Source organism: Phyllostomus discolor, chromosome 3 (genome assembly GCF_004126475.2).
Source record: "Phyllostomus discolor isolate MPI-MPIP mPhyDis1 chromosome 3, mPhyDis1.pri.v3, whole genome shotgun sequence".
Lineage (NCBI taxonomy): Eukaryota > Metazoa > Chordata > Mammalia > Chiroptera > Phyllostomidae > Phyllostomus > Phyllostomus discolor.
This window is the reverse complement of record NC_040905.2, coordinates 27812219-27884307: the sequence shown is the minus strand read 5'-3', so window position 1 is coordinate 27884307 and position 72089 is coordinate 27812219. Positions and strand designations below refer to the sequence as shown.

The 72089-nt window shown below is 41.5% G+C and overlaps 2 protein-coding genes and 1 long non-coding RNA gene across 4 annotated transcripts; 2 read left to right on the top strand and 1 right to left on the bottom strand.

Annotated features, from left to right (window-relative positions):
- The first annotated feature begins 29187 nt into the window (after positions 1 to 29187).
- LOC118499430 lies at positions 29188 to 42814 on the top strand. Its single transcript, XR_004901908.1, has 3 exons — positions 29188 to 29526; positions 33323 to 33330; positions 42804 to 42814. It is a non-coding gene; the product is annotated as an uncharacterized LOC118499430 (long non-coding RNA).
- On the bottom strand, positions 34134 to 54511 carry ATPSCKMT (ATP synthase c subunit lysine N-methyltransferase). Of its 2 annotated transcripts, none has more exons than XM_028532577.2 (5): positions 54459 to 54501; positions 47042 to 47331; positions 45332 to 45469; positions 44076 to 44126; positions 34134 to 37596 (listed from the first exon to the last, which is right to left on the bottom strand). In XM_028532577.2, the coding sequence occupies exons 1-5, from the start codon at positions 54472 to 54474 to the stop codon at positions 37426 to 37428; spliced, it is 666 nt and encodes a 221-aa protein (XP_028388378.1). In that variant the 5' UTR covers positions 54475 to 54501; the 3' UTR covers positions 34134 to 37425. The 2 variants fall into 2 exon arrangements, with proteins under 2 accessions (XP_028388378.1, XP_028388396.1); XM_028532595.2 differs by having other exon boundaries at positions 37571 to 37596; positions 44076 to 44128; positions 45378 to 45469; positions 54459 to 54511.
- Positions 54512 to 54748: 237 nt separating this feature from the next.
- On the top strand, positions 54749 to 69533 carry CCT5 (chaperonin containing TCP1 subunit 5). The gene is made up of 11 exons (XM_028514602.2): positions 54749 to 55017; positions 56955 to 57015; positions 60466 to 60630; positions 61663 to 61861; positions 62999 to 63191; positions 63272 to 63421; positions 65601 to 65720; positions 66361 to 66546; positions 67089 to 67226; positions 67764 to 67944; positions 69170 to 69533. Exons 1-11 carry the CDS (start codon positions 54913 to 54915, stop codon positions 69295 to 69297), a joined length of 1626 nt encoding a protein of 541 aa, XP_028370403.1. The 5' UTR covers positions 54749 to 54912; the 3' UTR covers positions 69298 to 69533.
- Positions 69534 to 72089: the final 2556 nt, after the last annotated feature.

Here is a 72089-nt window from a genome sequence, read left to right as displayed (position 1 = left end):
TGCTTCTCTTCCCCAGCTTGTGCTTCTACTCCTGCTTGTAAAACATAGCTTCTGACCCCTCCAGGTCCAGCAGAAAGGAAGCAGAGGCAAGGAGAGCAGGAAAGCTCTTACTGAGTAGTATGGGAGGTGAATTACCATCTGTGCTCTTGGGGTTCAAAAGTGTTTATATCTCATGGTGTGTTATGAACTGAATGTTCCCCCCCAAAATCATATGTTGACATAACCCCCAATGTGATGGAAGTAGAAAGTGAGGCCTTGGGGAAGGGATTTGGTCATGAAGGATTGGTGCCATGGGAGAACACAGCAAGAAGATGTGCAGATTGCTGAAAGCAAAGTTCATAAACTGCAGTAAAAAGACAGGGACATCCCAGGAAAAGTGCCAGCACAATAGCAGTATCTGCCAACACCGACATGTGAAGGCTCCCAGCGACATGGCCACATTCCTTCACACTCACTAGTCAACAGACAAGCCCCTGGATGCAGGGTCCTGATCAGTTTTTTAGTGCTCCGCCCTTGACAATGAACCACCAGTCAAGGATCTCTAGACATATAAGGAAAGCCTCTCATATGTATATGACCAATAACCACAAAATCTGAAGAGTGAAAATTAGGCAAGAAAAAGAAATAAAAAGCATCCGCCCTGGCTGGCGTGGCTCAGTGGATTGAGTATGGGCTGGGAACCAAAGTGTCCCAGGTTCGATTCCCAGCCAGGGTACATTCCTGGGTTGCAGGCCATAACTCCTAGCAACCGCACATTGATGTTTCTCTCTTTCTCTCCCTCCCTTCCCTCTCTAAAACATAAATAAATAAAATATTTAAAAAAAAAGAAATAAAAAGCATCCAAATAAGAAAGGAAGAAGTAAATTGTCTCTGTTTGCAGATGATATGATCTTACATATAGATAATCTAAAAACACCAGAAAATATTTAGTATTAATGAAAAAATTAGGTAAAGTTGCAAGACACAACATCAACTTACAGAAATCAGTTATATTTCTATACATTAACAACAAAATATCTGAAAAGGGATAAACAAAACAATCTCACAAGAGCATCAAAAGCAATAGCACACTTAGGAGTAAACTTAATTAAGGAAGTGAAGACTATATGCTGAAAACTGTAAAAATTTGATGAAACTGAAGACATAAACTGGAAAATATCCCATGTTAATGGATTGAAAGTTAAAATGTTAAAATACCCACAGTACCCAAAGTGATCTACAAATTTAATACAAATCCTGTCAAAATTCCAATGGCATCTTTTACAGAAATGTAAGAAAAACAATCCTAAAATTTGTCTGGAACCACAAAAGACCCAAAATAGAAAAGCATTCTTGAGAAAGAAGAACAAAGTCAGAGATATCACACCTCCTAATTTCAGACTTTATTACAAAGCCACAGCACAAAGCCACAATCAAAGTTGTATTGTACTGGCAAAAAATATACACACATAGATCACTGGAACAGAATCAGCAGCCCAGAAATAAACCTACACATTCACAGTGAACTCATATGTGACAAGGAAGCCAATAATACTCAATAAAGAAAGAATAGTCTCTTCATAAATAATGTTGAGAAAACAGCATAATCCCATGCAGAAGAATAAAATTGGGCACTTACATTACTCACAAAAATTAACTCAAAATAGACTGAAAATTTAAACCTAAGAACTGAAACTGTAAAACTCCTAGAAGAAAACATAGGGAGGAAAAAACTCTGTGATATTGGTCTTGGCAACAGTTTTTTCATATGGCAGGAAAAGCACAAGCAACAAAAGCAAAAATAAACAAGTGGGATTACATCAAACTAAAAAACTTCTGAACAATAAAAGAAACAATTACCATAATGCAAAGCCAACCTATGGAGTGGGAGAAAATATTTGCAAACCATCTATCTGATAAGAGGTTAACATCCAAGATATATAAGGAACTCATACAATTCCATAGCAAAAAAAAAAACATACAAATAATTCAATTTAAAAATGAGCTGAGGACTTGAATAGATATATTTCCAAAGAAGGCATAAAAATGGCCAACAGATACATGAAAAGATGCTCAACATCACTAATCATCAGGGAAATGAAAATCAAAACCACAATAATATCACCTCACACCCATTAGGAATGGCTATTATCAAAAAGACAAGAGATAAGTGTTGGTGAGGCTGTGGAGAAAAGGGGAAGCCTTGAGCACTGCTGGTCAGAATATAAACTGGTACAGCCATTATGTGAAACAGTATGAATGTTCCTCAAAAAATTAAAAATAGAACTGCTGTATGATTCAACAATCCCACTTCGGGGTATACACCCGAAGGAAATGAAACTAGCGTCTTGGAGAGACATCTGCACTCCCATCTTTACAGCAGCACTGTTCACCATAGCCAAAGTATGGACACAATCTACACAAACACACATTTTTAGGGTTAGTGGAAGTTTGAAAGTGTTTTTTTTTTTTGCATTGGTTAATATAAAATATACACATTGTATATAATGGAATGTTATTCATCCATAAAAAAAGGAAATCCTGCCATTTCCAGCCACGTAGTAGATGGAAGGACAGATGGACCCCGAAGGCATTATGCTAAGGGAAGTAAGTCAGACAGAGAAGGACAAAAGCCACATGATCTCTTACATGTGGAATGTAAAGAAGCCAAAGTCACAGAAACAGAGAACACAATGGCGGCTGCCATCTGGGGGCAGAGGAAATGGGGAGATGTTGATTGAAGGACCCAAATTTCCAGCTATAAGATGAGTGAGTTCTGGGGATCTAATACACAGCACGGTGACTATAATCCACTGTGGTTGATAATATATAATCCAAAGTTGGTAAAAGAATAAATCTTAAATATCCTCACCCCAAAAAAGGTAATTATGTGAGGAGATGGGGGTGCTAATTAACCCTGTGCTGGTAATCATTTTCCAACATGTGAGACACTGTACACCTTAAACTTATGCAACGTTTCATGTCAATCATATCTCAGTAAAGCTTGGAAAAAACCTGCAAAATTTCTGTTGTTTACCGAAACAAACATCTGAGAGGTTGGACCTTGTGGAAAGTTTAAATAAAAGTTGGGAAAAGAAATAACTGGTTGAGAGTTTGGAAAGGTAACGTCAGAGAAGTAAAGAAAGACACAAGGGGGAGAAGAAAAAATAATTTCTGATAGAAGGAACAAAAAATGCACTGAGCAGTGCCTCTGAACTACACGATATTCTGCAGTACCTTTGTTCATAGAGAATCTTTCACACACTTGTGACTTTTGCAACTGCTCTGAGATGAAATGCTTCAGATTTAGTAAGCTTTGATTTTGACGAACACCAGGAGGGCCACACATGGATCTCAGCTAGTTCTTAAACTTTGCTCTGTGGAACCCTGGGGGAAGGAAGGAGGATGGGTCGAAGAAAAGGCAGTATAGCAGTTGAGGCATCTCTGCTTCCACAGGTGTGAGTTTATCTTATGTTTTATCTCCTGGACTTCTGCAAATGATTTAATATGAACCAATTTCAAAACCCACATGCCCAAGTGCTATGTCAGTGCCAGGCTGGAGGGAAAAACAGGATCCACTTGAGGACACCGCCAATGTTCATGAGCAGGTGTGATACATTACAAGATACCAAGACCTCAAGGAGACAGGCTCACAGATTCTCAGAGGAAAAGCAAATGCACATTCAGAGCAAAGGTCCCAGTTGCAAGCTTGGCTCTCTCATTTCTCTCAATAACAGCTCTGCCACTTTAATTGCAGGTTGTGGATGGTTATAGCAAGGAAGAGCACAAAGGTTAGAGAGCTGCCTGTAGAGAGATGGAGGGTGGCAACCTATACAAAACCTTATCCAAATTTGCTCCCCACACCTGGGCTTCCGATACTGCATCACTGACCCTTCAGATGCAAGCACAGAACTGGAAGACAATGAAGTATCCTATCCTAAGTCTCTACAAGTGTATCCCTTGCCACACTATTTTGGGCAAAAACTACTTAATTTGGGGGACCCACTGCAAAATGAAAATGCAAGTTTCCTTGTTCAAAAACTATGAAGAATTTTAAGACAGTGAGAGCAGAGCATTATTCAGGCACAGCGCCCTTTGAATCATAGGACCCTGTACCATGGCCCAGGTGGCGTGGCCCTGTAACCAGCTTTCACTCCAGACCACAGAAGACCGCTGCTAGTGAAGGAGAGAGTGCTAGTCTGCTAGGAAAGTGCCTAGAGACTGAGGTCCCTCCCTTTTATGATAAATATGGTCAATTCTAGAACTTTGGTCTTCTTATCAAATAATTGTACAGAAATAGCAATTAATATGAAGGATAAACATTACTAAAAGTAGCCACTTTTTCTCCTCCCACATTCCAGAAAAATAATCAAATCTCTGCTTCATGTGCCCTGCAGAGAATGTGCAAGGCAAAAAGCGACAAACCATAGCTCCAGCTTTAAACCTTCTCTCTCATGAAAGCCATTGTCTCCCTTTAAAGGAATACGGGCACCATGTAAGCAGTTACCTACTTAGACTAGAATGAAGGTCAGTAACCCAATTACTTCTTTGTACATCCCAATGACTAGGTACATTTTCAACTTAAAATGGCACAATGTATATATGAACATAAATATTTGCCCTGTGGTTGTAACCAGTAGCAGAGAAAACCTCTTGATGATGCTGAGTCAGAGATATAACTTGGAAGTGGCTAAGAGATCCAGTTCTGGAGTCAGAAAGACTTCTTCAGCCCAGTTCTGCCATTTTCAATACCTGTGACCTGAGTGAGTTGGTGGATCCCATTGAGCCTCAGTTTCCCAGTCTATGAAATGGGAATGATAGCAGGTGAGGATAAAATGAGGTAGAACATTTAAAACTCACTCACAGACTGGCACATTGTAAACAACCCATAAGGCAACACTTTCTGATGTCCAGTTCTCAAGGGTCGACTCAGAAGCAGAAGCAAAACACCATGTTTCCAGGTACCCAGGGATGCTCCATTCTAGCTCCAGGGATATTACTGAGAGTCCTGCCCTGAAACTTGCCCCTGGTCCTCAGCCTCCCGCTCAGCCCTAAAATATGTCCAACAGGTGCTGGGCTCAGCCTGTGGCTATGACAGCCACCTCCACTCAGGCTCCCCTGCTCTGTCATCTGTCCTCTCCGACTCTCTACCAGGCCAAACTTCCCGAAACACGAAGGCCACAGATCTCTAGTCACAGGCCCGTTCCTGATTGCCTTGGCCTGGTGTTGAGGGGCTTCCGCAGCATGACTACCCCCGATGGGCCAACCTTATTTCTTCTCCCACTCTACCCCCTGCTGTGAACACACCAAGCTCGCTCTTGCCTCCAGCATGGCCCCTCCCAGGAAAGTCTTTCCCAGTCCTCTGCCTGTCCATCTGGACAAGGGACTGCTAGAATCTATGGGTGAGACGTGAGACATTTGGAAATTGTAACTTCTAGAAATCATTGGAAGGAACGTAATTTCACCTAGAGCCCTCTGTGTTCCTTTAATTCATATGGAAAATATTAAGTTGGATAGCTAACACACTCATCACATGAAATAAATTACAAATAGGTTGAAGATTTCAATGTTTAAAAATCTAAAAATATTGTAGATGAAAACATGCGTAAATTCCTTATTTTCTCAAAGTAAGGAAGGCCTTATTATGCATGACACAAAATTCAAAAGCTATAAATAAAAAGATTTTTTTCCATCTGAGTAAAGAGTATTAAAATGTTCTGCATGGCAAAAAAAAAAAGCAGTACTGGTGATATATGCTTGTAGCACTATGACAAAGGGCTCCTATAAATCAGTTGGAAAAGTATAGCCACATAATATAAAATGGGCAAAGGACATAAACAGACAGGTCATGGGAGGAAAATGGCTTTTAAAATTATAAAAAATACCCAATCTTATCACATAAAAATATAAATTACAAACTATAATTGAAATTATTTTCCATTATTAATTTAGCAAAGACAAAATTTGTATGTAATCCATTGTGTGGGCAAGAGTGGAAGGAAAGAGGCATTCTCACCCTTTATCCTCTTGGCTGGGGGATGTAAACTGGTACAGCCTCTCTGAGCAGTGACTGGCCAGCAGTCAGTTAAAATTTAAAGTGCACATACCCACAGACCCAGCACTTCTCTGAATGTTGTTTGCACTGAATTGTCTGTTGTCAACTCTTCATCACCACCACCAACTTCTAAAGTCTCTGCATCACAGAAGAAAAGCAAGGACCCCCATTCCCCAGAAGCCGCATCCCGACTGACTTGACTTACTTCTCCAAAGAGGTGTCCTTGCAGGCAAGGTGCAGAGAGAAGCCTCCATTATTTTCCAGACACAGGTGGAGCCAGACACGCTGGAAGATGAGAGACAGGTTGATGCCCCTGGCAAGCTCTGGAGAGCCACCCACAATGCCCTACACGTCAAGCCTTGGTGAGAGCTTTCAGAGTCCTGGAAACTACAGCAGTTTCCTAGTGGGCTTGTAAGAATCACTCACTCGGGTGCTTCTGGCTGAGACTCCTTTTACTTCTTCCTTGATCTTTGCTGCCCAGATCTGCCAAGGACGGCTAAGCCCTCACTCCCTTTATTAAACCTTTAACACCAGAACTACATAGACTGCCTTTGGTTTTCCTACCAACCTGTCTCACATATATATCCTTGAGGAATTTATCCTATGGATACTCTTACACATGTATGAAATCATATATATATACCATCCCCCAGAAAGCTCATTGTTTCTAATAGCAAAAATTGAAAACAATCTAAAAATAAATCAATGGTGGGCGATTAAAACCGTCATGATACATTTATATGGTAGAGGTCCACTTCCCATTAAAAAAGCACAGTTCTTCATGGATTCATATGGACCGATTTTCAAGGTCAGAAAATTCAAATTAGTTTATATTGTATGCTACCATTTGAATAATAAAGAAATGCACAGAATATCATCAGGCCTACATATAAAAAACCAGTGATCATGGGTACTCCTGAGGAAAACTTAGCAAATCCAGAAAGGGAGATAGAGTTACATTACCCCAAGTACCCTTTTTATTCTTAAATATTCTATCATGTACATATATTTTTTAAAACTATTAATTAGTTAATAAAATACCATAATCAGTATGAAATGCCAGACAGGTGTCAACAAACAAGACACTGTGCTTTCTTTCCTTCTTTCTTTCTGTTTTTATTTCTTCTGAAATTTAAAATGAATTAGAAATAAGGAATTGTAATATAGAATTGCACACCTGAAAGCTATATAGTTGTATTAACAAATGTCATCCCAAAAAATTTAACTTAAAAAAAGAGGGGGGAACCACTACCCTCATTCCAAGGGTGGGAACCAACAGCAACAACCAAAGATTATTATTTGGTACTGTTTATCAATTATTTAGTACTGGTTATCAATTATTTTATCTTTCTGCCTTTATTTTGTCTTTTTATTATTGAAATCATCCATGTTACTTATAAAAATGTTGTAAAGTATGAAAAATACAAAGAAATAGGAAAATTATTTATGTTTTAAAAAATAAATAAAAAGAAATAGGGAACTTGACTTTTCTGTTAGCACACTTTGGAATAACGTCTATCTCGCCTTTTTGGGATTTAATTTCCTACATCCACCTACACCCATTTAGATTCTAAAGCTCTCTCCTTATACCCCAAAATATGAGGTAGAAATGTATTGAGATTCAAAAGTTTCTCTGTGTTATTCTAAACACGGAGAATAAATTACTTAGTCCATTACTTCTGGATTACTTAAATTTCAAAACCATGTGCTTTATAGATTGAGCTGAAGTGGCTACTGTCTTTTGGTTGATAAATTCTAGAGATTGATTTGACTGTCCTCTGAACTTTGCTCTAGTTAAAAAGGAATAAACAAAAGGGGGTACCTTGACTACTTGAGAATAAAATCTACATTCTTGATGTTTGCCACCATTCTCGCCCTTGTCTAGAAATTAGAAGTGTGAGAGAGGGATGCCCTCTGTTGAATGGTGACTCCTTGAATTCCAGTAACACCACTGAAACTGGGTTCAATATAATTAGCCCCCAAAATTCCAGCTTCAAGTCACAATTCACCAAATACAGTTGCTACTTTAACTCCTCCATGAAACCTTTTCTAACTATTCCAGCAAAAAATTCCTTCTTCTTTCATTAGACCCCTGCAGAACAGGGTGGGGTAGCTTTACTGTTGCTTTACTGTTGTGAGTGCATAAACAGTTTATTCTTGTATTACTATTTATTAACTATTGGTTTATTTTCCATATGAACAACTGTACACCTACTTTTGCCCCACCCTGTATTATGTATAATTTCAGTGTCATATCAGTATGAAAATTGGCTATTCACCAATATGTTCAAATACATTTGGGTGCCCCTTTTTAAAATATGATTACTGCTATCATTAATTTCTACACAATGATAAAGAGAAATTTCCTGCTACTTCCTGATATGTCCACGTAAAGACCAATGGTTGTGTTTTATTCTGCTTTATATATAATGTGTCTGACCTTCCCAGTCAGATGTCAGCAACTCCATCTCTCTTTTTTGACTTAAGCCATTTTGTGTTGGATTTCTGTGCCTTCCAAAGATTTGCAAGAGTCCCAACAGTGCTAATCGCATCTTACTGTGGAGTGAACAGTATAAGGAGCTGCACTTACCTCTCCCTTGAACCATTCTGGTAACTCAGATCCTAGTCAAGTATTTCCTCTGACACTGATTAATCCTTCTATAATTCACTTCAGTGCCCCTTCCCTCATCCTCACTCTGCCTTCAGACCCTGAAGTTCTGCCTTAGGAATCTTCCCTGATTATCCAAGTGAAATTGCAAGAGAAAGAAATTACTTCCCAGAAGCTTAAGAAGAAAAAATATAACACAAAGTATTATAGGTTGAATTCTGTCCCCAGCACCTGTGAATGTGACCTTATTTGGAAACATGGTCTTTGCAGATGTGATCAAGTTAAGATGATGTCATAAGGGGGATCCCTAACCCAATATGGCTGGTGTCATGACAAAAGAACAGACAGAGAAGAGACCCACAGCAACACAACAATGTGAAGAAGCAGGGGAGAATGCCATGTGATCCCAGAGACAGAAATTGGGAGTTATGTATCTCCAAGTCAAGGAATTGCCACCGTCCCCAGAAGCAAGAAGAGGAGCATGAGAGAGATTCCCTCACTCAGAGCCCACAAAAGAACTCAGTCCTGACAACACTTTGATCTTGAACTTCTGGCCTCCAGAACTTTGAGGGAATAAATTTCTGTTCTTCTAGGCCATGCAGACTGTGGTTCTTTGCTATGGCATCCACAGGACACTAATACACAAAGATACTAGGTTGTCTTGGGATCCCTAAGGACAGGACCATGTGAAGCTAGGTCATTGAACACTACCAAGCCTCTTTGTTTGTGTCCATCTTTTCACCTCTACACACCAGCTTTATTCTTCCTTCTCTCACACAGACGTTCCAGAAGGGCAAGACAACTCTGTCAGCAACTCCAAGCCTTGTCTCTTACAACTTCTGCCACCTGAGACTGGCTCAATTTCCTAGGCCCTCGGTCAAAAATCCTGGGGAAGGGCCCAGTTTGGGTCAAGAGCCCCCTTGTGTCAATCAGTTGTGGGCAGAGGTGTAAGGGTCACACTGCAGAAAATGACTGATTAAGAAAATGTGGCAGAAGACAGCTTCCAGAAGAAAGGGACAATGCAATTCCTTCCAAGAGTTCAAGATCTCTCTCTCTCCCCCGTTCTCTCTCCTTCTCTCTCTGACACGCACACACATACTCGAGAATATGCTGTCTGAAGTATTGTTAGAGAACAGACACCCAACCATACAACAATCAGACAGCAATTCATTCTATTTTATAGGACATTTTAAGCTAGTGTGAAGTCCCTTTTATAACAATGCACCAGACAACATTCTTAGAGTTTATCAATGAGTTATTGGAATTGCATGTGTTAACAGTTCCTTGGAAATCTCATTATACACAAAGGCATATGACAGGAATTCCTCAGGCCACTATACAGCTGGCCCTTGAATAACATTGTTTTATTCAACACCATTTTTATGTAACATTGATAAGATGCCATGGGAACTTAACTCTTGTTTATAGCAGTTAGCCTATGGTAAAACTGATTTAATACACGTTATTTCACTGCAGTTCCAACAGCCCATTGATGATATTAAGTGAGAACTTACTGTATCTTGTTTATAATCTGCAGGTCACCTGTCCCTGGTTTGTGGTGCATTTTTAAGCTAAACATGATCTGAAGATTCATTGATGATTCTGCCTTCTTGCTGTCAACTGTTCAGGCCCACTTGCTGCACCAAGTGAACAGAACTGATGTGGGTTTGAGGCCCAGGCTTGTTCTAATCGATGAGTACATGTGACCCTTGCCTTCCTAGAGACAGCTGAGTGGAGAAGCGTGCACGGTTTTAAGAGAATCCATTACCACTACTGACAAATTTACTTAAAACGTATTCTTGCAACAGTGATTCAGTAGCATCACCTTTGAATACAAAGGACAGCTCAGTGATTAATGGGCATCTTCTGATGTTGGCCCTACTTCCTCATCTAATAAAGGACAAACTGCAATATATTTAATTGATTGATCATATTACACAATCAAATTCTATGAGACTTTTGGAAATTTCGTCTACTTTTATCACTGATTAGATCAATCAATCTAAACTAGATTATGCCACAATAATAAATAGTCCTGAAAATCTCAATGGCTAAAAACATTATGTCTCACCCATGCTCATAACTACTATTGATTGGCCGGGGCCCTGCTCCAAGTCATTTGCATTCAGGGACACCATTTGACAGACACTCATACCATCTGAAACATCACAGATGCTCTGGCAGAAGGAAGGGGAGATGGCCAATTGCGCATTAGCTCTAAGGGATTCTGCCTAAAATACCTGTCACTTACACACACACACATTTCATTGGTCAAGTGAGTCACATGGCCAAGCCTATCTTCAAGGGTCATAGATGTACAATCCTACCATGCTAGGGTGTTGGTGAACAGCTAAAGAGTCCTAATAATAACTGGAATCCAACTCTCCCTAGTTGCCAACTACTCAGTTTAGTCCTCTTCCCTTAAAATTCCCACAAAATTCACTTACTTGAGTGAACATTTAAATAAGAGAGACCCAAAAGAGACAAAAGTTCCACCCAGTCATAAGTCAAGTACCTCTGGGTGTGGCACAGTCATCTCTTCATCAGAAGCTGCATTAATCTGCTTGGGCTGGCACAAAAACAATTGTACAGACTGAGTGGCTTAAATAACAGAAATTTATTTCACACAGCTCTGGATGCTGGGCATCCAAGATCAAGGTGTTGGCAAGACTGGTGTCTCCTGAGGCCTCTCTGCTTGGCTTACAGATGCCACCTTCTCGTGGTAGTCTCACAGGGACTTTTCTTTGTGTGCATTCCTGGTGTCTCTTCCTCTCCCTGTAAGACCAGTCCTGTTGGATCAGGGCCCCACTGTTTTGAACTCATATAGCCTTAATCACCTTTTTAAAGGCCCTATCTCCAAATATAGCCTCATTGGAAGTTAAGGCTTCAACATTTGAATTTGGGGGAACACAATTTGTCCATAACAGTAGGTGACACATAGTGACTAAATGGGGGTTGGATATGGCTACTCTTACTTTTGAAATTTATACACTAATAAGAAAAGTTATCTACCTCACAAATACCCAATTTACAAGGATGAAGGAAAATGGGAAATATACAGTGGACAATGGTCTTTGCAATTCTGAAATCCCCTAGGCAAGAACCACGAGGTCTATCCTGGGTGTGGGGGACATTATTTCCTAAATATGCTCCATAGTGCTCCAAGGCCCTTGGCTTCTTTCTACATTATGCTCTTTGACATTCTGAAGCAGGCATTCTGATGTAAGGAATATGCTTTGCTTGAAGGCTACATAGCTTCCTGCCCTAAATCTTTGGGGACCAAGGGTCATTTTATGTCTTTAATAGTTACAGTCTCTTTTAGTTCATCCTAGTGATTTCTTTTGGATGTGCATCTTTTCCAACAGCTTAAGCTCTTATCTATTTGAGTATATCTGCCACAGCCACACACACAGCTACCTTCAAGACATCTTATTTGGATCTTTACTCTGATGCACCTTAGTCCTTGTAGAGGGTAGTAAGGGTGTGATAGCCAAGGAAATATAATCAGTTGCATGGTTTTTAACAGTAGGCACAGAGGTCGTGTCCTTTGCTGCAAGACTCAGATTTAACATTTTTTATTACCAGAAGGCTCTCTCTAATTTATTTTCTGTTGTTTGAAACCTAAAATCAGTCAGCCTTTCCAAAATTTCAAAGCCTCAAATTTCCCATCAGCTCCTACTTGGAGTCCAACTAATTCTCTTCTGATTTTGTCTCTTATAAACCTTGTCAAATGCAGCCAACAGAAACCAACATACATTACTAAGATTTTATTCTCCTGTCTCTTTCACTAGAGCTACAAATTCATTAGGCCTTCTAAGTTACTGTGGGCAACAGTTAAACCAAATCTGTTGCCACTGCCTAACGTGAGTTGTCATCTTTCCAGACTTTATATCAATTTTTTCACTGCCTACAACTTGTTCATCATGCCAATGACAAATTATAATTGTCTTGCTATGTTAGTACCCTGCCCCGGGTAGCAAACTCTCTATCAGGCCGAATAAGCTCAATTACGCCACAGTAAGAAACAATCCCACAATTTCATGATTAGAAAAAATAAATAATTGTTTCTCTCTTCTGTGCATGTCCATTATGCCTCACCTGGTGAGGAGACAAAGGCAGGCTCTGCTCCACGTCACCTTCACTACAGAATAGTCTGACAAAGACTCTACCATCTGGAACTGTTAAGGCAGGAAGAAGTGAATGGAGGAATTGATGCACTAGATCTCAGGGACCTCTGCCCACATTTTATTGACGAAATCAAGTCACGTGGCCAACCTAACTTCAAGGGCTTAGGAAAGTCCAATCCTACCATGTGCCTGGAGAGAAGAACACAAATAATAGTAAACAGTCCTTACGATTATCACACTCACTCATTTTCTTTTTAGATCAGGATACCTAAGAATAAGCTCCAGTAAACTTTCCAAAATACCACACCCTAAAAGAAGACACCAATTTTTGTTTGTGTTTCTACATATGAGGGAACACCTTAGGAACTGTCCCAGATGATCTTCTAACTGCAAGTTCCACTGGATTGTTTTCTTTTATCCTTACCCAAGAACATTTTTTCTCATTGCTTTAAAAGAAAGAGGAAAGGAGAGAAAGAAAAACATCCAGTGGGGGAGAGGCATCAACTGATTGCCTCTCACACATAACTGGACAGGGGATCGGCACCTGGACTGGAGATCATATGTGTCCCAACCCCGGGTCTCAAAGGCTCGTACCCAGACAGAGGATCAAACCTGCAACCCAGGTATGTGCACTGACTGGAGACTGAACCTGCAAACTCCCAGTTACAGGATGATCCCCAACCAACTGAGCCACACCAGCCAGGGCTCCACTGGATCTTAAAAGAGATTATATGAGAAAAAAAACAACGTGTGTGTTCCAATAAAATTGAAAAAAGATGGATAAAAAGGTTAACAGGTTTCTTCGCTGAAGAACTTCTCAGGAGTATCTCATGGAACTCGTGTAGCTTGATAGACACTTTAAGGGTAAATAGCTTTTATTTCTAAAAATATATTGGGTTGGTCAAAAAGTTCACTTAGCTTTTTTCCATACAATATGTCTAGCAGTGCTTAGTTGTCAACTTCATTCAAAACAGTTATGTTAGATTGCATTGTGATAGCTGTCATATCAGCATGTATTTTTAAGAAACTTATCAAAATTAGTGAATTTTTGTGCATTTTATTATTGAAGATAGAAGAAAATATGCAACATTTCCTGTGTATTAAGCTTTATTTCAAGAAAAGTAAAAATGCAACTGAAATGCAAAAAAAAAAAGATGTGTGCAGTGTACGGAGAAGGTGCTAATGACAGATTGAACATGTCAAAGTGGTTTGAGAAGTTTCTTGGTACTATTGACACTCTGGCCAAATAATTCTTTGCTGCGGGGCTGTCTTATGCACTGGAAGATGTTTGCAGCATCCCTGGCCTCTGCCCGCTAGAGGCCAACAGAGGGAGATAGCCGACGTACTCAAAATATCCAAATCGATAAAGTTACTGGTGAAAATGAAAATTGTGTCTTTTATTTTATGGAAAAAACTAAACAGACTTTTTGGCCAACCCACTAATTCAGTAAGTGGATTTATTCTGGGTTATGTCTAAGTTTGTGTTGGTAGGTGAATTAACTCCAGGCTTGGTTATTTTACAAAATATGAGCCATGGAGTCCAAAGAATTACCTCTAATTAGAGAAGATACCTAACATATCTCTATGTTAGGTACCCAGCTCTAGCACTCCAGAGTTCATATTCTGCACTTCCACGGCTTAGGAAGATATCTCACAGCTCATTTTGGAAAGACTTGATATTTCATATAGATAATTCTCCTATCACTGATTCCCTCTGCTCTCAACTTCTGACCATTGATCAGGCAAAGCTATGGAGTTGTTCCTCTTCTCTTCTACACAACACGCAGGTTTCCCTTTTAGGAGTTCCTTTCCTATAAACACGATCTTGTTATTCATATTAATTCAACTTGACTCATTTAACAACAGAAGAAAGCTACATCTAGATTCCATAACCTCCATGGGCCTGACTCAAACTTACCTGTGCATCCTCATTGATTCTGACTGATTCCACTATCTCACCCAACTACTACTGGAGATTTCTTTACTTTTGGCCACAGTATGACCCATGGCCTGGTTTTCTCTATCGAGTACAAGGAGGCCCCATACCCACTTATATCTAGTTCCCATTACTTTTATAACTTTATAAATGCAAGATTGTTTTATCTCCTGATACTAAACTGCATTATGAACAATTTAATCTTTGATACATTCTCAAGAATTGAGTGTCCTCTCTTCCCGCTCTCTCGCCTTATTTACTGCACGAAAACTGGGAGTCTACCCAAGGAAGACAATGCTCCATGGTTATGTCTTCTCTGGGAGTTGCAAACAAGACTTCCTCAGCTTGCCAAGCATATGCACAAGTATTCCAATGTGAAACAGAACCTTCACTGATCAGTGAACAGAACAAACCACAGCTGCTAGTTTAGTTCTGGCTCAGATCAGAAGCTGTGACTTATGCCATCTCCAAGGGCTGGTTAAAGCTCTGATTCATGCATGAGCTACCCAGTCCATATGGGGTAGGCAGCTCAGCCTGAGCTGAAACTTTCTATTAGAGTTTTATAAAGCTCAGGAAAACTGTGCTTCTGAAACCAATCCATTGCCATTTTCTGATCATTGCTTGAATAGCATCATTTAAACCCATACACTTTTAATTTCTGAAGACACAATATGACTTGCTGTTAAGTAAAATTTGTGGAGAATTACTAAAAGTTATCCTCCCCACCAAGCTGCCATCTCGATCTGTTTTTTAAAAAGATTTTATTTATTAGTTCCCACAAGGAAAGGGAAGGAGAAAGAGAGGGAGAGAAACATCAATGTGTGGTTACCTCTCAAGTGCCCCCAACTGTGGACCTGGCCCACAACCCAGGCATGTGCCCTAACTGGGAGTCAAACTGGTGACCCCTTGGTTCACAGGCCAGCACTCAGTCTACTGAGCTACACCAGCAAGGTCTCCATCTCTTTACATGAAGGCATTAGTTGCTGGAAGTCCCCCATCCCAGCATTAAATCTATGCTTCTCAAACTTCCTCACTAACAAGACAATAAAGATGTCCAGAAGGGAATACACAAGGAATTTCTGAAGAGACGTGAAATTCCTTTGAAAAAGTCCCTGCTTCATCTTTTAAATGTCAATAAATTTTGTGTTCCACTCCAGAGATTTTTATAATTATTTTAAAAGAACAGTAAATACTGATTGAAGTACTTGTATTAGTCAGTGCCTGGAAAATCAGGCCAATTATTTAAACAGAAAATTTAACATAAAAAGTTGATAACCATGCATTGGTGGCCTAAAAAATGCAAATCAGGGACACTGAGGTTCACAGAGATCATAATGGAGAAAACAATTAACATGCCACAAATGGGGAACAAAGGGAAGAGGTTGGGACTGTTAAACCCTAAAAGTAGAGGGAAGAGCTGCATAGAGGACCGAGGTCCCTGAGGCGGGGTCATGAACCACCAGTGTGGCCACTACTGAGACCAGTGAGACTGGTTCTGGGCATGTGGAAGAAACTACAACCGAAAGCAATCATCACTATGGAGAAGTCTGATGGCTCCAAGATAAGAACCCGTCACAGGTAGTCAGTGATAGGAAACAAGTGGAAGAAGTAGGGCCCTCCTCCCTCCCCCAGGCTCACAGCTACCCTCTAGCACTACCTCTTGGCAGAGCCTACAAGGGAGCAACTGACAAAGCAGCCCCGACACCACCACACTGAACATGGAAGGGTCAGGGGAGCTGAGAGACAATGGCTTAATCAGCACAGTACTTATTTTCCAATAACAATTGTAGTTGAATTAATGCTCTAAGAAGATATGCTGTATTAATTCATCCAATGGTTTTATATACTTCTGCAAAACATTTTAGAGACTTGACACATGCCAGCACTGGCTTTCAGCAGCCTGGTGTGAATTAACTCACCAGGGAATTTGCAAGGTCCAAGACACCGGCATTCCCACTCCGTTCCAGACACTTTTTGTATGGCCTGGGGCATGTCACTTCTCAGTTACCTCTCGTCTAACATGAAGGAGTTGGATTAAATTTCCTTAAAGCCCATTCCAATTTTATAATTACTGGAGATCGGTATGAGAAAGCTCATCTTTCATAAGCATGGTTTTGGTGGAGACAGGAATCCAAACCAGTGAGATTTCTAAGATGTTGGTGGGCATCCAGAAGTCACTGGAGGGTGCTGGGAGGAAAGGAGCCTTGGAGAAAGGAGATGAGGGAGGAGGAAACAAACCAGGACTGGAAGAGTGCTGAGGAGGTATCTGTAAGAGATGATAAGTAAGAACAGACATGCCAAGGAAGAGAGCACCTGGCACTTCTGTGGCTCTCATTATTTGAATTTTTCTCAATAGTTCATCTTATGCTTTCTGGTGGTTGTGATAGGTAAGCTTTGTGTGTTCTACAATCCTGTGCAGAAACAAGATAAAATGGACACAAGCCCACTCAGGGGAATTAGAGTCCAAGGTTGAACACTTAATCTTTTCCCTTCAGGACTGTAAAAGTGGAGGGTAGGAGATCTGTACATATTGCCACCTGGCACAAAACATTTCTTGACATCAAACTGCCTTCATATAGATGAAATACTCTGTGCTGCTTGGCAGAATGTTGGTGCTATTTCAATGCAATGTACATGTAACTCACTTCCTTACAGAGAAAAGAATTGCTTGTAACTGAATCACAGAAAAGCCAGGTGAGTACCAAAGGATAGACAATGTTGGTGGCTAGACTTTGTGTATGTAGTGTTGAAGTCTCATGCTTACAATTCCTCTACAACTCTCCCACAAATCTGGTTACAAATCACCCAGTAATTAAATATACTCTTTCAGATATCACGGCTAATTTAATGAGGGCCAAACCCATCACAACATATTTTTACACCACCCTGACTGGTGTGGCTCAGTGGGTTGGATGTCATCCCACAAATCAAAAGGCTGCTGGTTCAATTCCTGGTGAGGGCACACGCCAGGGTTGCAGGCCCAGTCCCTGGTTGGGGACATGCAAGAGGCAACCTACTGATGCTTCTCTCTCTCTCTGTCTCCCTCCCTTCCCCTTGATTTTTATTACAGCAAGATATTTGGTAATATTCTTTATTAGGCTGATGAGTTTTGAATTGCTTTCCACTTTATTATCACATTAGTTCCTTCTTAATGGTTCTACTAGAACTCCAATGTCTCCCGAGTTTTAATAACCTCTCTTTTTTCAGTGCTCATAGTCATGAAATTAATTGTATAAAATCATGATCCTTCACTGAATGTGTCACCAGGCCAAATCGTGATTCTTCACTGAATGTGTCACCAGGCCAAATTTAGTAGAAAGAATTAGACCTTGAAAAGTGATTGAAAATTCATCTTGCTACAGATTTTTCACTCTAAGACTTTCATTTGCTTCTCAGTAGCACAATTTCCTTTCTTTCCACCTCTAAGAATATCCTTCAGATTAAGGAATGCTTTGTAATTCTCAGAACCTGGATTGTTAAAATTAAACTTTTTAGACATCAGTTGACTTTTTAAAGTCTATGAAAGACATGATTTTATTCACTTAGGAATACTCTCTCTATAGTTTGTTTTGTTTAAAGGAGAGACAATGATAAAGTGAACTATAAGAAATTATCAAATTAGCAATTAGAAAGTTTTCTTAATCTTATTTTCATACTTATCTTCCTTGATCCATGGTGGTAGCAATTAAATGTCTTAAAAATAAATGTCTCCTAATTAAAGTTCTGAGGCCAACTCACCTTTGTTAAATCATAATTAATTACCTAAAGAACAAAATGTCAGATATAACAGGCTCATAAAGAACAGAAATTCTAAATAATCTTTTATCATATATTTTGCTAAACAATGAGACTATCAAGTAGAAATCAGTGGCCAGGTTTTCAAAAAAGAAAAAAATAATCAAATACCCAATAATGAAATAAAGAGTAGAGCAAATTAAGTCATAATTTAAAAAAATTCATTATCAAATCAACAATTATTTGGCATGATCAAAAACTTCCACTTTTACCAGTGTACAATTAATTAGATCTAATGTCTCTCCAGCAGCAGCAAATTAGAACATTATCCTCATGTCAAAAGTCCTCTTCTAAATCTAACACATAATAGATGTGCAATAAATGTCTACTGAATGAATGGGTTTGTTCAATTAATGGTTTTAATCAGTTGAAAGAGAACCAAGTCTATCAAACATAACTCCTTGGTCTGACTAAATTTTGTACCTAGTGAATTACTGATGGATCTGATGTTTTAGCAATTCATTTGGGAGATGAGTTATTTCTCAAGATATTTAAATAAGCAAACTATTAAGGTGATAATCAAACTATTCCACAAACTATTAATACATTGAACCTCAATGTATGTAACAGTAAATGCAAACTTTTTTCAAAAGCACTGGGTGACCAAATGGCTTCACTGGTGAAGTCCACCAAGTGTTTAAAGAAAAATTAACATCAATCCTTCACAAACTCTACCAAAAATTAGAAGAGGAAATATTTTCCAAACTCAGTCTATAAATACAGTTTTACTCTGATAACAAAACCATACAAAGCCATTATAAGATTAAAAACACTGCAGGCAAATATTCCTTAGGACTGTAAGCACAAAAATCCTCAACAAAATGCTAGCAAACTGAATACTGTAACATAAAAAAATCATCCAGGAAGGCAAGGTTGATTCAATGTATGAAAATCAATGATTGTAAAACAACATAATAATAGAATGAAAAACAAAGACAGTATGATCATCTCAATAGATATTCAGAAAGCTGACAAAATCTAATACTCTTTCATCATAACAATGCAATAAACCCAGAATAGAAGGAAGCTTTCTCATTCTGACAAAAGTTATCTATAAGAACCCATAGAAAGCATTATACTAAATGCTAAAAGACTGAAAGTTTTCTCCCTAAACCAGGAATAAGACAAGGATGGTCAATCCCACCATTTCTATTCAAAGTTGTACTAGAGGTTCTAGCTAAGGCAATTAGACAAGAAAAAGAAATAAGCGTATCCAGGTTAGATGATAGGATCTTGTGCATAGAAAATCCTAAGGGATCTATTAATACACTATTAGAGCTAATAGACAAGTTCAGAAAGGTTTCAGGGTACAAAGTCAATAGACAAGAATCAATTGCTTTTCTGTACACTAGCAATGGACAATCTGAAAAGAAAATTAAGAAAGTGATTCTATTTATAATAGCATAGAAAAAAATATTTTCCAGTCAGAATGATGGCATAGGTAAACAAGCCTTGTTTCCTTGCACAACCATGTCAAAATTACAACTAAATGATAGGACAACCATCACTCAGAAACCATCAGAAATTGAGCTGAATGGAAGTCTGACAACTATGGAATTAAAGAAATCACATCCATCCAGACTGATAGGAGGGGTGGAGACACAGAACGGGCTTGTCCCACAACCACATGTGGTGGATAAAAATTCAGGAAGGATATCCTGGGAGCAAGGAGTCCGAGCCCCATACCAGGGCCCTACCCCAGAGTTCCAGTGCCAGGAAGATAAGTCCCCATAACTTGTGGCTGCAAAAACCAACAGGGATTAAGTCAGTAGAAGAAACTTCTGGAGTCTGAAGAAGTTCCTCTTAAAGAACCCACACATGAACTTACTCGGACTCATTCCCTCTCAGCTCCAGCACTGGGGTAGCAGCTTGATGGGCACCAGTGGCATACAGGGAGGAACTTAGGTGTCTGGCATCAAGGAATGAGCTGGAGGACAACTTTCTCTCAGACACAGAGGCAGGCCGAGGCCGCTGTCCCTTTTCTGAACCCTCCTCCCACAGACCACAGAACCAGCATGTGGGTACCATATCAGAGAATCAAATCAATGATTTGGAACACAAGAAAAAAAACAACCAGTCAGAACAACAAGGAGAAAAAAGAATCCAAAAAAATGAGAATAGTGTAAGGAGCCTCTGGGATAACTTTAAACATACCAACATTCACATTATAGGGGTGCCAGAAGGAGAAGAGAAAGAACGAGAAACTTGAAATCTATTTGAAAAAATAATGAAAGAAAGCTTCCCTAATTTGGTGAAGAAAATTGACATGCAAGTCCAGGAAGCACAGAGAGTCCCAAACAAGATGGACGCAAAGAGGCCCACTCCAAGACACATCATAATTAATATACCAAGGGTTAAAGATAGAGAGAGAATCTTAAATGCAGCAAGAGAAAAGAAGTTGGTTACCTACAGGTGAGATCCCATAAGACTGTCAACTGATTTCTCAAGAGGAACTTTGCAGGCTACAAGGGATTGGCAATACTCAAGTCATGAAAAGCAGGGACCTATACCAAGACTGCAAGGGCAGATAAAGAACTTCCCAGACAAGAAAAAACTAAAGGGTTCATCATCACTAAACCATTACCATGAAGTGTTAAAGGAACTTATTTAAGAAAAAGAAGATCAGAACTATGATCAATAAAGTGTCAAAAAATACAAATCAGCAATTGAATAGATTTGAATAAAACTAAGAAAACAGGAACAGAGGCAGAATCATGGATACAGAGAGCATTTTGATGGTTTCCAGATGAGAGGGAATATAGGGAAATCAGTGAAGAGGTGAGGGGATTAATGCAAAGAGGTAGTTACAGAATAGCCATGGGGATGTCAAGTACAGTACAGGAAATGGAGTAGCCAAAGAAAGTATCTGCATGACCTATCAGTATGAACAATGGTGTGGGGATTGCCTGAGGGAGTGGGAGGTACTGGGTGGAGGTGGACAAAGAGGGGAAAGTTAGGACAACTGTATTAGCACAATTAATAATATATAATTTTTTAAAAATTTTAGAAATAAAATACTTAAGAATACACTTAACAAAAAAAGTACAAGATTTTAATGTAGAAAACTAAAAACACTATTGAAAGAAATTAAAGATCTAGACAAATGGAACAAGATCCCATTTTCAGAGAGCAAAAGGCTAAGATGGCAATATTACACAAACCAGTCTTCAGATTCAATACAGTATCTCCTTTTTTGACACTTAACATTTTACAATCTTGGTCTTCAGTTTTAAATGGTATCCTTTGACTCTCTCCTATTACCTACACAGCAATCAATTATCTGATACCATTTTCCCTCTTTCTCTCCTTTCTTTCCTATGTGTTAGTAACATTTTACTACAACTTTGTCAGGAGATAAGACTTTTACATATTTTTCTGCACATATTTCCGCTCTTGATTTTCTCTAGATCTACAATGAAATTTATCAAATTGCTTTCATCAGTCCTTTTGCCAAACGTTCCCAGTTTCTTGTCAGTTTGATGAAGCTCCTCCTCCAGTAGCAGCTCAGGAAAGGCTCCTGAGCAGAATCCATCCCATGTCCTTGCACTTTCACAGCAGTTGTTATACACCCTTGATTCTTAAAGAGCAGCTCGACTGGGCGGCGTAAAATGCTTGGCTTGCACTTTCTTTCTTTGAGTTTCTTAAAAACAACACTTCCCTGTTAACTCTGTTTTGTATGTTGCTCTTGAGAAGTCTAACACCAGCCTAATTTTGTTACCCTTATTTATTTTCTTTAGATTTTGTTCTTTTTGTTTGTTTGTTTAAGATATTTTGTTGATTATGCTATTACAGTTGTCCCATTTTCCCCCTTCATTCCCCTCCACCCTGCACACCCTCTCCCACCCACATTCCCCCCTTTAGTTCAGGTCCATGTGTCATAAGTTCTTTAGCTTCTACATTTCCCATGCTATTCTTGCCCTCCCCCTGTCTATTTTCTACCTGCCATCTATGCTACTTATTCTCCATACCTTTTCCGCCCTCTCCTCCTCCCACTCCCCTGTTGCTAACCCTTTGTGTGATCTCCATTTCTGTGGTTCTGTTCCTGTTCTAGTTGTTTGCTTACTTTGTTTTTGTTTTTGTTTTAGGTGTGGTTGTTAATAATTGTGAGTTTGCTGTCATTTTACTATACATGTTTTTTTATCTTCTTTTTCTTAGATAAGTTCCTTTAACATTTCATATAATAAGGGCTTGGTGATGAATAACTCCTTTAACTTCACCTTATCTGAGAAACACTTTATCTGCCCTTCCATTCTAAATGAAAGTTTTGCTGGATAGAGCAATCTGGGATGTAGGTCCTTGCCTTTCATGATTTGGAATACTTCTTTCCAGACTTTTCTTGCCTGTAAAATCTCTTTTGAAAAATCAGCTGACAGTCTGATAGGAACTCCTTCGTAGGTTACTGTCTCCTTATCTCTTGCTGCTTCTAGGATTCTCTCCTTTAATTTTACCTTGGCTAATGTAATTATGATGTGCCTTGGTGTGTTCCTCCTTGGGTCCAACTTCTTTGGGACTCTCTGAGCTTCCTGGACTTCCTGGAAGTCTATTTCCTTTGCCAGTATGGGGAAGTTCTCCTTTATTATTTGTTCAAATAAGTTTTCCAATTGTTGCTCTTCCTCTTCTCCTTCTGGTACCCCTATAATTCGGATGTTGGCATGTTTAAAGATATCCTGGAGGTTCCTAAGCCTCTCCTCATTTTTTTTTTAATTATTTGTTCATTCTTTTCTGGTTGTATATTTTTTTCTTCCTTCTGGTCCACTCCATTGATGTGAGACCCAGCTTTCATTCCATCACTATTAGATCCTTGTGCATGTTCCTCATTTCGCTTAGTGTAGCCTTCATTTTTTCATCTAATTTGTGACCAAAATCAACCAATTCTGTGAGCATCCTGATCACCAGTGCTTTGAACTGTGCATCTGATAGGTTGGCTATCTCTTAGTCACTTAAAAAGAACTGATTGCGGAGCTTTCAATTCTGTTTGAGCCATCTTTTTTTTTATTCCTTTGGTATGGTCACACCTGTTATGTATGGGGGCGGAGCCTTAGGTGTTCACCAGGGCGCAGCACCCCAGTTGCTGAGTTGTGATGTGTATGGGGGGGTGGGGTTCGGGAGGGAACAATGGTGCTTGCTCAGCTCTCCCAAAGACCTCAGTCCCTACCGCTGCTTCCCCCTGAGCAAACTGGGCCCCTTTGGTGCCAATTCCCATGTGGTGGGCTTGTGCATGCTGTGGGGCTTTCCAAGGACCTCTCCTTTGAAGCTGGGAGTCTCTCCCTGTGCCTCAACTCCCACAGATGTTTTCAATCAGTGCCCCAAGGCTCTATTTCCCAGCGCTGTGATCCTGGGTTGTGCACAGTGCTTTGTTTCACAATCGCCACCTCACTGGGTCTGCCAGTTGCCACCCCTCGGCCAGCTGCCACTTGCACGCTCATTCTGTTACCCTTATTAGTCAAAGCAATATTGTCTTTTTTGTATGGAGACCCTGAGGAATATTTTTTGTCTTTAAAACCCATTAGTTTTACTAGCATATTACAACCCAGATTTGATTGTTACAGTTTATTGTCCCAAACATACTATGGACCATTTCAGTGTTTAGATTTAAATTTACCCTTATTTCCAGAAAGTTGATATTCACCAGCTTTAACAAAAATTTATAGTCACAAAAGAAAGCCTGTATACAAATGTTTGTAGTGACTTTATTCATAATCATCAGAAACTTGGAAAATCCAAATGGTTTTCTACTAATGATAAAGGCAGGTACATCCATACAACCTTATTCAGCAATGAACAGTAACAAACATGCAACAAGTAGGATGAATCTCAAATGACAGGAAGTGAGAGATGCCAACTCAAAGGGTTACACTCTGTATGATTCCATCTCTGTAACACTCTTGAAAAGGGAAAACTATAGGAAAAATGAACAGAGCAGTGGTTGCCAGGGAGTAGGGTGGGAAGAGGGGCTGACCAAGAGGGAATTTTGTGGATAATGGGATTATTCTATATATTGATTATGTGGTTGTTATGGGACTGAATGCATTGTCCAAACAGTATTATAAACTAAAAAGGTGAATTTTTATGTATGTAAATTATACCTCAAATTTTTCAAAGGATATAGCTTTCATACTCTACCATTAATACCTTAAAATATTATAATAAAATATTTCTGCACAGTACTTCCATATGTTATCATTATCAGCCTACACTTGAAAGATATTTCTTTCCTTAGGCAAGAATATTGGTTTTTCTGAACAGAGGAAAGAAAACCGAAAGGAAAATGTATCAAGCCCACTTTGAAACTTTCTGCTAGTATGGGGGGGAAATGTAAATAGTAAATCACTGTCCTTCATCATTTTCCTCCACATACAAACTGAACTGTAAAATTCTCTTTCTCATTTTAATTCCAGCAATAATTCATTTGCTTCTGGGAAAAAAAAATCATCATGATTGTCTGAATTATTTTCATGTTTGCTAGCAGTTTGCAGGACTGGACCAAGTCATATGGATAATTTGAAATATTTATTTGTTCATATCAGTCTAAACATAAGCCATTGTGTTCTGTGCATATATGATTCCTTATGCCTGAAAAAAATCAGAACCTTGTTTTAATGGAAATTCTCCTTATACAGGATCAAAATTCATATCCTAAAAAACATTCAGTAAAATCCTGAACAAATAATCACCAAACAACTGAAGATACAAAATGCCGACATGTGAACCAAACCATGAAGCAGAGTGAAATGTAAATCCATCACATACTTATCTCAGAGAACTGCTGAGCACTCAAGCTTCTTTCCTTTCCTCTGCCTAACTGCTAAGTGGGTGGAAATGTTTTCCTTTCATTTACTGGAAACAAAAGTGATGCTGCATCAGCAGATGGGTTACAAAATAAAACATTAAAAAAAAAAGATGACGCCTACTTAAATGTGAACAAAACAAAATGACAAGAGGCTTTATTAGGGCATGAATTTTGCAACTGGAAATTATATTTTAAAAAATTAAATTGTGGAAGGAAAGGGCCGAAGACCCCATCAAAGGCAGAAAGAGCACATGGTATGAGCCAGAACCACAGGGCCTATGGCTCAAGAGAGTCAGGAGGGCAAACACGTGAAGGTGCGTGTCGGGGGGGGGCAGGAGAGAGGTGAGCCCCGTTGATCTGATGGATGGGGGAAAAAACTATTTAAATGGAGTCATTTAGTAGTGATAAATGTGTAATTCATTGTTCCATATTTGAAATTCACCATTCCCAAAAAAACTTACTCTTTAATTGACATATTATAAATGTGAAATTATTAGTAGGGAGAAATGTTCTCTCAATGAGTGATTATGCTAAGAGAAAACTTTTTCATTAAAAATTACAAATTTAAACTCATTTACCCAGCAAGAAACCAGCACTGTGAGAATTTCATAGGCATAAAAACAAAAGAAGTTTTAAAAAAGTACAGAACAGATAGCAACATGTATTCCAACTGGGGTTTTTTTTAATCCACCGAGCGACAGCTATGTCAGTTAACTGCTCTAAATGAATCCAATTCCAAGCATCTCAGGACAAAATATTGCCCAGATAACTGAGAGACTGTATAAATGAGACAGCCAAATTTTTACTGGGGGATATTGGAGACATTGTGTAGAATAGGAGAGGGAGGAGCCAGAGATCTACAGGGGCATGCAAACATTAGTGTGAGCTTTGAAAAGGTGAGGACAATCAATTCTGAAAACTACCCACCAGAGAGTTTGATGTTACCTCAGGAGAAAGACTGGCCTGGGAGGTGGCCGCAAGCCTGCAAAAAGGAAGCAGAGACTCCAGCAGTACGTGACTACCTGGGTGAACCGGAACCACACTATGCTAAGTGAAGTGTGCTAGCCCCAGGTGACAAACTGCACCACCTCACTCATACGAGGAATCTGAGACAATCAGAGTCATAGAAACACAGAATAGAATGGTGGTTGACAGGGGCTGGGAGAGAAGAAATAGGAAGTTTCTCTTCAATAGATATGAAGTTTCAGTTATGCAGGATAGATAAGTTCTAGAGATCTGCTGAACAATATAGCTCCTAGAGTTAACAATTCAGTATTGTACACTTCAAAATTTGCGTAGAGGGTGGATCTTATGTTGTGTTCTTTCCAACAACAACAAAAAATAACAACAAACAAAATGGCAGGAGGAAAATCTGGAGGTGATAGATATGTGTATGACCTTGATTGTAGGGATAGCTTCACGGAGGTATGCCATGTTCCAATTCACCAAATTGTAGGTACATGTGGTTTGTAGGGTGAGGAGGTATCAGAGCTCTGTCTCGTTTAAAGTTTGTGTCTATTTTTCTCTAACAACATGGATGAGGACACTGATAACGTGGTTATGAAAGTTGTGTGTGGCATAAAGTCCACAGGACAACCCACTAGGATCCCAGAGTCCCATAAAAACCCATAGCAGTAGAGCAAATCTAACAGGACAAAATGTATAAGGGAATATATTTAAGGTTCTTCACGTGTCTCAGAAACTTAAAACTCACTTGGGTCAAAATAAATAACTATACTGATGTGTTTTATATTAGACTATGAGATGAAACAGATGACTTAGAAACATAAGTAAAACTTCCATGTGAGTCCAGAGTGGCTATGTCAGCCTCATTTGTAGGCAGGTTCAAGTGCAAGAAAGAGCAGTGCCTGTTCTCCTCTGCGCCAGTCACTGGTTGGACTACACCTGGGGGCTGTGTCTGCCTCCAGGAGCCACAGTTCAGAAAGATCATCTAAAGCCTGCTTCTGTTAGGAGGAGAGTCAGCAACCTATGATGGTTGAGTTATATGGAAGATTCGTTGGGGACAACAAACTTCAAATCTTTGCAGTTCTATAACACAGAGGAAGCATTAGGTTTGTTAAGGGTAGTCCCCAGGGGGTAAAATCAGAGCCAGCGGGTGGGAAGTGCTAGGCAGCCAGGTATACAGAAGGCATTTTCAACTGGGGTGCACCCAGGTAAAACAGGCTGCAGTTAGAGCTGGGAGTGAACTGGGAGTCCCTGAAGCATTCTCGCAGGACTCCGCACCACAAAGGAAATGTTTCCCACCAGGGATGGGGTGGGAGACGGTTGGCGATTATTTAAAGTCAAGATCCTAAAGGTTCTATTCAGCGCTGTTTGTGTATGTTACTTGCTATCTACCCAATGTGTCCCTTTTTCAGACAGTATAAAAAGCAGAAGAGAGCCTGACCAGTGTGGCTCAGTTGGTTGGGCATCATCCAAGCACAAGGTTGCCAATTTGGTTCCTGGTCAGGGCATATTCCTGGGTTGCAGGTTCAGTCCCCGAACATTCGAGAGGCAACTGATCAATCAATGTTTCTCTCTTGCATCAATGTTTCTCTCCTTCTCTTTCTCCCTCCCTTCCCCTCTCCCTAAAAATTAAAAAAAAAATACATATATAAATATATATTACATACAAGTATATTATATATTTAATATGTCTACACACTTTGTTATGATGTAATATATTTATATATTTATAAATTCTATATTTATATATAACATGCTATAAAAATTAAGTATATTATATGTAATATATATAACACGTGTGTGTGTGTGGCAAAAGAGAAAGCACTGTGGCTTTTAACTTGCTGTCAAAATTCAGTATTGGTCATAACCAGTCCTAAAAGTTAGTGGCAAACTCTCAGAGAAGGTCAGAAAAGGACCATGAGGAAGAAGACCAGTGGGCGGGACAGGGATGACTTGTCCTAGACAGGCAGGCAACGAGGAGGGTGGAGGGGGAGGGGGGGCCAGGGAGGAGGCGCTCTCCCAGAGCTGCTCCTCCCACCCCTCCACACCAAGTCCATGCCAAGGCCCACCTGCCACCTCCTGTCTCCGTGTCTTTCTAACTTTGGGTTCTTTAAGCTGCTGACCTAAATCTTACAAATCACGTGCTTCTCTCTTTACATTTATGATAAAGACATACATTGCGGGGAGGACTTGGAGGTAGAAAGAAAAATCAGGAACAATATGTAACCAACACAAGTCGTTGAAATTCAGTTCTCCATCTTCATAAAAGCTCTGCGCACTGGTGTTACTTGCTCTGAAATGCCCCAGATCTCTGATCTTCCAGAGCCTTACTTAGCAGTATCCACGGTCACAGCAGCTCAGCATACCTCAATCCCACATCATCACCGAGTAGTTCTCCTGCATGTTCTCTAAAAAGTGGCATCTCATATGTGAATTGAAGCTAAACTTCTATCTGTATATCTGACCTGTAAAATACTGACTTTTCCTTGAACAGTCATATATATAGTAAAAAGTGCAAGAAATATTCTCAAATGTATAATGAAAGGTATCTTCCTCTCACCTCACACCCCAATCCTCACCCTCCCCCCTTACAGGCAAAAGCTGTTACCAGTTTCTCATATGTTCGCAGGTTATTTCTGGCAGGATATGCTCACATGCGCCTTGCACAGTCCTGGGCTTGCGGCAGGGTGGAAGGCCTGTGTTCATCTGCATTCTGTCGATCCCCCAAACCAGACTTCCCACGCTATTTTATTTTATTATTATCCCCTCGGGCAGTCTGCAGCACCACAGAGCTGCCTGTCTGCATTGTCCAAGTAATCTCTGGGTACCAATGACTGTTCCTACTAATGCTGTGGTTTCAAGGCTGCACCCTTTCTGAGTGGCCTCTTATTAACCCTCCTTTTCCCATTAAGCCAGTTATGTTTAATGTGCATGGTTGCAGAATGTGTTGTTACAGGAGAGGAGCATCTACCTGGCAATCACACATGCATTGGCACAAGTCACTCTGCAGTTTTTTTCACAGCTGTTCCACACAGATCCACCAAAATGTGCTTAATTCATCTCAGCTGAGGCTGAGTCCAGTTCTTACGTACTAAGTAGTCCTCCCACAGTTTGTATGTTGAAGAACCAACCCCCAGTACCTCAGACCGTAACTTTATATAGAGACAAGGCCTTTAAAAAGGTGATTAAGGTTAAACGAGGTCATATAAGTGGATCCTAATCCAATAGGACTGGTATCCTTATAAAAGATTAGGACACCCATACACACATGTAAGGAAGGAGGGACAAGGCAGCCATCTCCAAGCCCAGGAGCTTCCAGACTATGAGCCATAAATTTCTGTTGTTTAAGCCGTAGAATCTGCAGTATTTTTTCTATGGTAAACTGAGCAAACTAATACAGATGTGTACTCTCACAAACTGCTTATTTTCAGCATAGATGTTATATTTCCACTAACCTACCCTTAGGTGGCTAGACCTAAAAGGCAGGTGGTAATTCAGGTCTGCTCATTAGAAGATACTATCTATCTATTTACTTCTGAGTGGGTCGAACAAAATTCTGCATAATCTGCTGCTTCCCCCTTCTTTCAGGCTGATGAGTCTAAGTCAAGGACCACCCTGTGCCTATGAAGAAAGTTACTCTGATTCAGAGGCATGGGACCCAAGCTTCAGGTTATTCAGATGCTGCTGATGTCTACTCTAACTGAACAGATGGGATCGATTCCAGAGCAGAAGAGCTCTCCCCACAAATATCATATCTCCAACACAGAGCTAATATAAGCATTAAAAACAATGTACGTGAAAGACCTTCAACATGATAGACAGTCAATACACGAGGGCTAGCCTCATTATTGTAGTTTCTGGGCTATGAATATCCATTTGTAACTAACACTTCCAGATCAAGAGAAACTATGGTAACCACAACTTGCCTTTCTGAAGAGCCAGGGAGAAACAAGCAATCTTACATTTCTCCATTACAAACCCATCTCCTTCAGTCTCATGACAATTCAAATTCATATTCAAGTGTTTCTTAACAAAATGCAAATGACCTTGAAAATGGCAAAAACATAATGTAACACTTAAATCAATGGTGAGTGGACATGTGGGGAAAAGGCCAGGTGATCAAATGATCAAGGGGAAAGGGGAAGCGCCTGGGACAGGTAGGGGGGGAGCGGGGGGGGGGGGGGGGGGGGGGGTGTTAAAAAGAGAAGATCGCCAAAACCTTAGAAAGTTCACCTGCCTTACAACTTTGCCAACTGCCGGCTATGCAGTACCGGCACTCAGCCTAATGCCCTACGACAGAGTTCCTTCTTTAGCTGCCAGGTTCCCCAGGAATAACACTGAAAAGCTATCTTCACAGCAAACCCTGCAAGACCTTCCCACTCGAATGTACCCGCCAAGTGTGGGATACACGCACTCTTGCAAAGTTTTAAGTTATTCTGACATTAGAATTCATTCTTACAAAAAATAACTTCACAGCCCAATTTTTCGTCCTACAATACTGCAGAGAAGAAAACTAACTTGATTGCTCCCTCCCATCCTTGAATTAAACCTAACGACCGAGATATTATTTTATCAATCCTTCTTGGACACTGTTCACATCATAATATTAAATTAGAAAAAATAAGACATCAAATTTCCCTCACCTATAAAAGTTACGTGATTTTGCTCATGTTCAGTTCGCATCAGTCCATTAAGTCACAAGTGTGCCCATTCCCACATAATTGTGTCATTACGGGAACACTTTACTCTAAAGGAAGAAGGTGTGCTGCCTAAGAGAATCTCGGATGCCTGAAGTTTTCTATCTGAGCACGGAAACTTTGTTGTTTAGATGGAGATTTCCCTACATTTATACAAATATCCATTTTTCCATTTAACTATACGGCCCACACTATCTTTGGGAATAAGTTCCTTGTGTTTAATATCTGCTATGACAATACTGTTTTCATTCATCGTAGAAGAACCTATTTCCTAAATGGAGTTCTTCAAGGAACACGGCACACAACCGAACACAATGGGGAGGGAGGCAGGCAGAGACGTTCTAGGGAGAGTGACAGCTCTGCCCCTGCTGCCCTGGCCCTTCGGCCATGCTGACAATGGGTGGGGATGGCCCCGTGGCAGGGCCGTATCCTTCTGTCTGGACTGAACCCTTGACCCAGAGAGAAACCTGTTATTCTCTTGTCTCTCACAGCTGTCCAAGTGCCTCTGATCTCAGCTTCCTGACCTTAACTTCCACGTAGATGTCCCCAATTTTTCTGTTTCCCAGTTTAAATTCTCAACATGAACTCTTCATCTCATCTCCATGGCCTGCCTTTGGCTCAAGTGCCCAACCCTGGTCTCGTCGATGGAAGAGGGGCCAGGGAGCTCTGGATCCTCATAAAGCTGCTCCCTTGACAAAGTTATGGGTGGGACACTGTCACTTAGAAGGGGATGAGGCACTACTAGGGACAGGTTTCTCCCAGGGCTTCAAGAACTGTCCCTGGTTCTAATCAACCCTGGGGGACACATCTCTTCTCTCTGGCAAAGCCCTCTGGGGCTTTATAGATGCCAGCTTCCTTCTCTGATCATTCAGCCTTCTTTGCTGGAGTTAACACACAGCTTGTCTTCATTCAGCAGCTTCCCCAATATTCTGACTACAGGCATGTCTCAGAAACGTGGGATCAGTTCCAGACCACCACGATAAACTGTGTGTCACAATAAAATGAGTCATAAGCTTCTTGCTGGTGAAGGGTGTTGCCTTCAAATTGTAAAAACACATCTGTGAAGCATAATAAATTGAAGTGCAATTAAACAAGGTATCTATGCCTGTACTTTGTTTTGCAATATCAGAGTCAAAAGTGGCCACAGCCTCCTCATGCTCAGGGGATGCTAAGTTCTGTGGGAGTTTAACACTTTACTGCTCAAGACCACTTTGACAGCTTACAAACCCACAGAGGTCGCCTAAAAGGATGCAGGCAGGCAGCCCTGCGAAGGTTGGAAAGCTCACTGTCATTTCAGGTCATTTTAGGACTCCACACCTGCCTGCAGATGGATCCCTTCTACAACATCCCCACCAAGTGGCTGCCCAGCCTCTGCTCCAGTAACTCGAGTGATGAGGAGCTCACCCTGTCCGAAGGCAATGCATTCTAACTTTAAATGTCAAATTAAGACTGCATTTCAGACTGAACTTTAATTTCATGTCCCTTTAGGACTCACCCAATGACCGAGTTCACAGCCAGAGCTGGTCAGAGCACATATAATTACAAGGAAATGAGTGTAGGAAGGGCCTGTGCTCCTGTGTTGATGTGACTGAGTAAAGTGACACCTCTCCTTGGTTAAAAAATAGTAATAAAGACAGTGCCTCCTCCCTGAGGATGGGAACAGGGGCACACAGTCAAGTTCCTTTCTTCTGCTGCTTGGCAACCCTTCAACTATTGGAAAACATCTGTCCTGACTTCTTCAAACATTCTCTCCTCCAGGCAAACACACACAACCTCTTTAACTGTTGCCTCTTCGGGTATGTTTTCAAGACCTTTTACCACCTAGAATTCATTTCAGTTTTTCATTGTGACTTTGTCTGCCCCTTTATTTCGTTTTTTATATCATCCACATTAGTTTAGGGACAGACCATGCCAGAAGCATCTCCTTATGAGCCAGGAAGGGGTGGACCAAAGGAGATCCCTCCCAGAAAGGCCTTCCCTGTGAGTGTGGCACCAACTGCACCCCGACTCAGCCAACCAGCTGGGGGGCATCACATCAGGGGGACGGTGCCCGCCCTGCCCAGCCATGAATCCTCATGAAGCTTGGCTCCCCTCCCACTGCCTTTCCTCTTGCCAGCTAAGGAAGTGCTGGCTGGGTCCCGCACAAGTCTGGGTAGTGCTGGCGGTGGCTCTTGTAGGTTTCCAGCTTGTCCCGGTCAGCTCAACCGCTATAGCAGAACACCAGACCAGGACTCGTAAACAACAAGCATTTATTTCTCACAGTAGAGGGCTGAGAAGTCCAAGATCGAGGCACTGGCAGATTCAGTGTCTGGTGAGAACCTGCTTCCTGGTTCATACATGGCCGGCTTCTCCCTGTGTCCTCCCTAAAGTGGAAAGGGTGAGGGAGATCCCTGGAATCTCTTTATAAGGGCACTAATCCCACGGATAAGGGGTCTCCCCTCATGACCTCATCACCCAAAGGCCCCCACCTCCTAATACCATCACACTGGGGGTTAAGCAATGCACGGACTTCTCAGGACACAAACACGCAGTCCACAGCACAGCTTCCCTACTTGGCAACCCGACCTGCCAAGGACAGTCTGAAGGTAACTTCTTTCCTGCCTTTTCCCAATTCCTTATGGATCCTGAGAACCCCTCTCCCCCTATAAACTCCCTGGGTGCAGGAAACCAGCTGCAGCTCTGCTGTTCCTCACCCCTGCCCACACCTTCAAGAAGAGGACATCTGCTGGGATGACTCACGTCAGCTCTGAAGAAGGCCCAGTCCAAGCTCACAGCCCCCCTGACTTGGTACAGTTTCCCAGACGGCACTCTGGAAGCTCCTCTGGGAGTAGGTCTCCCCACCCCAGAGCTCTCCAGCCCTCTCGCACACTTCAGATGCCCCTTCTGACCTGGCCAACAAGTGCCGTCTCCTCTGGAGCAGGCAGGGAAGGTGGGCTCACAAGTGCCTGCCTCACACACTGCTGGGCTCCCCTCGCCCCAGGTCAGCCTTACACCCTCCTATCCCTATGAAGTTACTGCTGCATGGGGCAAATAACACAACACCAAGGCAAAGTAGCTTAAAAACAACACATATTTATTACTTCACTTAACAAGATGCCTTCAAGTCAGAGGTTCCAGGTCAGTTCAGCAACTCAGTAGCATCATCAAAACCAGAGCCTTTCCTTCTTTCTGCTCCATCAGTCTTGGCACCTTGGCTTTCATCTTTACTTTCCTCCAGTGGTTGCAAGTAGCTGCTAAAACCTCAGGTGTTACTATCCTATGCAGGTGTTACTATCCCATGCAGAGGGATGCTCACTCCTCAAGCATCTCCTATCAGCAACAAAACTGTTGCCAAAGCTCCCAGCAGAAGTCCCTCAAACCTCACTGGCAGGAACTGGATCACATGCCCACCACCCACTGTGATGCCCAAGGGATGGGACCAAACAACGGCAGGGCCCATCATCCCTGAAGACATCAGTGCCTCACACCTGTAAAACTGCGGATTCTGTTACTAAGGAAGAGGAGCAATGAGTGTTGGGTAGGAGGAGCAGTGTCTGCACACCTCTGGCTGGCCCACTGGCATCCCCTGCTCCAGAACAGGTAGCCTGGGTCAGAGGTCATGTCTTAATGAAGAGCTGGGCACACTGTGGCCCCAACAGGCAAAAGACACACCACAGAACTAAGTTACATGCTTGTTTGTTGGTTGAGACTTAAGTAGACTCCTGTAGTATACACCGCAATGACTTGGAAGTCTCTCCTGGAATGCACTAAGCCAGGCCCACGCTAGGAAATTCAGGTTATAAGCCTGGAAGACTCCTGGACTTGAGAACATTTACTCCTTTACAGCAGGTCTTTCACACACTTGGCTCTCAGGGACAGTACTTTGGCAGAGGGGTAGTACCAGGATGTGTAGTTTAAATGTCAAGAATCCTGCATTTTTTCTACTGTCTTTGGTTGTAACTTGTCGTGGTGTACGCCAGAAACCCAGCAATGGTACACACAGTGTGTGCAGAAGAGAGTCTCATTTCTTAAACCTTTTCAACTTGGTTTCACACGCACATTTGGAGCTAAGCATTGCAAGAAACCTGAGTGCCAGACTGACTGAGGGGCTCATGAGGCCCACCTGGCAAACCTAGGTTGCAATCCTGGGGCCATGCTTTTGGGGAACATATTCAGGTGGGAATAAGCTCAAATCATTGACCTGAGTGCCAAGGGACCCTGCAGGTCTCTGTTCACAATGGCTTCTGTGAGGCTGCATCACCCCTAAGCTGTATTGCTATTTTTGTTCATTTTAACTTTAAATTTTACTTATCTCAGACTTCAATCTGCACATTTTTAACCCTATTTTTGACATCAAACATAGTAGCTGTCATTCCCTACCTTGTGTCATGTGCAAATTTATGCAATGTCTTTAACCTAGTAACTGATCAAAAAGCAGCCAACCAGGGAAGCCTCAATAACCTCCACTGGAAAAGCCTTATTGAACAGTTCTTACTTAAAGGCACAATTTTAAGACGCAAGTAAAGATCTCGCAGATTCTGTGAATCACAATACTTCTATGAAATGGTCTGTTTTACTCTGAGGTTGCAAGATCAAGCATCATCTAATTCTCGGGAAGCTAAAGGAGAAACTCCACAAGTGGCAACTATCCGTGACTCTGCATATAACCTGATGCCTCTACAAAGTGACCAGGAATACAACTGCCTCTGTCCACCAACCACACTGTCCTGGCAATGAGCTACAATGGGTCCCTCTCCAAGCGGGCCCAGCCAAGTTACAGGGCCGACCACAGCAGAGGTGACAGGAGGGGCAGACACGAAAGTTGCATGCCACGGCAGAGAATCTGTTCTTCATCAGGAAATCAGGGCCAAGTGGGAAGGGAAAAGGTGGTGGCAGCCAAAACCCTAACAAATGTCCACAACATCCCATCCCCTCACCCATACCACACACAGCTGCTCTCTGTACTATCACACTGTTTCTTCCTTCCCAGAACTTCACACACAGTAACATTCGCTCACCTTCTGTCTCCCTACTTCCAGAACATAAATTCTTTACGATTAGGGGCCTTGCCTGTCCACTCACCACTGAATCGGAAAAGCTCTTTACACAGCAGACACTCAGTATTTGCTGAATGAATTAATGAGTTCCCAGTTGCTTCTCATTTAAATAAAAATTATCAAATTGATCACATTTTTATCAGTTTAGTAAAAGACACAAATCACCTCATTTTATCAGATGTCTAAGATAGTTTGGTATTTAGGTTACAAGGGGTATGGCTGGGAGTTCAATTCTTTTCTGTGATAAGCAGGGATTAGTCGAGCCACCACTCAATATTAATTTTTCAGATATATGAAGCCTGCATACTCAAATTCAAAGATTTTCCTTAACTTGTCTTTATCTAAATCAGTCATCTCTCCTCATAAATGAGAAATATTCAATAAATGGCTGCCTTCATAAAATAAAGAAGTGACTAGGAGAAATAATCTACCACTTCTGTGAATAAGCTTTTCATTAGCATCTAAAGTAATAATAAATACTATTTACAGACCAAAGACTACACGCCATGAGCTTTACAAATCGGTCTCCCTGTTGGGCACATCATGCGAATGACAAGCACACTCTGGAAACCAAGGCTCCGCGAGGGCCCGAGGCCTCCTGCTGTGGACCAGCAGGGATCCGAACCCAGGTGCAGCTTACTCCAAAGCTCACAACCATTTCTATTACTATTAAATCATTGCCAGTCACTCCACCGCATCGTTTATCTTCTCTGAACACCCTATTTCATCAAACCTGAGGTTCTAGCAATGGTAATTGATTATGCACAACACTGCCCAATACAGCTATAAAACATCATCATTTGGAAGGTGCCTCACAATTTCAAAAATGTTAAAATATGTATACCTACATACACACATACACATCTTAGATTCAATAAAATATGGTAATCTAGCCTAGGAACAAGTTATTCCTAATAAATGTTCTAAAATATAAATGCCTCTCTAAATCCCTTAGAAAATTAATGTTGCCATGAACATATAGAGAAGAGATAAATCTTGAGTATAAATAAAGTTATAGGAAACAGCAAACATTTATTAATACGCATCTTTTTAAAATTGTTCCTTCTCATCTGTGGCATTAAATCATATTCTTCAAAATGCGAAGAGCTGTCAACCTCTTTCCTACCCACCAACATCCATCACTTATTCATATTTTCATATACCCAAGGTCATAAAAAGCTATAAGCACCTTTTTTAGAATATACCATGAAAGAGGACTTTAAATCTACCCAGTGTTCCTCACTTGTTCCCTCCAACGATTAAGGAAAGTAACAGTAATTTCTCACGCCATGCCAAACAAATGTATACTCTTCACTAAACACACAGCTGTTACATCTCCGCAAAATGTCTCTGTAAAATGAAAGACCACCAACACTGCAGAAAAAGACTCTCAACAAGTTTTATATTCGAATGAGCAACTGAAAGTGCATCGACCTTCACGGCCTCTTTCCACTCCCTCTAAAAGTGCTCATGTCATACACCCACACAGTGTCTATCCCCTCTCCAGCGACCTGGTCTGGGGTCCAGTGAGGGAAAGGAAACCGGCAAGCGATGACTCGAGCATCATCCTGAAGCTCCAGCTCAAGTTTCTTCTCCAACTGCGGCATCTGTGGAGAACGACAGTCACTATTATAAGCAGTGAGTCACGGGAAACGATTCCTAAATATCCTTCTGTATTTGACGCCCTAAAAATACCCATGTAAACCTTGCTAATTGTAAAAAAGGTCACTTCAGGGCAGATACATTATCAAATGATCCATCAAAACACAGAGTCACACTGACAACAGTTAAGAACTTCTTACAGTATCAACTATGAAATACGCCATTTTTATCACAGATTTCTGGTTTTCTAACTAAAATCATGATGTCGCAACAATTAAAATGAGAGGCAGGTTTCAATTACTTACCTACTTAAACATTTCACTCTATTCTGTCTCAACTATTTAACATATTTTTCCACATTTTAACATCTCTGAAATCTTACTATTGACATTGTCTTAGAATTATAATTGGCAATATTTTTTTCTTCAATAGCAAAAGTGCACCTTAAAATTAATAACACCTAGGTTCAATAAAATATAAAATAATGACTTAAAATTATACATGTTCAACCAACTTGAAATGTAAATACTTCATACTTTTAAAAAATATTTATCAACAATACACTAATAATTGATTCCTTGATAGTCAACATATAAACAGTAAAATCCTCTTATTACTTTTGTATCATCTTACTACCTACCTGCCTGTGGAGAAAGTATTTTATTGTTTGCTGAAAGTGCTGACATTGTAATTATATCAGCAAATTAATAATCACTGAAAATTTATCTTTAGGTCCTAAAACTATATTATCATCTTCACCTCCAAGAATATTTTTTCCATTCTCTCCTTTTAATTTATTTTGAAACAATTGCAAACTTACAGAAAAGTCTGTCATGTTTGCTTCATCCAATTTGCCCTCTTCTCCTCTCTATGAACATGTTTTCTAATTGAAGAATGGGCTGCACACAACATGCTCCTTTATTCCTTCACACGCCGGTGTTTTCTAGGAAAATATTCTCTAAGAAACAGCCCCAGTGCAGTTATTGCATTCAGCAGATTTAGCACTATACTCCAATAAAATCATCCAACAGTAACATTACAATGTTGTCGAGTGTCTCAACACTGAACGTCTTTTACAGGGCTTTCCCCCAGTCTGGGACTCCATATGGCATTGAGCTGTAATGTTTCCTCTTTCAATCGAGAGCAGTTCCTCCACCTCTCTTTGCCTCTCACGACAGTAACATCCTTTAGAATATGAGCCAGTTACTTTTCCAAACGGCCCTCACTGGGGTCCCTCTGTCCCTCTGGTGTTTGCTCATGATGACTCGGCGGGTGAGTCTTTGACAAAGACCCATTAGTGGGACTGTGAACATCTCAGGGCCCCCCAGTCAGACGCCCAGGGGGTCCTCCTGCTTTGAGGGTGATGGCCACCACTCAGTTAAGGTGGTGTCTCGTGTTTCCACAGTGTGATCACTATTTTTCCTTTATAATGAATAATTTTGGGGGACATACCTTGAGAGAGAGGACGTGCATACCCAGCTATTCACCAAGCTGTCCCCCCACTAGCTGTGGCCCTCACTGATGATTCTGGCCTGAGTCCATTTTTGCTGTAATGGTTGCAAAGTGTGGATCTGCTCACCCCATCATCGCTTCTACATGAAATTCTTTCTACTGCAGGAAACAGCTTTCCCTTCTCTCTATCTACCTAGCTAGCTATCGCTGTAGGATGAACTACTAGATTACTTCACTCAGTGAGTGATTGTCCACTACTGTTCCATTTATTCTAGTACTCAAACTGCCCCAGTCTGGCCCCTGGGAGCTCTTCAAGCAGGCTTCTCTTTCCTTTGGGCCTGCTCCTATAAATATTTTGGGCACCCCCTTATATTCAGGCTCAACAAAAGGTTGCAGGCTTTTGAATCTTTCCTTCCCCAGCATGGGATCAGCCATTTCTCACACATTCCCGGCTCCTCTGGGTAGGAAATGGTATTTAGAAACCAAGATCCGAGCAAAAACTACTCCCCTTACAAGCACTAAAGTAAATCAAGACAAACAAATCAACAGTACTTCTATGAAGATTTTATATCTTTAAAACTAGCTCGGAAAAACTTCTCTACAATCACCGATGGCTAAAGTGAGCCAGAAATCTGATTCTTCATTAGCATCAATACCAAGATAACAAAGAATAAATTCCATTAAGGATGGAATATTTCTATTCTTTTAACAGGCAGATAAAGATGACTAAGAAAGAAAAGTTTATTCCTTGAGGGAAAAATTAAATAAGCAAGGAATGAGACAATATGTGTTTTTCCAAAATATCAGGGGTTTCTTATGGTAATTTTACTCATAAAAAGGATAATTGTAAATGTATTCATATTACCATTATTCTTTTCTCTTTTACAGTCTCTTTTATTTCCAAATGACTGTCATATGCTAAGTCAAGATAAACCTAAAAGTGAAAGGAGCTATTTCAATCATAAGAAATTAACTGACTAAACTGCACATAAATATGCAACAAATTTGGGTCTTGATATCATACACAAAGAGAAGCAGTGATATGTCACGTACGTCTAATGGAATTCAAACTCACTCATACAATCACAGGTCTCAAACTAACATGAACGCAACATATTCTAATTACCTCTTCAAAACCGTAAAGCTAAGCTGAAACCAGCTCAAAGGCATATACGATAAATTAGACATGGCCATGCGCAGCTTTGAGCCCCTTCATCATGCCCTCCTCCCTGAGGTAGTGGCTTAACTTCGCTTCTCCATAATGCCCCCACACCCAAAACCCCAGCCCCACTTTCACCTTCCCCAACTACCCCTCTCCAGCCCTTTGCTGAGTGCCCCTCATCTGTCAGAGGTCAGAGGTCGGGGCTCAGGCCTTAGGTGGCTCTGCTCCCTCACTGAGTGATGTCAGCCAACCCCCTGCTTCAACGTCCTCTGGGCCCTGATACCTAAAAACCTGATCTGCAGCCCTCTCCCCTGAGCCTCAGACCCCTCCATCCACCACTACCAACTGGACATTCCCCACACACATCCCGAACAGCACCAGCCACTGGGAACTCCAGATCTTCTCCCAAGCCGCTCCACCTGCACCTTTCCCAGCTCGTTAACAACTCCAAACCTCCAGCAGCTCAGGACAAAAGCCTGGGAGTCGCCCTTGACTCCTCTTTCTCTGACCCCAGGACAACCAGTGATCCTTTTCAGCCCCAGTCCCTTCCTCCACTCCTCTGCTCAAACCCCCCATCGCTCCCACCTTACAAGGGTCCAGGGTCCTTCACACCCCAGCCCTATTTGCTCTCTGACCTCACCTCTCCCAGGCTCCTCTCACTTGCCCTGCCCCTGCCACCCCATCTCCCTATGGTTCCTGGAACCCAGCAGGCACGCACACCCCAGTGCCTTCAAAGTGACTATTCTTCTGTATGGACTGCTCTTCACCTCTTCTGGACACAGACACACAGCTCCCTCCCTCACCTCCACAAGTCCCTTTTTCAGGGACACTGTCTCTGCCCCATCCCTCTCTTGCTTTAGTTTGCCCCAGAGCACTTATCCCATTCTTTTGCTTCACATATTGTACATAGGCATCTCACTTCACATCTCCCCACTATATGCTTATAAGCACCAGGGACAGAGAGGTTTTTCTCTTTTATTCACTAAAGTATTCCAAGTGGGCCCCGAATGAATACTGGTCAAACAAATAATGAAGGATATATAATTCAATCATGAATCATTTTTCTTTATCAGAACATGCTGATAATATTTTCATTCATCATTTCAAAACAGGATTCACAACTAAAATTAAATGAGTCATTCTTAAAAGTTACGAAATTTAATACCCCACTGGGAAAAGTATACTTAATGGGTATGTATGTTTATACCATATTTATTCATTTGTTTAGCAAACACGCCCTGAGTGATTACTCTCTGCTGGGGCTGCCGTGCTGGAGGTCTGGCCACCAAGAAGACAGGCCGACCTTCACGCTCAGGCTTGCAGTGCAGGGCCATAGCAACGCTGCCAAAGCCACCACACAAGGAAACGTGCAATGACTCCTGTGAGGACACGGGAGCAGGCACTGTGTGAGTGGAAAACAAGGGGTGCTGGAGCTCGTCCCACTGGGGGAGGAGGGGCTGTTCTCAGAGGAAAAGACACTGGACCATGAGTGGCCAACAGGTGTTCACTAACTAGGCCCAGAGCTGGGGACTGAAGTCAGAGGAAGGACACAGCCCCACACACAGTGGCATCCAGGGATCGAGAGAAAAACAGGGCTGCTGGACAGGCAGCTGAGAGAAGCAGGGGCCACTCCACGCCAGGCTTCAGGGCCATGCCGAGGGTTCAGGCCTTATCCTCACTGCTTTGAAGTAGCAAGAAGCCATAGAAGGGTTTTAAACAAGGATACAAACGATCTGTTCCACATTTTCAAAAGATGCTCTCCGTGGATAAGCTAGTCTTAAATGTGGGTATTTACAATCCTACTACAGGATTTACCAGGTCCAATGGGATTCCTCATTCCTATATGTTAAAGACACACCAGGGTTGAAATGTTAGACCGCCTCTCATTTTGAGCTATGACCGCAAAGAGCTGTTAGGAATAATCTGCCTGCTATCAGAAGCAGGGTGAGGATTTATAACACCAGTGTTTCTACCTCTGAAGTTCCCTAAAGGTCCTCCTGGCTCTCCGTGACCTACGGGTGCCTCAGCTGCCCAGGAAACATTTCATGCCACACTGGCTCTGCTGAACCACCTAGGCATGCCCAGAATACTGACACATGCTCAGGGAAGCAAAATGCATTTTAATGGCAGAGTGAATGATGGGGCCCAGACCGATAAAAGGACTTTTCAGGGCTCACACAACTTACCCCTCTGATGGTAGACCTGGCCCCTGGCTCTCTAGACAGCTCTCTCCCTCCCACTCACATCCTCCATGCAGGCAAAGCTTGATGAAGGCAGAATAACTTCATATGTGGGCCCTCCACACATGAAATTGGGCCTCCTGACCCAACAGAAGCCACCTGGGCCCCCATACCTGTGATCGATCCACCTACGTGGAAAACTGCAAGGTAGCCGAATCCCTGCCATCCCAAGGAATGTGGGTGCTTCCTGCATGTTAGCTGCTCCCTTTTCTTGGCAACAATAAAATACTGTAAGTTCTTTATTTAAGAAGGTTTCTAGGTACAGAAGAATGGACAATAACTGCAAAAGCATTCATCAAAATAATAGGACTCTCTCCCCTGAGTGAACAGCTACAAAAACTGAGTATACTTCCTTCAGCCATGAAAAGAGAAGCACTGGAGTTGGAGGCACAGGTTAGGGGGTGACAGTGACTACCAAAGGCCACTGCTGCCCCCCACTGGGACACAGCTGCTGTGGCTTCATAAGCCCACATCTCAGGCCATCATTTAACCTCTCAACATTGCATGGAAGTCCCAATAAAAATCAAGGTCCTATTTTTAGAAAGCATGGATTTCAAATTAATTATTTTCCCCCAGTGCTCGTTATTGCGAACGAGTGCCCAAACATCATAACTAGTAAATAACCATCAAATTCCATAGTAGTTCTATGATCCTGAATAGTTTTGTTTGTAATGGCCAACAATCATGCCCTTCTACCTCTTTTCATTTCTATAACAAAAATGTAGATGCCCAGGGTTCATCTTAATTTTAGGCTTAGTGAGAATTACAAACATACAGAATCCTGTCACTTTCAAGAATATGTAACATAGCACTTCTAAATCAACCTCAAAAATATAAAAGAAAATGGCATTACACTGAAGGCTATAGTGATGAGAATAAACTTCTCAAGCATTAAAACTTCTTGAACAAAAATTATGAATAAGAAAACAAAACAACAACAAAGTAAATTTCCTTTTTTTAAACTGAAAACCGTATCAGTTTTATAGTGGCATTTCAACAAACATCCAATTTCACCAAGATTATTATGGCTACAATTACCGACTTTGAAAAGTGAAATGGGATTTCTTTCCATGGTCTGTAAACCAACAATTACAACAAAAGCATCCCATCTTGGTTGTCTTCCTAAAGGCTAAACTTAGGACCATTTTTCAGCACAATGCTGCAGCATTTTCACTTTTGAAAGTACATAATCAAAGTTCAGTATACATCAGTCATCTGAGGTCTGAAACTAGTCAGTGCTCATCCGCCCTGAAAATTATCTTACTGCAAAATCAGAGGAATGACCAATTCAAAGGGAACATCCCATTACCTTTCCCGAGTGATTTCGCCTGGACGGAAGTGAGCAACCATGAAAATCTCCAACTACTTCCGACACTGGGAGCTCACAAAGTCTCCAGAGTTTTTAGTGCTTACATAACTGAGATTTTTATCTGCAGCAACAGTTGAAAAATAAGACTGAATCATTTATGATTAACCTTGTAAGACCCTGAAGTATTCTGTTTAACCAACACACCAAAATCCAGTGCCCCCTCCGGATATCTGGGAGGCCCTCGTTTTGCACAAGAGTTGGAGCTGGAAGGGCCTGCAGAACCTAAAACCAAACAGACGGGGCACAAGTATGCATACTCACCATCTGAGGCACCCCGAAAATAACAACGTTTGAGTACTGTGAAAAAGTAACCTAAAGAGAAAGAAATCATTCACAGGTTAATTTTTAAAAACTGAATATCCAGCTTAGCTTTTATTTCAAAATGAGTAGCAATTTTACATTTCACCAAATAGTAGCTTTTCACAAAGAGTAGCCTCCTTTTATATTTCATAAGGAAAAAAGTACATGCTCACTTTCATTCACATTAGTTCAATCCATCAGTTTCCAAATGCTCCCCCATAAGTCATCTCATCCACCTTCACAGTGACTCCACGCCGGGCCTGCCCCAGGGATCATCTGTCAGGCCGCCAGTGTCTCAACCAATGACCAGCTGGTGGCCAAGACAGTTGGCCCTGGGCCACCTGTACCCCTGGTCCACACTTTCCTACTCAATACCAAATAGCTTTGCAAGAACTCAAGGGATCTCAGACTACTGATTTTTTATGTTGAACTATCCTTAAAATTTCCGTCTCTGTCCTCTTCTCTAAGATAGTAAGTTAAAAATGCAATAAAATGGTCTTTAGTTGAAAAACTAGGGGGGAAAGTGCTTTGCCAGTCAAAATTCTTATTGCCCAATAAAAGTCTTCTTTACTCTACAGAGAGATCGCTCATGTATACATGGTATTTAAAAAAACTGCAAGCAAAACGCAAGTGAATTTTTATAAGCTACTGATGACACCATTACAATGGTAAATTCTTATTTAAGGAAAGCTATTTTATGGAGCATTCCTAACGCAAAATTACAAAGCTTTTTTTTAAGAGTACTAATAAACTCGGAAGTGTCCTACACTTTATGAAGACCAGAAGAAACCATAGCAAGCATGGTTGGTAGACTCTTTCTTTTCTTTGCCCCATCTCTGCCTCTCTCTAAATACACACACACACGTGAACACACACACAGAGAAAAGTCTACTGTTTACCAAGAACATTAATACCTATATTACAATTTATAGGATTTCCAAATGAGATCAAAATTTTGAAAGCAATAGAAATAAAAACTTTTTAGTTGGGCAAATTCTTGGGATTCACACGCTCAATCGTGTTGTAAACCTTAAGCTTATACTCTGAAGTAGTCGATATGCAAAGCTCTCCATTGAAAAGGTGTTCACATTTCATTACGCTAAAATACACACTTGTATTTTAATTATTTTTATACATTTTTCAGTTTGCAATCATACTAATGATGAAGTTTAAAGTTTCAGTTGGAGTCTCCTAGGACTGTTCTCTGCCTTACATACCTTCCACAAATCTGAAATATAAAATTTGGCCAAGTGCTGTACCCCTTCTCGCCAAGCACGGTATCTGGAGTACCAAACTAGCCATGGGTTTAGTTCATAACCCACAGCGGTGAATCCTTCCTTTGCAGCTGCTATCACCTGCAGAAAGAGGTCAGTATTTATTCGAGATAAAAAGATAAACATCAACTTACCTGGGAAATGATATTTTTCCTTTTTATGGACTACAATCACAAAACATCCAACCAAAAGGCACCTCCTTTGTTCAAGATAGCATGTAAAGATAGATCTCTAAAATTATGCAGATTTGTGGACAAGATAATGCCAGCCAATTTTAACTCCATTTCCATGTTTTGTCAAAGATTTCACCTCAAGCATCAGAACAAATCATCAGGTTTGCTTTAGACAACTATGTAATTAATTCTGGACTGGCCAACCTCTGGGTCAGTCTGACACAGGTTGCTGAAAACCCACAGTCTCTCTCCATCAGTGATATCACACCAGCAGGCGAAATGAGTGTATTGTGAACTAGTTGGAATATGCAATAAAAATAATCTGTCGATAAAGAACCTGCAATTTATTACATATTTCCTTAGTATTTAAGATTGCTCACTCAAAATGGAAAGCAGGTTAAAGTAAAATGGAACAAATCAGAATAAAGTCAACTGCCAATGCCACCACCTAGGTAAGGTGACAGGGAGAGTGGGCTGGTCTCTCGGCTCATTTGGTCTTGCCACCACTCTCCACGGGAGCATCCCTGAAGGAGCTATCCCACCTATAGTAATTTCCGGAGTAACTACAGTGTCGCCCCTTCAGAAGGAACCATGTGCTGAGGAATCATAAAGACACTATTCAAACATGTAAAGCATTCAAATCTGGATTTTCAAACTTCTTCCTGATTAATATATACATCTTCTGATTTCTTAAAAACAGAGGGCACTTTTTAACCTCTTCCTGATTATTCTTGGGTCACCATGATGAACCTGCAGGGACTATGTGGGCAGGGGCTGCTGAAAGGCATCCCGGTGGCCTGCTGGTCTCCACACGAAAGGTTTCCAGAATACTAGCCTTGACTACTGCCACCCTCACTGTTCAGCTCATTGGATGGAGGCCTAAATCCTTAGGTATCACCTTGTCCAAGAAGGACCACGCTCTGAGACACCCGTTTGCCAGTCACTGACCTTGAGTAAGTAACACAGCTTCCCAGCGGTGGGTTGTGGGGTATAGGTTAAAGTGAGCTCAAGTCACTAAAATCTGACCTTTCAAAAGGTAGGGGTTAATGCTCTTTCCTATTTTACTGTTACCCCATAGGAATTATACATGTGTAAGTATAGCTAAACGTAGAAGCAAACATATATGGTGAAAAATATAAAACAGTGAAACTCCATGATGTAATGTTTCTTCTAGGTATACCACCTCTATTGACCCAAGTTTCTTAACAGGCAATTTCATAATTACCAATTAATTTTTCCTTTTTACCTGGCATACCTACAGGGCAATTTTTCCTTTAAGAAAAAAAAATTAAATCTGAGAAAAATACATTCCAAATTCACACTGTTAGGTGTGATAGTTCAGCCAAACACAAAATGAAATGACTACTTTATATTAAATTGTCAGGTTTAGCAAGTCTTCCCATAAACCTCCTAAGAAACGTGAAAGAAAGACTTTAACAATTCTGGCACTAAACCTTAAAATGGCCTTATCGTAACTCACAATCCGTCCGTCACCACTACCAATGTCCACCAGGGGTCCTCTTCCGCTTCGCAGCATTTTCACAACATTTTCGATCTGCTTTGTAGTTGCAGGTACAAAAGGCAAGCAAATTTTTCGGAGGGCCGGTGTTATGAATGGAGTGGCCACAGCATACACAGCCACCAGGGTCCCACCAACAATCCCAGTAACTAAGAAGCCCCAACTGCTCTTCTTCGAACCGCTGGCTTCAAGACTTGTGGGCAGAACACATCCTGACTGACTCTCTTCTATAAGTGTTTCTGGGGGTGCACCTAGATTGAGAGCAAGCAGAAAATATAAAGGTAGCCCCAAACCCGAAATTTAGGGTAGTATTTTTCTACATTCTTATTAAGACATAAATGCATGTTTTCTAAACAAAGATAATTTAACTGAATACAATTTAAATTACTAGTGTGGGATTCCATAATGAGTTCTAAATTCCATGAACTAAATTAAGGTGTTTTAGAGAAAATTATTTGATACTAAAGGAAGACTAAACTCTTTACTTTCCAACATTTTATTTTTTTGTCTCTAACAGTCAACTTTAGGAAACAATGTATTTGTACCTATTTGGTATTTTATGAATTCAATATCCATTAATACAAATGTTAACCAAGAACTCCTTATTTTTATGGTTCAGAACAAAGCCTCATAAAAAAATAAGCATGAAAGTATCTAATTATTTTCCTGTTTCAAATAGGATGAAAAGATTTCATATCAAAATTGGTCAGGCATCTCTAGTTGCAAACAGACAATTTGAAGTAATAGAAGAGACAAGACTCAGGTTTCACTAAAAATCTTAAAGAACTATGGTAATAATGAGATTTTTAAAGCAGATCTAAAAAGAATAAAAAGTAAAATTATCATTTCAATGCCATCACAAGTAATAAAAAGTAATAAAGCAAGAAAATTCCAACCACTAATTACAGAGAAACAAATGGTATCTTATATATCCTCCCCTTGAGTTTTATCCTTTAAAACACATTCTTAATAAGATCTCAGCTATTTTAGATTGAAAGTGATTGGAAATTAATTTTGAAATTCATTAACGAGGCATACAGCATACAGGTAAGTACAGTGGCCTGCAAGCCTGGGTGTTTAGGACCCCAGGCACATACTTTGCTAATGGTGTGATTTCCCCTCTCTGAACCTCGGTCTCCTCATCTGCAAAGTGGGGATCACAAGGTCATTGTGATCATGAAATGGCTGGGTGCCCGTAAAGCACTCAGAACCGTGTCTGGCCCTTGAACCCCACAGGGAACAAGATCGTCCTGCCCTGAAAAAGTGAGCTGTCTAGCTGAGGAGCCAAGATTAAAAACACAGAAAGACACAGGAAAAGGAGAGAACAAGAGGGAGAACAACAGATTCTTGTCAGTTTCAGTAATTAGCAAAACATTCAAAAGCCCAGTGGATTAGTTTCCTATTGCCACAAATTTAGTGGGTTAAAACAATACACATTTATTATCCCACAGTTCTGACAGGTCAACCACCAGAGGTGGGTTTGCTTCCTTTTTCCTGCTTCTAAAGGCTGCATGATCACATTCCTTGGACAGTGGCCCACAACACTCCAACTTTTGCTATCATCCTAACATTTTCTCTACCCTCCTGCCTCTCTCTCTTTCCCTTATAGAGACCCCAGTAATTACATTAGTCCCACCCTGCTAATGCAGGGTAATCTCCCCATCCCAAATTCCTTAACTTAATCCCATCCGCAAAAACCACTCCTGTATCAAATTCACAGCTCCTGGGAATTAGGACACAGGCCTACTTGGGAGTAGGGATCATTGTTCCACATACCACACCCGATGGGTTGTAATTTGGGGAGGTACAAATTTGAACACAAGACACACCAAAAGCTGGTTCACAGCAGTGAGTCTACGCTGCAGGGCTGGTGACCAACCACCAGTAACTCACTCAATGGAGCTTTGTACTTCTTGATGTCAAAGTTTCCCTAAAGTGAATTTTAAAGCTGGTTCGTAGCAGAAACCAACTCAGAAACAAAAACAACAAAAGTCTACTGCTGGTGCTAGTAATGAAGGTAAAATAAAAGTAAAGTTTAGGAAGATGATGGTGTTTGATAGAAAGCAAGAGTTTTATATACATTTAGTTAGACTTTTCAGCATTGTATGGATGACCTCACATACCACAGTAGTCATGCATTTCATTATTTTTTAGTCAAAGCACATCTATCATGCTTTGTATAAAATTACCCTGTGGGCATCCCAATTGTAGTTAAGGGGATGCAGTTAAGAGGATTCAAGTCACACAGTGCTGGAGTCTCAGAACTTAACTAGTTGTGTGATGATAGGTAAGCTGTCACTAAGGTTGAGTTTCCTCCCCTGTGAGATTTGGAAATAATACTATCTTCACAGGGTTATTGAATCAGTTAAATAACTAATGCATATAAAGCCCTTAGCACAGGCCTGAAAGAGTGATGACAGTTAGCTGCCATTATTATTCCCAATATTATCATGGGGTGGGGGGAAATGAATTTTTAATACTATATTCTATTGATTATGCTATTATAGTTGCCCCATTTTCCCCGCTTTATTCCCCTCTGCCCTGCACAGCCCCTCCCAACCACAACCCCCCCCACACACACACCCGGCCCCGCTTTAGTTCATGTCTATGGGTCATACATATAAGTTCTTTGGCTTCTGCATTTCCTATACTATTCTTAACCTCCCCCTGTCTATTTTCTACCTACCATCTATGCTGCTTATTCTCTGTACCTTTCCCCCCTCTTTCCTCCTCCCATTCCCATGTTGATAAGCCTCCATGTGATCTCCATTTCTGTGCTTCTGTTCCTGTTCTAGTTGTTTGCTTAGTTTCTTTTGGTTTTGCTTTAGGTATGGTTGTTAATAACTGTGAGTTTGTTAATTTACTGTTCATATTTTTTATCTTTTTTTCCTAGATAAATCCCTTTAACATTTCATATAATAAGGGCTTAGTGATGATGAACTCCTTTAACTTGACCTTATCTGAGAAGCACTTTCTCTGCCCTTCCATTCTAAATGAAAGCTTTGCTGGACAGAGTAATCTTGGTTGGAGGTTCTTGCCTTTCATGACTTGGAATACTTCTTTCCAGCCCTTTCTTGCCTGTAAGGTCTCTTTTGAGAAATCAGCTAACAGTCTTATGGGAACTCCTTTGTAGGTTACTATCTCCTTTTCTCTTGCTGCTTCTAGGATTCTCTCCTTATCTTTAATCTTGGCTAATGTAATTATGATGTGCCTTGGTATGTTCCTCCTTGGGTCCAACTTCTTTAGGACTCTCTGAGCTTCCTGGACTTCCTAGAAGTCTATTTCCTTTGCCAGATTGGGAAAGTTCTCCTTCATTATTTGTTCAAATAAGTTTTCAATTTCTTGCTCTTCCTCTTCTCCTCTGGTACCCCTATGATTCGACTGTTAGAGAGTTTAAAGATGTCCTGGAGGTTCCTAAGCCTCTCCTCATTTTTTTGAATTCTTGTCTCTTCATTCTTTTCTGGTTGGATGTTCCTTTCTTCCTTCTGGTCCACACTGTTGATCTGAGTTCCAGTTTCTTTCCCATCACTGTTGGTTCCTTGTGCATTTTCCTTCATTTCTCTTATCATAGCCTTCATTTTTTTCATCTAATTTGTGGCCAAATTCAACCAATTCTGTGAGCATCCTGATTACTAGTGCTTTGAACTGTGCATCCGATAGGTTGGCTATCTCTTTGTTGCCTAGTTGTACTTGTTCTGGAGCTTTGATCTGTTCTTCCACTTGGGCCTTTTTTTTTTTTTGTCTTGGCACACCTGAGCCATGAAAGGTTAAGTGCCTGAGGCAGGTTCTGCTGAAAGGACTGATGCACCTGAACTGACTCAGAACGTGCAGGTAAAAATGGTGGAATAATTCATCCCAGTGTAAAAAGTCTACCTGTATCCACACAACTGCAGTTCCTTAAAAGAAAGTATGTTCTCAGTAGAAGGGATGGATCCCAGCTCTTTTCTTTCCATGTGTGGAATGAATAATTTTTAACAACTTTTTTGAGATGTCACTCATATAAAATTTAATATGAAGGATTTAAAATTTGTTATTATGTTATGTCACAAATTTAGAACATTTTCACTATCTCAAGAAGAAACCCCTTAACCTTTAATGACCACCCCTCTATCCTCCCCCTCACTCCCTAGCCTTAAACAACCACTAATCTACTTTCTCTCTATAGAGTTCCTACTCTGGACTTTCACAGGAGTGATGCCATATAGTATGTGGTCTTTTGTGACTATCCTCTTTCACTCAGCATAATGTTTTTAAGGTTCATCTGTGTTATACCATGTATCCATACTTTATTCCTTTTCATAGCCAAATACTATTCTGTTGTATGGATATACCACATTTTTGTTTACCCATTTGTCCATTAACAGATAGTTTCTCTAGTCAGCATAAGCCAGTAGACAGTTAGATAACCCAAACTCTATTTCACCTGTGTAGACTTGTACCCTTCAATTCAACCAGCAGAAGATATAAAAAAGAGCTCCTGTCTTCAGGGCCTCCCATCTAACCTGTGTGCATGGTAGGGTCCAGTTGAGACATACACAAGACAGGTTGTAAGAAATGCTATGAGGTGTGCAAAATGCTGTGGGAACATAAGGGGAGGTGGAAGAAATACTGATCCCAATGATGCAACCAGGAAGATGTTGACAGACAGAATTTGATCTGTGCATAAGGGTGATGGAAAAAAGGGCATTAGCAAAAGAAGCAAGCCTTGGAACTCAGGCACTGAAGGTGGGGAAACCATTTGCTGAGCAGAGTGGTAGACAGCACAAGAAGGCAAGTGTGAGACAGTGATGCCAGGCTAAGTGTGCATTTTACTCTTGTGCACTGGGATGAAATTTTTTGAGACAAGTCACTACAGCATTTGTGTTTTTAAGAAAGGCAACACCTGCAACAGTGTATCCCTTAATTAAATCACTGAATTTCCTGTCACAAGGTTTTATACCTGCAAGTCTATTAACTTCACAAAAATTTGTATGAGCTCTTTTAAAGTTACTGTATAAACCCAATATATGACTATACCATTACCTCCATTCAATTAAAAAATGTTCAGATTTTTATCAGTAAAAAAACATTCCCTGAAGATTCAAAACTAAAATTGACTGTTTTGACAAATTTCTAATCCTTTTTTAAAAAGATTTTTCTATTATTATTTTTTTTAGAGAGGGGGAGGGAGGGAGAACAAGAAGAGAAATGTGGATATGAGGGAGAAACATCAATAGACTGCTCTTGCAGGCCCCTACCTGGGGACTTGGCCCCTACCTGGGGACCTGGTAATGTGCCATTACCAGGAATAGAAACTGTGACCTCCCAGTTTGCAAGCCAGTGCTCAACCCACTGAGCCACACTAGCCAGGGCAGATTTCTAATCCTTTTAATGGAACAGGTTTACAGTCATAAAGTTGTTTACTATGACATAAGTAAATTACAAAGACTTCTGCCACATGTACTCTTTGGAACATTGAATGATTCCATTAAATGAGAGCTGTGGTGGCCGCTGGCTGTTTTCATTGAGCGTTTGGGAGGGAGTCAGTCCTTGAAAGTAAAGGACTCAAAGGGGTGAACTTCTGTTGTTCCCACACTTGGCCTAGTTACTGACTTCTGTTAATGGTTGAAAATCTCAATTTTCAGGGACAGGTCTGGGTCACCTAAACCTAGAGGCAATGACTGAGATGTACAAAAATGTAGACAGAGTTCTCATCTAAGTTCAAACAAAAATGAAAAAGGCTAGAAAAAAAAAAGAACAAGCCTGTTTGGAATTGTGACCTTCCACACTGTTTTAAAATGGGCTTTACATTTTAATGTCACAGCATTTAAGAGTTATTGTGTACTTGTATTCACATGCCAGTTGAAAAACTACAGCATATATTTATGTCCCTTTAACATATTTTTTAATCCTTTAAGGCTTTCTTGTACTGTTCTATTGTCATTTGTGTGCTTTTGACACACAGCACCTAATGATACTAGAAAAAACCTTTCTTCTCTCATGTTTTGACAGGAAATAAAAATGAACTGTATGGAGAACATCTTTAAACATTTCCTATACTTCACAACAATCTAATGAGCCAAAGAAATTGCAGAATTCACCAGCTGGAATGAGAAAATGCTGAACCAGCCAAGCTGAAGTGAATTGAGACTTGCCTCCAAAATCTAAAATGTCCTTGGACCATCATTCTGTCTTGAAAACTTGAGAATAAGTGAGCTAAGCACTAGGAGAAGTTAAGTGATCACCAATCATCCAGTGACAAAGCCACTTCTTGACTTTCAGGTCAGGGTTAACCATGTTGTAATGCATGCATTCATTTCAACATTTGAGTATATAATAAAGACTAGGAATAAACAGGGGTAAGTCCATGTTCTTTGCCAGGTGGAAGGATGAAAACTCATAACCAATATCCATAAAATACTTGGTCATGATCAGTGCTCTAAAGAAAAAGCAGCCCCGGCTGGTGTAGCTCAGTGGTTGAGTGCCGCCAGCCTGGAAATCTAAAAGCTGCTAGTTCTATTCCCAGTCTAGGGCCCATGCCTGGGTTGCAGGCCAGGTCCCCAGTGGGGGGCGCGCGAGAGGCAATCACACATTGATGCTTTTCTCCTTTTCTCTCCTCTCTAAAAAATTACGTAAATAAAATCTACTTAAAAAGAAAAGAAAAAAGAAAGCAGTGTGAGGGACTTAAGGGACCGGGTACTATTCATTTAGCGTCGCCAGAAAAGAGTTTTCCGAGGCAGGACAACGCAGGGCTTCACAGTGGGATCCTTAGCCCAAGGCTGTGCAATTTTGCCTCTTACTAGCTAGCTGTATAACAGGCAAGTTACTGGACCGTATGCGCAAAATGGGCATTTCTTAACAAACAGCTTGCTAAGAGGTAGACACTGTTCTCCCTGAATGCGTATAGCAGCTACGTAAGATATATCCTACAATATTATTGCTAGCATAGCAGACAAGAAAACTGAGGCACACAGATGAGTAGGCACTAACTCAAAGACATATCTAGTAATATAGCAGAGACGTGATTCCCACCCAGGTAGTGGGACTGCAGTGCCCATATCACGGTAAGATCCTGCCAAGCACTGCGTGACCTATTCGTCCTAGAGTTCAGAACAGGTCCTGGTAGCTACATTACCAGCTCAAGAAAACGCACCCGCAACCCAAGACCCCAGACGGTGCAGCCCCACAAGCCCCGAAAAGAGAAGGGGCGTGGCGGACAAAAGCACCGTGCACCCAACGCCAGACAGAGTTAGTGAAGAACAGCGCCAGGAGCTCCCACTCCCACCCGCACCCCAAAAGGACGGGCTTCATGGAGGAGACTCCGGCCAACGGCGAGCCCCACGGCACGTCTGTACCCAGGACACCATCCAAGGGTCCCGCCTTGCCTAGTCAACCTCACCTCCTCCTCCTTCCATCGCGAGATTTCCGGCACTGAAAAAGAAAAGCCCGGAAATGGATTCTACCATCTTCTTGGAGTAGGGGTATGAAGGAGCTAGAAAAGAATGCTCTAAGTAAATGAGTTGCTTGCTGGGATTCAGTATCCAAATACTTACAATTGTAGAACTTCACGAAATGACTAAATCTTATCTCCTCCTGGCTTGTAGTTCTAAAGTCCCCGTCCGTGACTTCGAACTTCCACACCCCTCCACAGCTTTCTAGATGATAGAAGTTCCCGAAGGCCGCCGATTCCAGAAAGTACTGTCTTGTGTTAAATTAGTCTCAAGTGAAAAATAAGTCTCACTCAGGTTGCACTACGCATGCGCGAGCTGTGAACCGCCCTTGGGCGGAAGGTGTGTTCTCGGTTCCGGGGAGATCTCGGCCGGTTGCGGGAAAGTAACCTCCGCTGCTGCACCATGGCGTCCGTCGGGACTCTCGCCTTCGATGAATATGGCCGCCCTTTCCTTATTATTAAGGATCAGGACCGCAAGACTCGTCTTATGGGACTGGAGGCTCTCAAGGTAACGGGACCGGGTCCCACTGGCGGTAGGATGCGAGGAAACGGCGGAAACCCGTGGCTCTGCGCCTGCGCAAGCCTAGCAGCGGTTCTGCCATGTGCTCTGGGTAAAAGCTTCGAGAATTCCTGTCGTGTGCGGTTCCGCACCCCGCTCCTAGAGTTTGGGACAGGCCAGCTTGTAAGCCTTTAGGGGTTAGGTTGAGCCTCAAGCGCCCTTCACAGTTGGGTGGGGCAATTTTTAAGTCGCAAGCAGTGAACTCGCGTCTCGCTCGTTTCTCTAGCCTGGCAGCTTTACGGTTCAGTGTTTTTTGTCAGTAAAGATGCAGAGAAAGTAAGTATTCTCAAGTCACCAGGATGTTTAAGACGCTGATGCTTAATCTTTTGCTAGTGCATCTGGAACAGCCCCAAAGAAGTGGAATTTCATTTTGTTACTTTCCAAAGGCTTAGTCATTTACAGAGCATTTCATTTTTGAGTATCTTTTGTGCATGGCATTTTCTTGGATGCAGTGTTGTAAAAGCTTTCAATGTAGACCCTTAAGGAAGGAAATACAACCTTCCTTAGCAGTAACGGTGAGAAATGGACACCAGTAACCACAATAAAGCCAGTGTGTGACCAGAATCACCTGTAATCAGAGGGGATGCAGATAAAAGTTAGAGGTGTCCTTCAGACATTTGATAGAGGTGGCTTTCCATCAGGGATAGAGTCATGTTTTGAATGAGATTGAGCCAGCCTGCTGGAAAAATGAAACAGTAAAAGCAAAGAAAGACCTGGGAAGGAAATAGCATGGCACATTGTAGAGGGAGAGCGCATCCTGGTTTGGATGGAGCAATCTACTTCAAGCTGCGCTAGTTTCCAAAGATGGAAGCCCTTGCATGCCCCACAGTCCAGATACTATCCTGTGGGAAGGAGGGTGCTTTGAGCAGGGTCAAAACGTAGGTAGTACTGTACCTTAGGAAGTAGTTTGGGCTGAACTGAAGGGAACAAGGGAGTCAAGTACACCATTGTGGGAGTCCTGGTAAGGACTGGTCATCTGAGCACAGACACTGATGGAAAGTAGAGGAAGCCAGGTACTAGAGTTACCTGGCTTTAGAGTCTGTTATAAAGGGAAGTGATCCACGAATTAATATGTATGGACTTAGTCAGCAGGTCTGAAGTGCCTGTTCACTTCATCTCTTGGGGGTTTGCTTAGGAAACAGTGCAGTTCTTCCACAGACTGACTTAGGACAAGTTGTGCAACCTCTGAACCTCTTCAGTGGGGGTAATGCACCTCTGTCAAGCTGAGAATGGGGTAACCTGAGGAGTGACTGCACAGTATTTGATTCACGGTAGGTACTCAGGCCACTTGTGTTACATATTCAATTATGTAATACATAATACAGTCTGAGACCTAGTTTCTTGTGGAGGACTTGTAAACGCTGCAGCTTTTAGACTTTTTTGAGACATTGGGCAAGGGGAGGGAGCCTGTAAGGTTTGGGGACTGAAGTGATGGAAAAATGAGTGGCTTAGATGGATGTAGGATGAATCTGAAGGAAAAGAAGTAAGGTAAGAGACCCTGGATTTCTATAGGGTCCTGTGGATCTGGGTTGGGTTGTGACAGTAAGAACAGAAAGAAAACAAGATTCGGAGCAAAAATGGACCTGTGTATAGAAACAGGAACAGGTGGTTTCAAGCTTCCATTTCTTTCAATATTGACACCCTTGACAGATGACAAGCAAGGGTGACTTTTCTGTGTACAGGTTATGTATTGGCTTGACCATTTGAGAGAAGAGTGTATTTCTGCAGTAAACCGTGTGTGACCATTCAAAGTCCTGTATGTTTACGGCTGGGCCCTCGCCTGGAGTTAGCATTGCCAAGTGGTCTTAAAATCAAACATTAGCTGCATGCTTTGAACTGTTAAATTTGTGTGTAACTTGAATATTTGCTTTTTCTGTTTCATTTAGTCTCATATAATGGCAGCAAAGGCTGTAGCAAATACAATGAGAACATCACTTGGACCAAATGGTAAGAGACTAACATTCTGAGTTTTTTTTAACACAAGTTTTAAATCAGAGACTAGTCAATAAAACCTCTTTACAGAAGAGGGTATCTGTTCCTGTTCTGTAGTAAGGAGGCCATCCTACTCTGCTACTACATCCAAACTTTTGGTGTGTTCCATACTCAAAACGTGGTTGTGGTAATAACGTGCGTACAGTTTTAGGTCAGATTTTTTTATTCCCACGTAACATCATTTCATTTCCAAATTATGTGTATGTGTTACATACCAATGAGTCAGCTCTGACTCCTGGGGACCCTGTGACAGAGTGATGACCCCAATGTTTTGTCCTTACCTACCCTGCTGGGCTCCTGTGGACTCATGCCTATGGCTTCTTTTATAGAATCAGTCCATCTCGTATTTGGCCTTCTTTTTTTCCTTTTTACCTTGTGTTTTACCCAGTATTACTGTCTTTTCCAAAGAAATCTGCCTTCTAGTGATGTGCCCAAAATAGGACAGTGGCAACTTTGCCATTTTTTCCCTCAATGGTATAATTTAGGCTTAATGTCCTCTAGAACCCACTTATGCATCATCCTGGCTCCCTGAAATATCTGTAGAGCTCTCCTCCAGGGTCATAATTCACATGGTTTCAGCCTTCTTCACTGTCCAACCTTCGAGTCCACACGTAGTGATTGGGAATGCAGGCATTTAGCTGATCTTGACTGTGGTCTCTAATGGCACATCTTTGCTCTTAGGGATCTTTCCTAATTCTTCCATTGCTCCCCTTCTGAGTCTCAGCCTTGTCTTGATTTCTTGGCTGAATCTGCATTTGAATTGATGACTGGGCCAAGGTAAGCAAAACCTGTAACAACTTCAGTGTCTTCAATATCTTCATTGTCTGTGTTCAAGTTGTGTGTTTCTTCTGTAGCCATGATTTTTGTCTTTGTGTTCAGATGCAGCCCTGTTTCCACTCAGAGGTTTTTTCAAGTCATTGATACTTTCAGCCAGTAAAATGATGTCTTCTGCATATCTTAAGTTATTAATATTTTTTCTATCAATTTTCACTCCTTCCTCTTAATCTAGCCCAGTTCTGTGGACAGAATAAACAAATAGGGAGATTAAATGCACTCTTGCCTGACACCTTCGCTGACAGGAAACCATTCTCATTCCGTCCTGACAGCAGTTTCCTGCTAGCAGTGCAGGTTGTGCATCAGGATGGAGTGCGGAGGCGTGCCTGTTTCAGAGCAGTTCCTGGCTTTTCATTACTGATGCAGTCAAAGGCTTTTGTCTATAAAACAGAGTAACTGAAATTCTTTGGAGCACTCCAGCATCCAGCAAATGCTTGCAGTTGAGTGGGAAATTAGAGCAATGTTCCTATATAGTTACCACACTTTTTGGTATCTCCTTTCTCGATGACTGGAATGCGTATTGAATGTTTCCAGTCTATACGCCATTGTCTTGCTTTCCATGTTGACCTAGTCTTGTTAGGGTTTTGACAGATTATCTACCCCTGGTGATTAATTTCTTCCCTATACTTTCAGGGCAGCTTTCACTTTGCTTTGTAGAATGCTTCCCCACAGGGCTCTTCAGAAGTACCTGTCGTTTTGTTCACCTTTTCTATGTGGATTGTCAGCATGCTGCCTCCACCTTATTTTTCTTTTCTCCTCACCAGATAATGTGCTTCCTCATTGGTCATGCAGCGTTCCTAATCAAGATTTGGATTTCTCTCTTTTATTTCTTGAATCTCCTCTTATTTTTACTTTTTTTGTTCTTTTCTGTCTCCTTATGTTGACTCTTTTAATGCTATAATAGTTTTCTTTATCTCTGCATGATAGCCATTGAAAACTAACACTGAGTTAGAAAACATTCAGAATTCTAACCGTGCTTTTGTCGCCTTTTGCTGCTCTCCTGTCTCAAACAATTTTCAGGGGTTTTTTCTGTCATCCATCTCAAGGGTTTTTGGTTTTTTTGGGTTGGTTTTTTTTTTTTCCTTTTTTATTTCCAGCACTGTCTTTTCACATTCTCTCCATAAAAATATTTCTTGCTTCAGTTCACAGTTCTGGCTCTCGGGCAGTTAAGTCTAACAGTGCAGGTCTGTTCTTTACATGGACTTGAATCCATCACGAATGTTCCTTACGTTGTATTTTGGCACTGCAATCTCTCAGTGCTTTTCTGCTTTATCCTAATGTTCAGTGTTAACAGTTCATGGTCAGTACCACAGTCTGCTTTGGTTTTGTTTTAGCAGAGAGGACATAGCTCCTCCATCTCCTGTTATGATTACATAGTCTGTCATTTCTGTGTTGACCATCTCTGAGGGTCATGTGTACAATTGCCTTTTCAAGTGTTTGAAGCACGTGCTTGTGATGGACAAGTCGTTGGTTTTGCAGAAGTCCACGAGCCAATCTCTTGCTTCATTTCTGGCCCCTAGTCTGAATTGTTCAACATTTGATTCTGCTTTTATAAGGATGTCTTGTGTTCGTGTGTGATAAGTTTCTTCTTCAATACTTGTATGAAAGTTCTCGATTTCATCTTTAGCCTCTGTAATTGGAGCATAGGCTCAAGTAGTTATGTTCATAGGTTTTCCTAGAAGTCTGATTGACATTATTCTGTCAGACCTTGCAGAGTAGCCCCTAACTGCCTATGCTATACCTTGCCTAAGTATTAAAGCCACTCTTTCTTCTGAGCTTGTCATTTCCAAAGCAGAACATTGCTGAAAATGTCCCATTCCAGTCCATTATAGTTTGCCAGCACCTAGCACTGCACGTGTGAGGTGTCCATTTCTTGCTTGACAATTTCCTGTTTACTTTGGTGAGTGTTTCTTGACGTTCCATGTTCCTGTTGTATCTGTTGTGCAGCAGCATAATTTCTTTCTGCCTTTGTGCACATCAGCCACTAGGAGCCCTTTCAGCTTTGGTGTTTAGTTGCATCATTAGCAGCAATGCTGTTTCTAATTGTTTTCTGCTCTTCCCCATTGAGTGTCTGAAGACTTGCCATCCTGAAAGTCTCATTTTTCACTATTGCCTTATATTTCTTGTTGAGATGTTTCATCTTGGGTGTTCAAGGTAAAACAAAAGACTTCTTTTTTTCTTTTTTTCTTTTTTTTTTTTCTTTTTTTTTTTTTAATGAGAAAATAAAAGCCAGGAGTACACTGTTGACCTGCTGCACGGTGTATGGTCCACAGTACAGGTGCTGGGGTCTTTGATTTTGTGATTTCCAAATGCCTATGAAATGTAAGCATCCCTGCGGATTACAACTCAGAGCTTTCCTCTGGTGATACTCCATTAGTGGTGCTCCATAATTTTTCTGCCATTTCTCATGTCTTAGCCATTTTTAGCCAATTTTAGATGGTGATGTTTTGTTTATGATAAATTCCTAGATAGGACTTGGGTCATGACTTTTAGCACTTTTTTTATAGATTTTTGTATAGGCCACCTCTACCCCCATTGCCAAAGCCAGTCTGACCATTGCTGTCTTTTTAGGGCTTGATAAAATGATGGTGGATAAGGATGGTGACGTGACTGTAACCAATGATGGTGCCACCATTTTGAGCATGATGGATGTTGACCATCAGATTGCCAAGCTGATGGTTGAACTGTCCAAATCACAGGATGATGAAATTGGAGATGGAACCACAGGAGTGGTTGGTAAGAAAGGGCAAAATGTCTTTTTTTTTTTTCCTCATTTAAGAGATGTTATTTAAAATCACAGGGCTAACATGCCTACCCAGAATCAAATTATGAGGCAACAGACAAGTCCAAGTTGAAGGACACCCTACAAAATAAGTAGCCCAGACCCTTCAAATCTGTCAGTATCATGAAAGAACAGGATGGGGAGGTGGTTAGACTAAAAGAGCTAAAGAAAAATGCCAACCAACTGTATTGCATACAACTTTATCAGATGCCAGATTTTATTTTAAGCTGTGAGGGATGTGTGGGGCATTTAGGGGAATTTGATTGTGTATCCTGTGTCACAACATAGTAATTTTTTGTGTTAAGTTTCCTGCATGACAGGCACAATACATTGTGTTGATGTAGAAAATGCCCCAGTTTCTGCAACAAAGAGTTGAACGGGAAACGAGTGCATATACAGAGAAAACATGTGACAAAATGTTATTAATAAGTAGTGTTTTTTACTAGTCTTGAATTTTTTCTGAGATTCTGAAATGTTGAGAGGTTGAGGAAGGTTAAAGAATTGAATTGTTTACATTCTGTAGGTGGAATTTTAATTCATTTATTCAAAACTAAATTGGGCACCAAACACTGTTCTAGATGTGTTAGTGCAGCAATATTAAAGAAAACATATTTGTGGGACTGAAGGGGGTGGGAGTAGGGGAATAAATAAAAAAATTTTATCATGAGTGTGAATGTCACAGAAACAGAAATCCCTGACCCAGAAAGCATTAATTTTCCCCGTTGTAATGTTTTCATATTATATTCTTAGTTACATTGTTTATATCGCTGACAGTTGAACATCCATCTATAATGGGAGACCCATGAGACTTTTTCCAGAACTGAAACAAGTGGCTCTCTTTTTAAAAATAGATAGATGGTCTCAGCCTCTAAGATACCTCCAGCTTAATTGTGGAACCTTCAGGTTTCCAGGGCAGCATCTAATTTACATTGATTATACAAGATAAAACGTTCTCCTGAACCATTTGTGCACTGTCTTGTCTGCAGTCCTGGCTGGCGCCTTGTTGGAAGAAGCAGAGCAGTTGCTGGACCGCGGCATTCACCCAATCAGGATCGCTGACGGCTACGAGCAAGCGGCCCGCATTGCTATCAGTCACCTGGACAAAATCAGTGATGTTGTCCTTGTTGACGTAAAGGACACTGAGCCTCTGATTCAGACAGCAAAAACCACGCTGGGCTCCAAAGTGTACGTTTTCGGTGTTATAGGTAGCATTTGTAGAGGTGGCACAGTTGATTTGTTTGTTCCTAAAGGCAACAGGAAGTGACCTCAGTGGCTTCGTATTGATTTGATGAATTTCTGTCTGTTTCCGTTATTTTGGTTTTGCATTGTTTCTAATGTACGCGTAGATATAATCAGCACAAAGTGGAATATTGTAAATCACCTACTTAGGATACCAACAATGCCAATTTTTTTTTAATATTTTGTTTTTTAAAGATTTTATTTATTTATTTTTAGAGAGAGGGGAGGGAGGGAGAGAAACATCTGTGTGATTGCCTCTTGGCGCACCCCCGCACTGGGGACCTGGCCCCCAACCCAGGCATGTGCCCTAACTGGGAATCGAACCAGTGACCCTTTGGTTCACAATCTGTGCTCAGTCCACTGAGCTACACCAACCAGGGCGGATACCAACAGCATTTTTAGTTTCATGGTTGTCTTCCTAAGTGATGTAAGATTTCAGACACCATTTCAAATACTAGATTTCCTTTGTGGTTTTTCCAGAATCAAAAGTAAATTTACTGAGCAGTCTATTCAGATGTTTCAAAGCTTTCCAAAAAGATAACCCACCCCACCCCACGCCCGCACCTCTAACCATTGTTGCATTGGAAATTTTTGCAAAAGTGAAACTACACACTGAGACTCACTTCTCAGTCAGTGCAACGCCTCCTTCAGATGATTGACTTTTCCTGGGTGATTTCTTAACTTTCTCATTCTGTTTTGGACTTTTAAAATATTAATAATATTCTTTAACAGTAGCAGAATCTCAGAACAATCTTTGTTATTGCCACACTTCAGTAGTGTCTTGTGGACCTCCACATGGAAAGGAAGTATCAAATTTAGAGTTAGTGAAAATAAAGATGTAAATTTTTTTCCATCCAAGTTTCTGGTTCCTGTTGAGTTCCAGGTTAAGAACCCATGTCCCGGGCTGTTTACAGTCTGAGTTGTGCTGGCATTCCTTTCTGAGACTCCGAATGTTGTTAGTTTAATTAAAACACCTCCCAGTTCCACTATATTAATTTGTATTTGAGTTGCCACATTACATTGTGTGGTCTACTTTGGTGCAGTAAGTGAATGTGAACGGTGTGTTTTGTGTATTTCCATCAGAGTTAACAGCTGTCACCGGCAGATGGCTGAGATTGCCGTGAATGCGGTCCTCACCGTGGCTGACATGCAGCGCAGAGACGTTGACTTTGAGCTCATTAAAGTCGAAGGCAAAGTGGGCGGGAGGTTGGAGGACACTAAACTTATTAAGGGCGTGATTGTGGACAAGGACTTCAGTCACCCGCAGATGCCAAAAGTAAGTCCTTGCCTTTCACAGATTCAGGCTTTCTTAACTTTTAAAGCTGCCAATTTAAATGTTTTTATGTTTCCCCATAGCAAGTAGAAGATGCTAAGATTGCAATTCTCACATGTCCATTTGAACCACCGAAACCAAAGACGAAGCATAAGCTGGATGTGACCTCTGTGGAAGACTATAAAGCCCTTCAGAAATACGAAAAGGAGAAGTTTGAAGAAATGATCCAGCAAGTGAGTCTTCCCATAACTCATTAGTGACATTGAAGCTCCCACAGGATGCAGTGAGGCAGCTGTAGGTAATACCTGTATGTGGTGCTAACCTGTACTACCTTGATAATTCATTATGTGGCTAAAAATAATATTAACAGGATAGGCTTGCTTTCTTCACTTTTAAATTTTAAAAGGAATAAATATTCACAATGAGAACAAATCAAATGGCATGGAAAGGCATGAGGAGAAAGGAAGTCTGATTTTGTCTCAAAATGATCATGTGTCTAGGGTACCTGAAAGAGGATGCTCAGTTATCTTCAGCTGTGCTTTTGATTTTACATACTTGCTTTCCTGAATACATCTACACTAGTAAGTTCAACGTTTGGAACGTTTTAATGTGGCTTACCACATATTTGAGACATCTAAATAAGACTCTTAGACAAAAAAAGTAGAGTTCCTGGATACCTAGAATTAAACCAGAATGCAATCATAGAGATCCCAGTTCTTTGCTCATGCAAGTCAGAGTATTATTTTATAAATACCTTCCCTCTTCCCCCTTTAGCTGTTACTGTTTTTCGTGTGTGCTCTGTGGTGTAACGGTTCTTTGACACGCCGCCCTTGGGAATTTAAAATAGCAGAACTCAGAGATACATGAACATGGATGTTATAGCAAGCACACTAGAGGATAGTTTAATAATTTGTTTTTCGGAGGAGTATCGAGTTCATTTATTCTTTCATGGTATATTTCTCTGTGCCTGCTTTGTATCAGGCACTGTTGGGGGCTCTGAGATGCAGCAGGGAACAGAGTGGAGCTCTTGCTCTGTCACAGACACTGGTCAGACAAGGCCCATAAGAAGGTAACGTGTGGACAGGGACGTGGGTGAAGTGAGAGCAGCGGATCTGGGTGAGAAACCTCCCAGGCTGTGGCAGGGTGGGGGTGGGCAGCATGGACGAAGGCCCTGAGGCAGCACTATGGTTGGCACATGTAGAGAATGGGAGGACCAAAGGGTTGCAGCATGCTAGCAGGAGTTTGTAAATAAAGGGTCAATACCGGCTGGCCGAGGTGCAGTGGAGGAAGAGCAGTGGGAAGAGAGAGGCCAAGGGAGGTAAGAATGAGAGGGAGTGACCCAAGAGAAACATAGAAGGTGGCTGCAAGGAGAAAGGGCCCCTTTCCTATTTCAAGGATGTGGAAGAAAAAAATCAGCCATTTGAGGAGGAGTGCAGGGGACACCAGGCTCTGTTCCCAGCAACGATGTAATGGGAACATCGCAAGAAGGAATTTGCAGTGGATGGACTAAGTTCCAGTGAGTTGGGGGAGGAAGGAGAGAACGCCAGATGTGGGAGATTGCCTGGGAGTCTTGGGTGAGGGCGGAAGTGAAATGGTGGCTGTGGGCCACGGCACCATTGTTGTAGGTGATCCCCAAAGGAGGGGTGGCTCTGAGCGTTGCTGCCTCGGGATGTGAGCCATTTGCAGGGGGTGGGAGAGTGCTGCTTCGTAGAAGCAGGGATCCCTGTTCTTGGTCTCCAGATGAATCTTCATCTGGGTGCACAGAGCATAGCCCACTTAGGTGAGGGAAGCAAGTTGCAGAGCAATGTGTATCAGTTTTTTAACTCAGGTGGGTGAAGCTGCTTCATAGGTATTTGTGACAGGACAGAGCTATTAACCTTGATTTCCAGGGAGTTAACAGGGTGCTTAGCTCTGTTGACTCTCTTGCTTTGATTCATAATAACAATTGAGTTCCATATGCATTACTGATTTTTTTAAAGATTTTATTTATTTATTTTTAGAGAGGGGAAGGGAAGGAGAAAGAGGGAGAGAAACATCAATGTGTGGTTGCCTCTCACAGGTTCCCTAGTGGGGACCTGGCCTGCAACCCAGGCATGTGTCCTGACTGGGAATCGAACTGGCAATTTGGTTCCCAGGCTGGCACTCAATCCACTGAGCCACACTGGCCAGGGATGAATTACTGATTTTTAAAGACTAGTTTAAAAATGAAGTGATTCCCATTGATACATGTTCCTTATTTAGAATATGGATCTGACAGAAAGTAGGCAGTTGTGTATTTTCTTTTTTGTACTTCATTCCAATGCACCCACCTTACCATCTATGCCTATCACCTTTTTTCAAACTTTTTTCAGACATAGAGCACAAAGAGTACTTGCTTGTTCTTAATATGACTGCGGCATTTTTCCCCCCCAGATTAAAGAAACTGGTGCTAACCTAGCTATTTGCCAGTGGGGCTTTGATGATGAAGCAAATCATTTACTTCTTCAGAACAATTTGCCTGCAGTTCGTTGGGTAGGAGGACCTGAAATCGAGGTAGGAAACTCTGTGGAAAGAGACTTCTGAACTCGTTATGGGTGGAGCTTACATGCAATCACATATCTTGGGGCTGCTTTGATAGCACTTGTCCTAAATTATCACGTTATGCTAAGGCTTTATAGGTGAGCAGATGATGAGCTGGGAGAGAGAAATGCGAGTCTCGTTACTTGACTAACAGTGCTGTCTGTTTCCAGTGTTCTGTAGCATGTGCTTTCCATATGTTATCTCACTTGGCCTCTACTTGGCTCGCAGAGGTGGTCTCACCCACTTTTGTGTCAGCCTCCTAGACGTGGTCTGAACCTGGACACACGGCCTTGCTGGTGCTCACTGCAGCCCCGTTTGCAGAGGGACGGCTGCACAGGGCTGTGGCTCGGGCACAGTTGGGATGAGGTTGAGAACTACAAGGACATGTGCAGGCTGCGAGCCAGGCAGCACCAGAGCCCAACCAGGGCACTCGGCTCTTCAGAGCCTTGTTCTTTTATCAAGACTTTCTGGGTTGAACCTGAATTTTTGTGGCCAAAGTGGGGCAGCAATTCTAGTGAACAGGGTGGTCAAGTCAGCTCATCTGTGATCTAGTTGTAAAAATTCATTATCAACCAACATTGTCTTTCCTCTCTGCCCAACTCACCCCAATCAGTTGATTGCCATCGCGACAGGAGGGCGGATCGTCCCGCGCTTCTCAGAGCTCACAGCTGAGAAGCTGGGCTTTGCTGGACTTGTGAAAGAGATCTCATTCGGGACAACTAAAGACAAGATGCTGGTCATCGAGCAGTGCAAGAACTCCAGAGCTGTAACCATTTTCATCAGGGGAGGAAATAAGATGGTGAGAATTCAGTTATGTGTCCTCCTTTTTTTCCAGTTGTTGATACATGGTTTGGCTTTGTCTGTAATATATTTAACAGAGACACTTCAACCATGAGTAAAACAGGGTCATTTTTCTCAGAGTAAGTGACACATTATGGTATAAAATCTCTGGAGACCATGTTCTGTTGTCAGTTTTACAGGGCACACTTGCCTTTCTTCTGTCCCTTAGGTAAAAATAGGAAGCCTGAGTAACTGACTCATTGTGAGGTTTTTCTTTGTTTTGTCTGACCCCTTTGCTTGGTCGTGTGTTCTGGAATGAGTCCCTGGCTGCCTGTTTCATGCTTTTTGACTACGTTATAGGGAGAAGAGCTAAAGATAGAAACCATCTAATAACAAATATTATGATAGGCTCTCTTCATGTGTTTGAACCAAGCTGGTTTTAAAAATGAGGGAGTTAGGAATATTTTTAGCAAGCACTTTGATTAAACCAGAGGTGCCATGTATTTGGCTCTAAAATGTTTAAGTCGTGAGCACATTAATTTAGGCAGAACTGTTTCCTAGATCATCGAGGAAGCAAAGCGATCCCTTCACGATGCCTTGTGTGTCATCCGGAACCTCATCCGTGATAACCGTGTGGTGTATGGCGGAGGTGCTGCTGAGGTCTCTTGTGCTTTGGCAGTTAGCCAGGCTGCAGATAAGGTAAAATGCACGTGGGACTCACAGAGGACTGAGATGGTTCTGGACGGTATATGAGGCAGCGGTGCTATAGGCGGACCGGGTACTGGGCTCAAAGTGAACCAAAACATCGGGAGTTCAACAGGTGTTCGGTGTGAATCCATTCTCACGCCCATGTAGTCAAAGTCCTGTGACTGTAAATTGATTTCTCAGCTTCATTCAGTCATTCCAGCCTTTACAATTACTACTTTGTGTAAATCTCTCTCTACACTTAATGTTATTTGACATTCAGAATTAATTATACATTACAATAGAAACAAAATATGTAAGGCCGGTTCTCAGACTTCTCTCATATGTGCATCTTCACCGTCCTTACTCTGCAGTGACATTTTAATATTCTAGGGGATTAGAAATAATCCATATACCCTTCACGAGTTCTCAAAATTCTTCACAAGTGTTTGGGGTTGTCTTTTTTCCCCAAACTATGCGATTTAATTAGGTTTCTAAATTGCTCCTGGGGGGGTTTGTCAAGCACACCTACCATAGCCCTGTTCTCTCCAGTGCCCGACCTTGGAGCAGTACGCCATGCGAGCGTTCGCCGACGCCCTGGAGGTCATCCCCATGGCCCTTGCGGAGAACAGTGGTATGAATCCCATCCAGACGATGACCGAGGTCCGAGCCAGACAAGTGAAGGAGACGAACCCTGCTCTTGGGATCGACTGCTTGCACAAGGGTACAAATGGTGAGGACCTGCTGGGGCTGTGTGGGTGGGGGTGCAGGGGGCTGTGGTTTGACTCGAATTGAGTAGTTACATCCTGCATGGCGGTGTAGTACATAGTGCTTACCACGAGGTTACTGTCTTTTTTCTTTCTTTTTTTTTAATATATATATATTTTTTTTTTTTTTTTTAAGATTTTATCTATTTATTTTTAGAGAGGGAAGGGAAGGAGAAAGAGGGAGAGAAACATCAATGTGCGGTTGCTGGGAGTCATGGCCTGCAACCCAGGCATGTACCCTGACTGGGAATCGAACCTGCGATGCTTTGGTTCGCAGCCCACGCTCAATCCACTGAGCTATGCCAGCCAGGGCAGGTTACTGTCTTTAAACACTAACACACTTGAGGTACTCGGGTCCTGAATTTCAGATATTTGATTTAATTGCAACTGCAGTGTGGTATTTCTACCAAAGATGGCTTCCATTTTCATCTCTGGTTTTAGAAAATAGTTCTTGTCTTGCATTTTTTTACACAAGTGTTCTAAGTGCTTTGGTACTGGGTCTCATGGAAGAGCCCTGAAACTGACTTGAAACTGACTTTTAGTTCACAGCGTATTCTGTGTTTATACCCAATAAATTATGGGGTGTTTTATAAATGTGATGTACTGTAATCTCTGTGGCCATGGGAATACTTCACATGGTGAAAGGTAGTACAGCATTAGCTTGTCGAAATGGAGGTCCAGAACACCATACCTGGACTTCTACAGTCAGTTCTGGCCACAGAAGCACTTGTTTGTTTGTTTTTAACTTAGAAGTACAATACGTTCTATTCTTTGTGTCAAAGTCCAAGGATGTTTTAACAGCAGATGTTTAAAGTTTAAATTTTTCCGTTTAAATTTTAATGCATGATTGTGCTTAAATGTACCATTTTTAGGTCTGTCTTGGAATTTTCTTGCACTTGAAGTACAGTCAGATTTTGTTTATTTCAGGTTTACTAAATTATATGGTGTTAAACACTTTGTGGGAAGAGGTTCCCCCACTCCCAATTCCCCAGCTTCCTGGTAGTAAATAGTAACCATGTTCAAATTTCAGAACATCCTTGGGAGTAATGAAATTTATTTCTCTGAGAATTTCAACTGGCTTCCAAATTTATAAATTCCTAAGTTTTCAGTATGATTCCATTGGTCAAAACAAGTTTTCAATCTTAAATGTATGCTGTTTTAGGATAAAATCGATTTATTTGTATTTTTCAGATATGAAGCAACAGCACGTCATAGAAACCCTGATTGGCAAAAAGCAACAGATCTCTCTAGCAACACAGATGGTTAGAATGATTTTGAAGATTGATGATATCCGCAAGCCTGGAGAGTCTGAAGAGTAAAGAAAAAATTCAGAATAAAATGTAGTAGTAAGATCCACTACTGTGACTAAATAAAAGGGTGTCATATGATGCATCTACGGTTATTTATTATTATGTTCTTTTTCAAGCACTGTAGATGCTGTGATAAAAATAGTTGTTTGGTAATCATAGTTTCCCTTGTTCAAAGACATAATTGTAGGGATGCTGTCTCACAAGCTTCTGTATTTGTTATATTAAAAGGATCTCTTTTAAAACCACCTTTATCTTTTGCTCTTTAATAAGCATTCACTATAATCAAATGCTGCCTTCATTCGAGGAGTTGGTTGTTTTTAAAAAGCTCTAGGAACTATTTTAACAGCTTAACCATTGATTTTGTTCTTGAGATTGATTTTAACATTGAGGTGAGTATGGGCTGGATCCTACTAATAGTAGTATATTTACATGCGCCTGTCTAAATGGGTGGGTCTTTTGATTGCAGAGACCTGTCATAGGTGAGAGTTTCTATCACGTAACTATGGTGTGTCTTCAATGCCCTTAGGTTACAGTTACACCAACATAACCTTGGACAGTATCACAGTGCTGCTTAGCCTGGCATTGAAAGTTTAATCCTACAGTCCCTGTTGCTTTATTCCGGTCCTGGTCCCATCCTAAACGCAAGCCAGCTTGTGTGTGGAGAAGGCCCAGGTTCCTACAGCAGCTGCAGATGCTTAGAAGGGCAAGTCAGAACCAATCGAGGCTTGCTTATCAGAGGGCCAGAACAAGTGGAGGTTAGAGTGAATTCTAGAGTGGAGGTTAGAGTGCAAGGAAATGTCTTGGAATTGCCATGCACGAGTAAACTGCTACTGGATGAATTCTACAGTAAAATAACAACTGACCAGCAGTAGCTGCCATTACCACCAGCTAGGTCTTGTTTTGAAGAGCACTTCAGTTGCCTATTCTCATCATCCTATGAAGGAGATACATTTCTTCTTCCTCACATTTTGTCAGTGAGATTTGATCATTTGCCAATGTCAGGGCTGGTAAGTTGCAGAGCCAGGTCAAATCTTGCCAGTCTGACTCCACCTAGTTCCCCCCTCGTCCCCTGTACTGTTTTGCTTGTGTATGGTTCTCTGGATTTTCTAGAAGAATGCTGCTTACAGAGAATCGTGATAAAAGTTCACTTACGTGTCTCCAGGGGTAGAGGATTTGCTTGTAAGACGTCCAATTTCCTAAAATTAGGAAATGGTGATTCTTCCTGACCAAAGTGTCAGGGTTACCTCCTGTGAACCTGGATGCTGACCAGTCTGCAGCTCTTGGGTCTGTGTTTTCTCCACATGAATGCAGTGGTGGCTTTGCTAAACAAGTATACTGAGGATTTGGGAATAAGTGCTAGTATCAGTCTTTCTAATTTTAGAATGTTTGTAGAACTGGACAATTGAATATGGAAAGCTTTAAACCTGTTGAACATACAGACTAGTGTGTGTTTCACCACACAATGGGTGGTGAAGTCACGTTACTACAATTTGTGCCACTACATCCTCAGCGCTGCATCAGGATGCGCCTATTTGAAGAGCAGGTTCTCGTCAGACACACCTGCTTAGATCACTGATGTGGCAGGGTGAGTTGATGGACGAGGGCTTATGCCAGTGGCAGAGAAGGTAGAGCAGCTGGCCTTGGGCGAGAAGTCGAGTGCCTGAAGGAGTTTGTGGTTGTGTGAGGAGAGCCACTAAACCACACTTCCCTTCCAAAAGCCTTACAAAGTACGTGGCCTATGAACAGGAACCGGTATAGAGATGTTTCATAGCTGTTGATTTTAATTCATGAAAAGTACGTTTCCAAGGCAGTATCACTTTTATCTTCAGATTCCAAATCACTTGTCAAGCATCACACCCGTTGTATGTTAGATTCCCACCCCCCACAACCTGGTGCGTGGCAAGAGCAACTAAAGGTGCGTGAGCCTGAAGTCAGTTCCCAGGACCACCCTTTTCCTGTTGGTTCCCGGTGCCTACACTGGCTGGGTGGGTTTGGTGTTCAAAGAGCCTGGTCATCATAAACAGGACTGAGAAGTGCAAATGTGTCTGGAAGGACCAAGAGGCTGGTCTGTTAACATGTGACAGAATTCCTTTCATCTTTTTGCCTTCCTCTGTTACTGTGCAACAGCTCCACTAAGGGGTTGGGTGTTTTCGGGGTGGGAATGGCAGTAATTAAATTATTAGATTATTTGTAAGCCCAGAGAAGTGTGTTTCCATCTTAGGTGATCTTGCAGGCAACCTTGCAAGATGGGGAATCATCTAAATCACCAGAAAAGGGGATACCAAAGGCAACTGGCTGCTTAGAAAATGGCCAGTATAGTGAGGGTGTCTCTTCAGTCGAACGGCTGTCTTAGTTCAGGCTCCTGTAACAAAGATGGCACAGACTGAGGGACTTAAACAGTCAACATTTCTCACAGTTCCGGAGGCTGGATGTCCAACACCAAGGAGCTGGCCGATCCAGTGTGTGGGGAGGGCCCACTTGCCAGCTGGTAGACAGCCTCCTACCTGCCTGTAGTATCGTCACAGGGCCCAGAAAGAGGAGAGATCTCTATCTCCCAGTGATGTTCTTCCCAACCCCCACCCCCACCCCCTTTTTTTTTTTTTTTTTGAAACTCTGTGATTTTCATGTGAGTTCTAGTCCTCGTGCATCTCTGGCTGGGATGGAAGCATCTCACTACTCTGAAGGTATATGAAGTCCCCACCATGACCCAAGTACAAGGCACACTGATGATACTTCCCACAGGAGACAGTTCCCCCAACAACCCCACCCACAAAGTGATACCATGTTCCTCGTTTTATGGA

Excerpts from the sequence above, each read along its gene's own strand:
- ATPSCKMT (XM_028532577.2), bottom strand. Across the intron at positions 45,470-47,041 it reads GTAGTGGTGACGGACGGATT|GTGATAGCAGCTGCAAAGGA; the intron begins GTGAGTTACGAT and ends CTCTTTCTGCAG. Across the intron at positions 37,597-44,075 it reads TTTTCGGGGTGCCTCAGATG|ATGCCGCAGTTGGAGAAGAA; the intron begins GTGAGTATGCAT and ends CGTTCTCCACAG.
- CCT5 (XM_028514602.2), top strand. The coding sequence starts at position 54,913 with ATGGCGTCCGTCGGGACTCTCGCCTTCGATGAATATGGCCGCCCTTTC. Across the intron at positions 63,192-63,271 it reads GTCACCCGCAGATGCCAAAA|CAAGTAGAAGATGCTAAGAT; the intron begins GTAAGTCCTTGC and ends GTTTCCCCATAG. Across the intron at positions 65,721-66,360 it reads TAGGAGGACCTGAAATCGAG|TTGATTGCCATCGCGACAGG; the intron begins GTAGGAAACTCT and ends CACCCCAATCAG.